The 72,089-nt window shown below is 44.2% G+C and overlaps 1 protein-coding gene across 2 annotated transcripts; it reads right to left on the reverse strand.

The window, feature by feature from the left end:
- Positions 1 to 20,125: 20,125 nt before the first annotated feature.
- LAMP2 (lysosomal associated membrane protein 2) lies at positions 20,126 to 53,859 on the reverse strand. 2 transcript variants are annotated; one of them, XM_026520510.4, is made up of 9 exons: positions 53,605 to 53,859; positions 43,364 to 43,482; positions 42,500 to 42,713; positions 38,610 to 38,768; positions 37,480 to 37,667; positions 36,412 to 36,534; positions 32,016 to 32,079; positions 31,335 to 31,499; positions 20,126 to 21,584 (listed from the first exon to the last, which is right to left on the reverse strand). In XM_026520510.4, the coding sequence occupies exons 1-9, from the start codon at positions 53,666 to 53,668 to the stop codon at positions 21,445 to 21,447; spliced, it is 1,236 nt and encodes a 411-aa protein (XP_026376295.1). In that variant the 5' UTR covers positions 53,669 to 53,859; the 3' UTR covers positions 20,126 to 21,444. The 2 variants fall into 2 exon arrangements, with proteins under 2 accessions (XP_026376295.1, XP_026376296.1); XM_026520511.4 differs by lacking the exon at positions 20,126 to 21,584 and adding an exon at positions 26,081 to 28,601.
- Between the last annotated feature and the right edge of the window lie 18,230 nt (positions 53,860 to 72,089).

Genomic DNA, 72,089 nt, shown 5'->3' on the forward strand with positions numbered 1-72,089 from the left:
AGCCCAACATCTTTTAGGCCTTTTGGGCTCTGTAGGCAACATAGTCCTCATTTACAAATTTTCCTTAAGCCCATTTCTGCAGTTATTTGTAAATCAGTCTACCTTGAATGGACCCCTTTCCAACAAGAGGCTCCAGATTCTGTCAAAATTGCATTACAACAGCCACTCTCACTAGTGCCCCTCCACCAGACTCCTTTCTCCTGCCTCCTGGAGTCTCTGCACCACCCATACCGGCCACAAGTTACCTATGGGCTTCTGGTGCAAAAGCCTGTCCTCTGCAGGGGCGCCTGGGTGGCTCAGTCGGTTAAGCGGTTGCCCTCGGCTCAGGTCATGATCCCAGGGTCCTGGGATCGAGTCCCACATCGGGCTCTCTGGTCAGCAGGGAGCCTGCTTCTCCTCTGCCTGCCGCTCCCTGTTCTTGTGTGCTCTCGCTCGCTTGCTCTCTCTCTGTGAAATAAATAAATAAAATCTTTAAAAAAAGCACACCTGTCCTCTGCAGCTCTGTGCTGTATGCTACAGGAGAGCCAATTGCTGGCCACAACGCTGGGCTTTCCTGGAAACCAAAGTCCCACAGGCCCTGAGCCCATGATCCTCCATACCCAGCTGCCCACTATGCATTGGGTCATGGGAGCAGCACCCGTCAGTTTGTCATGACCACAAAGTCCTCCTCTGCTACAGGACAGAATCAAATCTGGGGGCACCTGGGTGGCTCAGTCGGTTAAGTGTCTGCTTTTGGCTCAGATCATGATCTCAGGGTCCTGGGGTCGAGCTCTGCATCGGGCTCCCTGTTCAGCGGGGAGTCTTGCTTCTCTCTCTCACTCTCCCTCTGTATTCTCTCTCTCTCTCTCAAATAAATAAATAAAATCTTAAAAAAAAAAAAAGAACCAAACCTAGGTCCTCTGGCATATCCCATCTGCAGGAGGGGTGGCCTCCCCTGTCCTCAGTTCTTTGCCAGATGGCATGGTGCTGGCAGAAGCCACCCCTCTACCAGACTCCTTGGCTACCTGGGAGGCCCCTTGGGATCAACTGAGTGAACAGTAACAGGAGTTCGTACATTTTACGGATGGTAATGTCTGTCACATGCGACAGAAGTTCACTGGAGAGCTATTGTTTTCATCCCTTAACCAGGACATTCCTGATAAAGGATAAGACAGAAGAGTCAACACAATTGCCCAAATTTCAAGCCCGCATCTCAGAACTATTTTCCCTGGCCAAGAATCAGCCCCATCTGCACCATTTTAGACTCGTACACTGTTGCCAATGATCTGGCTCTCTGGTCCAGCCAATGGCAGCAACAATAATTCTTTGTTTGGGGTTTCCCCCTTTGGGGTGAAGAACTCTTGCTTCACAGATACCCCACATAAAATCAAGATCACATATGCCTGTACATATACTGAAACCACAATATAAGGCCTCCCCAAGACACTCTTTATCCCCTTTGGAGTTCCAAACATTACTGATAGTGACCAAGGCACTCATTTTGTTTCTCAGTATATAAAATACTAGGCTCTTGAACAAGATATTCAGTGAAACTTTCACTTTCCTTACAGGCTACAGACTTTAGGCCTCATAGAGTGCTATAATGGCTTATTTAAACAAGTTCCGATTCGATTAAATGAAGCATGGTACATTTTTGTCATCACTCAAACATCCGGGGTGAATTATAATGAAGAGCCTGACTCCATTTTTTGATGTTTGACTGCTGACAGCTTTTAAGCCTCAACCCTCACTCTCTCCCTGGGTCCCACATCTGGGCAAGTTAATAAGAAAGCCTAAGTCCTTCCTCCTTTGGTGCCGACAGGAGTTTCAAACCACACAGACCCCTGCCCCATCCACCATTAAAATCCCAAACCAGTCTCCTTTCCTTGCTATCTTAAGCCATTTGTGGAGGCCTGGCTGCTCTCTCCAGACAGTCCCATTAGGTAAGTTATAAACATGTTCATTCCCTCTTAGTGTGTATGTGTTACATCAGTCTTGACATCTGAACCAAGTTTTGGGTGGGGATTCACCCTGTTTCTGCATGATGGTCACAACATAGGTCTGCCATGTTTCTCCTCATGGTCTCAAGGTCTAACAACAACACATCCTCATACCAGCATCCCAAAGATGTGGGCTTGTGGTAAGGTTTTCACTTCATTGATCCTTTATCACAAAGGAGTATCCTTCACTCAAGCCACCAGCAAATTTTCCATGTCTCACTGACCAGCACAGGGTAACATACACACCCCTAAACCAATCGCTAATAAAGGGGAACAAGATGGCTGAGACCAATCATGAGACACTGCCCATATCTTAACACATCACTGCCCAAGTAATGGAGAGGTTCTGTTAGCAAGTAAGAGAGTACGGCTTGCTGTTGGTTATTAACCAGCAGTATCTGCCACAGGAATCTTGATACAGTCTTTTTTCAGATATTTCATGTAGAATATTTACAGATGGGCCAATATATTTTATACTATATTATTTTCTACACTATTTTTTTTCTGATCGGCTATTAAATTTTATTGGCTTCACAAAATGAACTGGGGAACTGTCTGTCTTTTTCTATGATGTGGAATATACATCTTTAGCTTACATTATACATCTTTAGCTTATCATAATATACCCTTAAGAGTTATCATACGTCTTCATATATAATACAAGAATCACAAAACAGGGAATTGCTCTTGGATATTAACCAAAAGTAACATAGAAATGTTGGTACAATCTCTTTGCAGCTATATTTATAAATGAGATGGGTCAGTGGCATTCTTTTTGAGGTAATATATTTTTCTCATTGGATATTATATTATAATGGCTATACGAAATGATCTAGGGAGCTTTTCCTATTTTTCTATGGCTGAAACGGCATACCTCATAATCATCTGCTCTTAAAGGCTAAATAGGAATTGGCATGGAATCATGTTATGTGCTTTTAATAACTGGCTACACTCAAACCATACTTCTATAGGGTGGAACACTCCAGGACTCGGTCCTCTGTTTTCTACTCATCTCTTTCCCTAGAGGATCTCATTCAAGTCCATGATTGTTAAATATCATCAACTCACTGTTTTTTCCCCAAAATGTATATATCCAATCCAATTTCTCCCCTCTGCCCCAGACCTCTATATCCCAGAAGGTCTACTTGATATCTCTACCTTGGTCACGAACAGACATCACAAACCACATCTCTGTAAAAAGTACTCTTGTTTTTTCCTTTCTTCCCCTGTTCTTTTCCGTCTTGGAAGTTGTACCATCATCCACGCACTTGCTCAAGCCTAAATACTAGGGGTCATCCATATCTCCTTTGTTTCTCTCAATCTTTACAACCTTCATACGATCTAAAAATACCTGTCAATTTTACTTTTAAAAAAAGATTTTATTTATTTATTTGACAGAGAGAAAGAGAACATAAGCAGGGGGAGTGGCAGAGGGAGAGGGAGAAGCAGGGTCCCCGCTGAGCAGGGAGCCGGATGCAGGGCTCAATCCCAGGACCTTGGGACCATGACCTGAGTTAAAGGCAGATGCCCAATCCAATGAGCCACCCAGGCACCCCTCAATTTTTTTACTTTCAAAATACATTCTCTCTCCCTGTGTCCATATCAACTAACACCACTTTAGACTAAGCCAAATCATGATCATTTCTTGCTTAATCCATTGCAATAGCTTTCAAACTGTTGTCCCTATTTATATAATTTCGTATAATATCTATTCTATAACATCCAGAGTAAAACTTTTTAGACCTGACGACACTACTACTACAGGAAATACTACAATGTTGCCCCTTCATACTTAGAATAAAAGTCAATCTTCTTAATATTGCTTCCTAGGCCACTGCAAGATGACCCTTTCGTTTATGTTTCTAACATCATCTTATTCTGCTCCCTCCCTAACTTATCAGGCTCTTGCCACACTTGGATCTTTTCTACTCCTTGAAGATTTGAAAATTTTCTGCACCAAGACTTCTGCCACTGGAATTCTGGGTCTCGGTTCAAATGTCCCCTTGTCATAGAGACCTTCCCTAAACTTATTATTCACAGGGGACAACCTCAAACCCCTATATAGTCTCTATTTCTCACATCGACTTATATATTAACTTGATAGCACATACCACAATTTACAATTACTTTGCTTTATTTATTTACTTTTTTCATTTATTATTCCACCAGTGGGACATAAATAGCAGGAGGGCTGGGAACTTTTCAATATTTTTCACTTTTTGTCCAATGAGCCTACTATATGTCTAATAATTATCTGTCAAAGGAAGAAAAATGTATGGATCTGATGATGATGAGAAAAGTCTAAGTTGAAACTTCAGAGCTGTGATTTGAAGCAGTGTTTAAAATTATGGGCGTGGATAAGCTCATCCAAAGACCAGGGTTCTGAAAACAAAACTGGGAAAACACCAACTTCGGGGCTGTGGGCTGAAGAACAGGCAGTTCAATGAAAGATAAGCCCGAGAGCTAAGAGGAACATCAATAGAATTTGATATCACAGAAACCAAGACAGTATGGTGTCAAGGAGGGAATGGTCAACAGAATTAAACACTGCTGAAAAATCACGTGAAAACTAATTTTGGGGGCATCTGGGTGACTCCGTAAGTTAAGGGTCTGCCTTCGGCTCAGGTCGTGATCCCAAAGTCCTGGGATGGAGCCCTGCCTCCCTGCTGAGCAAGGAGTCTGCTTCTCCCTCTCCCTCTACTCCTCCCCCTGCTCCTGCCCTTGCGCATGCGCGGGCCGTCTCTCTCCCAAATAAATAAAATCTTTTTTTTTTTAAACTAACTTTCAAAGTATCCACTTGCTTTTGTGCTGAAGTAGGGACTGCTGGTGACCTTAATAGAGAATTTTCACTGGGGTTTTGGGAAGTAAGAACCAATGTGCAGAAGGCTGAATGGTGAAAGGAACACGAAGACGTGGACAGAGCGTAGACTATTTTCTAACGGGAAGAGAGAAAGGGCAGGATATAGAGTCGAGGGAGGAAATTATTCTGAGCAGAGAAGGAACTTGAACAGGTTTACTGTATGGGAGAAAAAGATCGAGTAGCACAGGAGGTGCTGGGGAATACGGGGGGCAGGGTTAAGATGAAGATGTATTGAAGTGGCTGAGGAAATGGAACAGGAGGGACTAGGGTCTGGGGCAGGAAGATAGGGTTGAGCAAGGAAAGCTGAGGGACCTCACGGCTCAATCACTTGATTTTCTCGATGAGAGGAACTCCAAGGTCATCTGCTTAGGACGAGGAGGGAAGAGGGCGGACAGCTTGGGACTATGGTCAGTTCGATATAGCACCTGCGAGTTATGGGAGAGGGCGCTGAACCAAAAAGAGCCCCCCCCTTCACGCACTCACCCGACCCCCGGGTCAGAAATTCATCCCGCGCGCCTCTGGGTGCTGTCCTTCAGAAGCTCTCGGAACGAGCGGAGTCTCTGGGCTCACTGCAGTTTCTAGCACAGTCGCCCACCCGACCCGCCCTGTAGGTGGCGTTCGCCAAGGAAAGTGGGCAGAGCGCAGTGCAGCCGCCAACCTGCCAGCCAAGTAGGGGGCTCTCTCCCGAGTGAGGCGGGTCCCAGCAGGCCTTGCGGCCATGACTCAGAGTTCATTTCTCTGACGCGCTACTCCGTCGCCCCAAACCAGGTTGGTGTGGTGAGTCGGCTTCACGCTTTGTTAGGAGAACCAGTGGGTGAGAGAGGAAGCCGGCGGAAGGGGAGGCCAGGACTGGGCGAGGACTGAAGGCGGACTGGGTGGGCGTGGGGGGTGCGGGGCGGATCCGTAAGCCGGCGTTGTTTCTAGTGGCAGGGGCGGCCAGGTTGGCCGACTAGGCCGCAGCGGCCATGGCCGTAGATTTCGGGGACCCCAGGAGCGGTTTCCGCCACAACGAGGTGGTGGTGTTCATCAACGAAGAGGTGCTCAGTAACGGCGGCGGCCCCGACTTCTACCTGACCTTCTGCTCGAGGCCCTGGAACGAGATCGAGGACGAGCTGCTGTCCATCGTGGCCGACCCTCAGGTGCCGCGCGCCATCAAGAGGGCCTACTCCTGGAGCGCGCTGGCCTTGGGTGTGCGGGCGGCCGCCAGGCAGCAGGAGCAGCAGGCGCACTGCATCCGGCGGCTGCAGGAGCAGCTGGAGGAGCGTGAGATCACCACGTGGGCTCTGGCCTCCCAGCTGCAGCTGCTGCGCCAGGAGCGTGAGCAGGTGGTCTCGCAGTTGCGCAGCGCACAGCACGACCTGCAGTGGGTGCTGGACGAGCGCGAAGCGCTGCGTGGCCAGCTGCTCCAGGCCCAGAGGCAGCCCCAGCGGGTCGGGTCTCAGGCGCAGCAGCTGGCGACGGAGATGTGGCCCCTGAATGCAGAGGAGCGGAACGAGGTGCTGGCCGCCGCCCGGTCGCAGCGTGAGCGGGACGTGGAGACCCGGAGAGAGGAGGCCCAGATGGCCTCCACGACAACAGGTGTGCTTTACGTGCCAGGACCGCCGCCGCCGCCGCCGCTGCCGAGTCCCTGGGCCCAGGTTGTTCAACCCTCTCTGCCTATGCCGTTCCCCATGCCATTCCAGGTGGCGTTTCCCTACCCACCACCTCCCCAACCCAGAGTAGTCGGAGAAGCAGCAGCAGGAGCAGCATATCCACCCCAGATGCCTACCGGGGCGATCTACCTCCCCAGCACGTGGCCTCTGTTCGGGCCCCAGGAGGAGATAGTCGTGCCGTGGCACCAGAGGAGCCAAGGCCAAGAGGAAGGTCCTGCAAGGCCCCAACTTGGCGTAAACCCCTCAGGGCACAGCTGGAGCCAGGGAGACTCGATGAAGCAACAACTGCAGGGACAGATGCCAAGGCAACCAAATGGTAAGAAGGCCTTTGAATCCCAGCAAAAGGAGAAACCTGCCTCCGACCTGGGGAGGAGGGACTGGGACTGCCTGTGGTGTACAGCATGATTAATTTTTCTGGACACTTGGCTTGTGACAAATGCAAGAAAATCTAGATACTAACTTTGACCCCAAACAAGCTCCTCACTGAATTTAGACATGTAGAAAAGAATGGGGACATATTCCAAAGAGAAATCAATTTCTGGAGGTTTTGATCAGAAGGGGTTCTGATCAAAAACTCTTTTATTTACATCATAGAAAAGTCAAAAATGCCCCAAATTTTCAGTAGCCTACCATCAAGCAATAACCATTTTTAGCACAATACTATAGCCATTTCCGCAGGAGGATCTCTTTCCCCAGTTTCGTATTATACATGTGTGTGTGTGTCACGTGTATTGCTTTAAAGAAAGACGAGACTCTCGCGAATATGTTAATGAATCGTTTAAAGGAAAATTTTTCCAACTGCGTTTAAGTTCACAGGTGGTGGGCTCTGGATGGCTTCTACCAATTGGCTGACACCCTGGAGAGGCTGACAGGATGAAACATCCTTTTTCTCTTTTCTGTATTCTCATTAACCTCCTCTCTCCCACAGTAGCAGGTCTTTGGCTAAGAATAATCATGCTTTTAGAACATTGCTTTTAGAACATACGCACGTTACATTCTAGGAACACCGCTCTTCCTTGAGAATGCTATTGCTATGCTGTAAACTGAAGCAGTGTTCGTATTTGTTTCTTGATTTGTTTTTGCGAAATTCATAGCCGAGGGCCTGTTCTTTGTGTCTCTAAGCTCCAGAAACTTTGTATGAAGCCGAAGAAACTCCAGCTCCCAGTGTGTGAATGAATCCTCACAAAATACCCTCTGGCTCCCAGCAGGCTTCGCCTCAGTGAGACCTCAACTAGCTGGAGCTAGTAGAAGTGTGAAGAAATCAGGGAAAAGGAGACATTCTGGCACACATCTTGAAACAGGAGAAAGCAGACAGATTTTGGTAGAATTTGATCCTTCTGTTATGGAAAAGGGATTGACAGTAGATTTCAAAGGGTGGTTGGGAGGGTAGTATTAAATGTTAGAGGTTATAGCAAGTTTGTTGAATTTTGTTCATTGATTCATTGAATAGTTATTGATTGCCCAGTATGTGTTAGGAACAATTACATGTTATTCTCTGGTGCACACATTATAACTCAATTGGATGAGTTTGGTCAGATGACAGAAGAGCCTCATTTGGGATACCATGTACACCGGGGCTGTCTCCTTGGCCTAGCACGTAGTATGGCTCTTGGGTGAACCCAACTGAAGTAACACCAAGATCCATTTCTGTGATGCTGGAGGCAACGTCAAAGGCACTTTCATGGAAGGACTTGAATGACGGAACCGCTCAGCACATCAGTCCCCACGGAGACAAACAGGCAGTGACAAAGATCGGGGAAAGTAGCCTCACAAAAGTATAGGCAGGACCCTTCCGAGACTCCTGCTGGTTTCCTCCCTTGAAAAGGACTATTTTCCTGGTTGTCTGAAAGGCCATTGGGTTGTCTCGAAGGAGGAGAATGTTGGCTACACACTCGACCCCTCAGCTTTGGGCCACCACCGTCCCAAGCTCCTTTCCAGTCAAGATGGATGAAGAGCAGAATGATTCCAAGGGCCGACATCGTGCTGTGGATAGTGCTTCTCTAATAAGATCAAAAAAGAACTGGACTGGGACAAGCACTTTTGGGAATGCCCCGGGCCCGTTCTCTTCCATTTGGTGTGTTCTCCGCAGGCTCTCTGCTCCCCCGAGGCAGGTGGAGCCCAGGGGTGGGAAGTTAGATGGTCTCCAGCCTGAACCGAAGTGTTCTCGAGTTCCCCCGTGAAATCCCAGCTCACCCAGCTCAGCCTGTCAGAGGTGTCCTGAGGCTAATAATAAAGAGTGTGCACTGGCCCGCTGTGTCTTCTGTGTGGTTTGTGTCTCGGGGAAGGTGTGCTCTGAGGCGGCAGTGTAAACTCACCCCTTCCCACCATCCCACCGAAGTGAAGGAAAGTTCGATCGCATTTGCTATTTGAGGGCCTCTCCTCTTCCAGCGAGTTACCCAAGAATGGGAGGGGGATCAGCGTCTATGGGGCCTTCGATCCATTGTGAACGTCCCTGCTCCCCCTCACTGTCCGAATCCACATGGTCCCTTGAAGGTGGGCATCTCCGCTGCTCTTGGGCCCGTGAGGCCTGACAGATGAGGTGGGGAGGGGGCTTCTGTCTAGGCTGGGAGCCCGAATGCCTGGTGTCCAGCCTCCCTATGTGCACCAAGAAGCCACTTCCCTGAGGCCCTGTCTCCCAGACACCCCAGCAGAAATTTCCCTCCTGCATTTCTGCCCTGCAATGCATGGTCCCCTCCCTCCTATGCATAATCCCATGAAGGTGCTCAGGATTCTGGAAAACAGCCAGGTTTAGATGGCCCGTTAATAAGACAAATGTTCCCTGAGGCCAAGGGTGGGGGAACCTGGCTGTCTGCTTGGTATAGGGACAGGCATGGGGCAGAGAACTGACCCTGCCCCACCAGCTTTCTCTCTCTCCTCAGTCCTGGTAACCAGGAGGCCTTGCTTACTGGAGGGGAGCACTGGGGACGAAGAAGACCATCAGGGACATCAACCTCAAGCTAGGTTTTCTGGGTTAGGGGCTGGTTTTGTGATAATCCTGTGTGTGCCGATAGCTCCCTGGAATTCTGGGAGGATGGGGCACAGACGGGACTCAGGAATGTTATAGGACATTTTTATCTGATGGTTCTCAGTGCAGTTTCTGGACCAGCAGCATCAGGATCACCTGGCAACTTGTTACAAATGCAAATTCTCGAGCACCTCCTCAGACGTGACTCCAGAAGTCCAGGCAGTGGAGCCTAATAGGTGTTTCTGATGCCCGCTGAAGGAACCTGTTTGTAATCCATAGTGTAATGTGAACAAGTCACCCAGGATTTCATTGTGGCCGGTTCATTTAGGGCTTCACAACTCACTCCGATGTCCACTGGAGTGTCTTCAGGTCTGTCTGAGAGCAGACTCATCCCCGAACATAGCTCTTCCATAGCCCAGTGTGATTACCCAATATTTCAAGGCTGACTTTTTTCATAAAAAACTTCATAAATCTTTGGCTAGAATTACTGAGGCTGGCTCTCAATTATCCCTTCATTCTGGGCTGGGCACATGCATGTAAAACCAGGAAGTTTAGTTTACGGGAAGAGCCTGGGCTTTGGAGCCAGAGAGACCTCGGTTCATACACCTGTTCTGCCATTCACTAGCTGTGTAACCTTGAACAAACTACTGAATTTCTCAGATCCCCAAAAAGTGTTGGCTTCCTTCTCCTACCCTTGTTGCTCTGCTCTGTGATGATGGGGTAATGGGTATAAAGGATATCCACCGGATGCCTACTCATACCCCTGAGTGCCTACCAGGTGACACTTTATGGCCATTATTCCTCTGGTGACTGTCACAGGTCTGTGAAGTGTAATAGATTCCTCTGTTAATAGTTCTTCAAGGAGGATATCGTACTCCCATTTTACAGTTATGGCAACTCAATAACTTACCCCAAATCATTCAGCTGGGCGTTGGTGAAGTGTCGGTTCTCACCCCAATCTGCCCAGCACCAAATTCCATGCTCTTTCTACTATAATACCACAATACCTCAAACTTCTACCCTTCCCAGTTAATAGCAGTTAACAGGGGGGCGCCCAGGTGACTCAGTTAAGCGTCTGCCTTCAGCTCATGGGTCCTGGGATCGAATCCAACGTCAGTCTCCTTGCTCAGTGGGGAGTCTGCTTCTCTCTCTCCCCCCTGCTCGTGCTCTCTCAAATAAATAAAATCTTTTAAAAAATAGCAGTTAACAGGGTCTGTCAATGCCTCGGCCGATAGAATTGACTATAATGAAAGGACTTGAAGTCACAGAGGCAGTCCGGTGGGGAGGGAAATGGGTGGGAGATGGCAAGAGTCAGGCTTTGGTGGCCGGGGAGTGTTGGTGATAGAAAAGAAGGTACTAGAAGAAGAGGATTGTGGACATACCTCCTAGAGGCGTCAGCCTGATGAAACCCGCAGAGACAGATATGGAAGACGGAGCAGCATGCAGTGGGCGGCTTGTTCCCAGCCCCACCGGCACAGAGCCCCTGGCCAGCCACACTTCTACTCCCGATCACCTCTGCTGCAGAAGGAATGGCTCCAATCCAACACTTTCCTGTGGGACTTCTGCAGGCAGCACGTGGAAAAGCGTAGAGATGGGGAGAGGCAGCTCTAAGATGTCCCAGGAGATGACGACAGGCCGATGGGAAACGTGCCTCTGCATCGCTCTGGGGCTGGCAGAGCTGTGCACAGAGCATGGTAAAGGCCGGGTGCCTGGACTAAGGAACAGCGTAAAACAAATGCATTTGTCTTTGAATTCAAACATGCTTCAAATGAGGGGGAAGTCCTGGTAGGAGTGGAGGCTTTGTCCTCTCGCAGAGCTGGCGCTCATCTCGGAACAGAATGCCAGAGAGCACCACGGAGACTCCAGACCCACTCTCTTGGGGAATTATCTTCCTGAGGCCCTTTCTGGTTACCAAAGCGAACTGGACTGACCCAAACAGAAATATCAAAAGCAGTTAAAACTGCCCACAATCCCAAAACCTGGAGGTGACTGCTGGTTAGACTTTAGCGTATTCGTTTTATACCCAGACAGGCATCAGATCTACCAAACAACATAGGGTACATGCTTTTTTTTTTTTGTAGCCTCCTTGACTGCAGAAGTAGTGGTTCCAATCCGGAGCCCTCCCGCGGGGGGCTCTGCACCCAGCATTGGGGGAAGGTGGAAGAAAAGGGAGAAGCACGTCTTGCGTGGCAGACGAGCAGTGAGAGATACAGATTTATTTACCGAAACAGAATCGTGGTACACCTTTCTTGCCAGCACTTGCTTCTGACTTAACAACAGTAAGACATGAGCTGTCTCATAGTCATATCGAGAATGTGATTTTAAATGGCCGTGTAACATTCTGTCACGTCAACATTTCAATTTGCTTAACTAGTTCTATCTTATTGGGCATTGGGATTCTTTTCAATTTTTTAAATTTTCACATTCAACATTGTATCAGTATGCACCATTTTCTGTACCGTGGCCAAGAGTGAATGTCATCATGAAAAACATCCTAACCGGTTTGAAAGATCTCTTGCTTTAATATCTATTTTTTTGCCTGCCTGGATGATGGAACATTTTCTTCAAGTTACTTATTCAGTTTGTATTTCTTCTATCATGATTTAACTATTCACATCCTTATTCAAGTTCACTCGTGGAACATTCATCTTATCTTGTATTTGATAGTAAGGATATTAACCCAACCCTTTGTCATACTTAAGATTGCGAGCATTTTCCCTTGTCTGTAGTTTGTCTTTAAATTTGTGCCTGGTGGCATTTCGATGATCAGAAATACTACATTTTTATATACTGAGATCTTTTCCATTGGCTTTTCTTCTTTTTCCTTTATTCTTAAGAAAGTATTCTTTATTTTGAGGTAAGATGTACAGCCATCTATATTTGATTCTGTTATCTTTTTTAGTTTTCAAAAATTTAAGTAATCAATCTTGAATTTATTTTGGTACCTATTGTGAGGCAGGTGTCTAAATGTAATTAATCTTGCGTCTCGGCTTCAGTGTTTACTCTTTCCCCACTCATCTGAAAAGAACATCTTTCACACACACACACACACGCGCGCGCGCGCGCGCGCGCACACTCTGATGTTTGTGTGTATGTTACCTGTTAAAACTGCTAGTCTCTTCTTATTCCCATCTAACATTTGATTCCGGCTTTATAACACATTTTAATAAATGCAGTGCAAGTTATCACTCATCTTTTTCTAAACTTTCAAGGGAGTCATCACCTGTGTATTCTCTCAGTTGAAGCTTCATAATTTAACCCTCTGTTCCTTTGAGTCCTGGATGTACTGCCTTCTTTTGGATTCTGTGAGACTTACCCTATAACTTCGTAATTCACTCCTCTTTTTTTAAACCTAGTTTGAGTAAATTTCCATTCCTAAGGTTTTATCTCAGCCCTAATCTATTTCCTGTGTCTGTGATCTTGTCGAAACATTTGACATCTATCATCTTTAGAAACAAGATCTTGCTCTGTATCATTAAAAAAGCCCACATCTATTGCCTTACTATGTATTTGGTGGCATCATGTTATTTAGTTCTCTTTAAAACCCTACAAGATGGGGGGCGCCTGGGTGGCTCAGTCGTTAAGCGACCCCAGGGTCCTGGGATTGAGCCCCACGTCCAGCTCTTTGCTCAGCAGGAGCCTGCTTCTCCCTCTCCTTCTGCCTGCTGCTTCCCCTGCTTGTGCTCTTTCCCTGTCAAATAAATAAATAAAATCTTTAGGAAAAAAACCCCTACAAGATGGGTAACAGTATCATCTCCATTTTACAGATGGAGAAACCTTGGCTTAGAGGTTAAGAAGTCCAAGGTCATATCGCCACTGTGTGTAAGAGACAGGATTTAAATTCTGTTCTCACACACCTGCCATGCTCTACCATATAGCATTTAAAAGAAAGGAAAATGAAAGCTAAATATGGTTTGCTTTAAAAGCGAAAATTATAGCAACCAGAGAGACAGACTTCTGTTTTTGGAACTGAAAATGACACAAGAACCAGTAGGTCACACCAAAGGGAGGCCGTCATGGCAGAGCGCTGAGAGGCTCTGGCTCCGACTGCCTGGGTCTGAATCCCAGATGCGTTCCATGGATGAAAGGTAGATGGTATAACCCACGTCCAGCACTCTCTCTAGGGCCTGGCATGTATCAATTCTCAGATGCACATTTGTTCATTTGTATACCTTTGAAACCAATGGGGTTCTCACATCCAGTTTACTTTCTTATTTTTTAAAGATATCTATTTATTTATTTATTTGAGAGAGCGAGCATGAGAGAGAATGAGAGAGAGCACAAGCAGGGGGAGGGGCAGAGGGAGAAGACAACCCCCCCCCCCGCCCGCTGAGCTGGGAGCCTGATGTGGGATTCAACCCCAGGACCCTGAGATCGTGACCTGAGCTGAAGGCAGATGCCTAACCGACTGAGCCACCCAGGTGCCCCTCACAACCAGTATAATTGGCATACTTATCTTAATGGATGGCATCTTAGAACTGATGAAATAAAGTATTAAGCACTTAACGTTTAACTGTGACACAAGATGACCACTCGTACACTCAGGAACTATTTATTCCATGTGAACTCTGTGCCAGGTACCATTCTCGGGACTGCGACAGAGTAGTAAACACAGTAAAAACTCCTGCTCTCAGGAAGTTTCCCTTCTAGGGGGAGCCACACATGCAACACAGATTCACAAGTAAAATGTGTGCTTTGTCAGATGGTGCTAGGAGATGAGCGGTGAGTGAACAGAGGAAGGGGCGCAAAAAGCTGGGGCGGGAGTGGGGGTGCTCTTTTAAATACAGTGGTCAGGGAAAGCTGCACGGACTGGGAGACGCGTGAAAAGACAACTGAGTGGGCTGACAGGGTGAGCCCTGAGGAGAGCTAGAGGAAGATCCTTCCAGGTGAAGGCAGAGCAGGTGCGCGGGCCTCGGGCACCCTCAGGGGCTTTGAGGACCAGCAGGAGGGCGAGTCTGGCTGGAGCGGCGTGAGTACAGAAGAGGAGTGGATGTGGCAAGAAGGGGGAGTCCCAACTTTAAGTATGTGGGTACAGATTTCCTGAAATCTTCTCAAAAGGGCTCTAAATCTGAGAGTAGGAACCACGTACCGGAGCTCAGAGCCACCTAGCAAGGACTGCCGGCTGTCATGGCTACGCGGCACTTAAAGCTGGGGGATGGCTGCCGGGGGATGGCATTAATTTAGGCAAAGTGAAGAGAGAGACAGTTCCATTTAGTCTCTTAAACACACTAATGCACATTCAAAATGATTCACGGTGCAGAACAGTTTGAGGGCAGGATGATAATGATACGTGATCAGAATAACTAGATGAGGCTCCTCTGAAAAAAGTGACATTCAGGGCTTCCCATTACCGAGGAGACACAGCACAAACCGGCCTTGGCTTGATCTCGCAAAAGGCGTGTTGCCACAGCATCCGTCTGCCCCTCAAGTGGGCTGGACAAAACTCAAGTTATTTTAAGAATATTGAGGAACATTTATAGGGTGACCACACACAGGATAGAAGAGTACAGAAACCAGATTTCGCTGACCATTTTATATAAGGCATGTGTTTGTTTTTTTAATCTACTGTTCCTTAGAAACCACAATGCATAGTGGTTAAGAGCATGGTCTTTGAAGGCAGACAGAGCTGAGCTCAAATGTCAGTTTCGTCACTGACTTCCTGTGCGACTTTGGTTAAGTAGCCAACCTAGTGACGTCACCTGTGAACTGGGGACCATACCGCACCACCTCCGAGAGCAGCTGCGAGAACTCAGCGAAACAACGTGGGTCAGGTGCACAGCTCTGGAACTGCTCACAGCAAATACAGCCGCTTTTTCCTGCTAAAAATGCATCGTATTCCAAGAGGTCTCCTGTTTCCTACGCAGATCTCTCGAAACAAAGGGACTCAAATTTACACTGCCATCAAAATACACGGAGAGTAAGAGCAGAGAGAAGAACATTTCCTCAGAGTTCTAAAGGCAGTTCTAGCATCCAGACTAGACACACTGAGCTTAAAAAGATGAACCTCTGCGCTGACTTTTTTCCCAAGTGGACTTTTCAGATATACCGTAACCCTCCCTGCCACATACAGAGAACCACTCTTCTCGCTGTCAGTCATGCTGAAGGGCTTCTTTTCCAGGCCCCGTGAGGTGCAGAATTGTGAAGTAGAGTCAGCGAAGGAGCTGAGACAAGAATGACGGCTTCTACCGAGAACCCCCTTGCCAGTCCCTCAAATGCAAGTAAGGCCTTCTTTTTTTTTATTCTTTTTTTTACTTAACAGCCATCAAACGTCTAACAATCAGAAAGTGAAGCCCTATTACTCAGGAGCCGTAGAGCGCGGCAGGGTTCAATTCCATCTGCCACCCACAATGCACCCTACGTAAAAAGGAGTGTGTTGGCACTTAATCCAATGATAGAACATTTGAGCAACAGACTGGGTTATAAGGAATTTAAAGGAATCTGCAGAAAATGGGTGTCCCGTCCTCCGCCCTTGCCACATCCCCGAGGTGTATCTCACTCGGAATGGAATGAACTTCACCGATGAGCGCAGTTCATCAAGGAGAAACAGACACATGCTGAAAGTCCATTTATTCAGAAGCTCTGACATCTGTTAAGATTTCCACATTTTCTTTTCAGTGTTTTCTTGGCATTTTCACAACCACATAGGCCCCCGTGTTTGAAGTGTCTGTGCTAAAGGTTCCTAACGCCTCCTTCCCAGTGGCACTTGGTCATTTGCAGACCGATGCAATCATATGATTCTGACTGCCAATTCAAGAGACTAGAATTTGAGGAGCTTAGACTATACAAACAATCCAAGCTCTTAAGGCTGAGCACATGGAATAAAAATGAAGTTATCCATAGTGATATGGATTGCATAATCTTTATTATCTTTGAATCCACCGGTCTAAAAATCACACAGACCAGATTAAACAGGAATACCACAGTATGCTTTATTTTGCAGGTATCGATTAGTTCACTAGATTAATGTATCCAAAACTTTAGGTCGCGGCAAGCATCAGTTCTTCCAAAGCAGCTTAGGTGAAAAACAATCCTTTCTATCCATGAGTTCAAAGTCCTAATGTCTGATCCACTGTTGTACTGACAGAAAAATGAACTCAGTGAGCAAAGCTAATTGAATCCTCAGTTCATGGATTTGGGGCTTCCCATATTTTACTGGAATTAAAGCAGTTTTTGTTTTAACTCTCCATGAATATTTTGTCTTTTAATCTTCATTCTCAAACAAGAATTAAACATGTCTGCTAATGATCTAAGATAAAGCCATGATACCTAATGAAGAATTAGCACTATTAGTCTCCTACCCAGAAGGTAGAAAACTTTTAAGTGAAGCCTTAATTTTGAAAGTACCTGAATTTCCAGTTCATATACTTAGCAAGATCACAAGCTGATTTACATAATCTGGCTTTCCGGACAATCATCTCAAAAATATTTATTGAAATGAAGCCACTGTTTTTTATGGTGCCATCATTTTGACCAAATAACAAATAAGCAATTGTTTTCACAGGAGAACGTTTTAAAAGAAAACTTTCTTTCCATACTTAGCAAACAGAGGAGAGCTTGAATCTGCAAGTCAGAGCTAGAGAGTTCTCAAGAGAGATGTAATTGAGCAATCTGACTCTATGCCACGTTGGAATAGATGCTTTTGAGATGAACATATAGATAAGACAGTAAAGAAAGATCTTGATGAAGTTTCTTCCTTTTTAACAAAATGTTCTAATTCCAGTTACTGGCAAAGAGTTCTGGCATCAGCTAGCGGCAACAACACAGTGGCGAGCATCTGCATTGTGCGGAGAGGTAGATTGGGACTTAATCCTTGGATTTAATAGCAAACTAACTTTATTTAAGGTTTAGGCTTCATTTTTTAATCCGTGGAACATTTCTGAAGAGAAGGCAGATCTTTGGAGACTTTTGTTTTTAGTTCGAGAGAAAACGCCTTGGTAAAATAAACATCTGCCTTATGCTAATAACAGGTATGCAAAGTAGCCACTTGGGCCCTAGAGAAATACAACACTGTGCTTCCAAATCGAAGGGCAAGGCAACAGCCTAGCCAACCAAGCAGGCCCTGGGATGAATGGCCTCTAGGACCTTACTCCAGAAGCCAGAGCCATTAGAGGTCCCTACAGGGATATAAGCCTCTATCAAGCTAACACATTTACAGTATAATCCCAGTGCAGCTTTGGCTAGGCAGCCATCTGACTGATGACACTTCAGGGCCCACTAGCCTCTAGGGTTAGCTTTGCTGCTGCAAGAAAAAAGAAATCAATACATTAAAAAATGTCAATTAGAACTTATTCATATAGGGAATGGGAGAGTGCAGGAGGCCCACGATGTATATTAGTTGTTTTTTGTTTTTGTTTTTGTTTTTGGTGGAGGATGAATTCACTCTCTGGACAAATTAAGCCTCTGAGGAAAAAAAAATTCTACATTGTAACCCTAAAAAACCATAACCCATCCTATATCAACGCTTAAAAAAAAAAAAAAAAAGCTGAAGATCTTAATTCATCCTTCAGCATAAATATCAAGTATGAGATAATCAATATATTCCAAACTCCAGAAGGCAAAAAAAAAAAAAAAAAAAAAGACATCCTGATGAAAATATAGTCATCACTAACGGTAATGAAGAAAACAGGCAGACTTTTGCTATTAAGCACATATTGTAAAGCCATTTCTTTCTTTCTTTTTTTTAACAGAAAAATACTAAACAGATTTAAATAATCCTGATCAGGAGGTGAGGAAAGGAAGTCTTATTAACGAACCAAGTTTTATGCTTGCACCAATGAAAAGAAATTATGTTCTTGAATTTATTTCCCCAAGCAAGTTAAATTCTCTAACAGCTTTGATTTTGTAAATACCGTCAACCAAAGTAGCAAAATACAAGTAGCTGCAACACATAAAATTATTCTTCAGTAGAAATGCTTTCATAATTGAATCCAGAGGCTTAAAGTCATTATTTACTAAAAAAAACATACTCTAAGCCACAATTTTTCTTCCAATTACACTTTAACAAAGGAAGAAAAGTAGAAAAAAAAAGAAATTGGTCCTAATACATTTTTTTTTAAAATAAGTGCTACTCATGCCCAAGTTAGTTAGCAATTCACTGAGGTTAGTCTGCATACTTAAACAATCGATTGCACAGCATTTCCTGGCATCTAACCAATGGAAACGTAACTTCTGATGGCAAAAAAAAAAAAGCACTAGGTTTAATTGATTACACAGACTGATAACCAGTACGACTTTTCCTTCTTCCAATCATATAGGAGATAAAGACAACAATTATAAGGAAGCCCAAGGCCACACCCACTGCAACGGGAATAAGAAAGTTGAGGTCAGAGTCAGCAGAACATTCTTCAGCTGTTAGAAAAGAACAGACAGAGAGCAAGGAAATTAGTAAGGAAGGCAATTAGGCAGAAACGACCCAACAAGAAACAAGCATTTTGAAAGCGACATAGATTAGTCTTTAATAGCATTACCTGTATGTCCCTATTTTCTGGGTATCCACCCAAATATTTCTAAGGAAACGATCCTACGATATCTCCCATTATTACTTCATCTCAAATCACACCTAATTTCCTCAGTACAAAAGCATAAGGTAAGGGACGAACAAGAAAAGATTTGTGCTCGCCTAATATGGGAAGATTTTATGTTTAATTGTCTAACGGCACCGAGGAAAAGAGCAATCGTCTACACTTAACACCCCGCCCGCATGTTTCCCACTCCCTTTCTCCCTTGTCACAACTATCATCAACATAGAAATAATTCTGTATCAGTAATAAAATTTAAGTTAAAAAGGACTTAAGATCAAGAAAATGCAGTATAATCCCTCCCCCCCCAGGCATTAGGTAGTTGTCAGGTTACACGGGATTATTTGTAGCTAAGTAGTGGCCGAGGACAACAGAATCCAATGCATCGTAGTCCATTCCGGGACTACCAGGAAGGCAGTCTGTACGTAGACTTTGAGCTTCGGACTCAGAACCCACTTTGAATCTTGACTACTTCTGTAACTAGCTGAAGGACCTGGGTCAAGTTATTTACACCGGGCCTCATGTTCCTCATCTGTAAAAGGGGGATACTCATGCCTGTACTTCAGGTATTTGAGGATTAAACACAATTCTACTTCTAAAGCATCTGATACACATCGGGTGGTCAACATGTGTTCATTCCCTTCTCCTTTCCTGCCATGTCTGTGATCCCATCCAAAGGTTAGGTTTTGAAGTAGCCAATAGAGATCAAAAGCCAATATTCAGTACTTTCAAAAAACACCTAAAGCTGACATCACGTGTTATTGAAAGTAGTTAGTACAGAATCTCAAGGTGCCCCCTTCTGAGCTCATCATTTCATGTTTAAACTAATTATACTAGTTAGGGATTAGATTTCCTTGGGACAACTGTTACCGAAATGCTAATAATGGTGTTGCTGCCTACTGGATATGTAACCTCAGTGAAGTCACTCCCCTTTCTGTGAAATTATAGGGTTAGAGTCAATAATCTTTAATGTCCTTTCCCATATAAGCCTAACGCGATTAACAAGATGTGATATTTGGTGTGATTTATGATTGGGTGATAACTTGCACTTTTTCCTCTCATTTTATCTTTTTTTTCCCCTTGCATTTTTGTCATTCATTAAAAACACAACATAAAACAAAACAAAATCAATTGCTAAGGTTCCGAGTACATGAATTTCAGTAATGACCGTAGCCTTTATTGGAAGGATTCAGCATATTTCACTGAAAGCCTTCAGAGACAGACAGATAGCTGGGAACCAAGATACTGTCATCAGTGAGTTACAAAAATTCTGAACAAGCCAATATATACACAGAATGAATTAATAAAATAATCACTTCAATATGAACATCTCCTCCAGTCCATTGATTAAGCTTCCTTCTTATTTGTCTATACATTCCGTACCTGAGCTGCACTTAGGACAAGAAGTATGCTTCAACAGGGGCTGATTATCTAGCTCATTTTCATGCCAACAGCTTCTCTCTACCCCCATCCATGCTCTGCCCCACGGGGGCCTTCTTGAAGAAGCAAGAGCCTAGCTGCTACGCTTCACTGCCTCCCTTCTGAGATTGCTGGTAGCTTACACTTCATAAGCACCAGTCTGATGACAACACTAAATAGATTTTAATGCTCTAGAGACCAACGAGATGAGGTAGAGAAACACAACACAATCTGTCCTAATTAGTTCATAGAATATTTCTATCTTTCAATGCTAATCAGGCATCCAAAGAAGAGAAAAACACAAGAAAAAAAAGGCAAGTGGTTAAATGTGCTTGAATCTTCGCAGTCTCTATCGCTGAAAAAGAAACAATTTTTCGAAAACTCTAATTCTGAAGCCAGTTTAAGTTCTGTTGGGGCCTCTTGGGGCTGTTTTTTACCTAGGGAAAAAGCACAAGCCTGACATACTGACTTCATCCTTAAATCAAACTCAAAGAAAACAGCAAAAGTCACATAACCTAAAAAATGTTGACGGTCCTGAGGACATTTCAACTGAAAACCAAGTTTGAGTGTATCTGATGGGCGTTTATGTCACATCGATATTTATTTAATGAACTATATGCAAAAGTACTGTGATGAGCTTAAACCCGGATAGTTCTTATACATTAAAACAGAACACTGGTAGTGAAACAATATTTATTAATTCCATTAAGAGATAACTACATATTTTATTTTTATAATGGCCATGTTATAAGTTTAAGGGATCTTAGGTTAGGATCAAAATTTGGCCGAGGCCTCTTAGGATAGACCTTAACGCACTGCACACCGATGTGTTTTTAACCAGTTTGTCTTCAGGACCAGTGAATACAGTATTTAATTTTCAGCTGAGAAAAGGGAACAGTTTTTATTCATAGAGACTTATCTCAAAGTGCTGGGACTGATTTAAGAATTAAAGTTTCAACATATCAATCTTAAAGAGCAACGTGTTTCAAAATGGAGAGGCAAGAAAATCTCATGTGCGTGTATTTTTATATCATCAATGAGACTGCAGGTTCTAAAATTGCTCATATCCAGCATGATGGCGCTTGAGACCAATAAAGTAAGCCAGCAACACTAGAATAAGTACTCCTGCCAAGGCTGCTCCCACCGCAATGGGCACAAGGAAGTTGTCGTCATCTGCACTGCAGTCTTGAGCTAGACGTGGAGAAAGGACAATTGAGAACAGAAACAATGACACAATTTCAAAGCCGCAAATGTTAACACACATCCTTGCCTCTGACACCAGGTCACCAGGCATTGGCATTCCTTACCAGCGAATGAGACATTCCACAGAAGTGATCCTCCAAGGAACCAAATCATACCGTTTTAGGTACCCTCACCCCCCACCCCTGCAAAATACAGTCATTTTGGATGAAAGACAGATTATCAACCGATCACCTACTTCCCAGATTTCTTAAACAGAAGATAAGGGATAAATATAATCAATCTTTCCTTGATCAGACTGTGGGCTTTCAGGGGCAAACTGTTCGCGGCACAGTGCCCCGGAACACCGCCGCTTGTGAAATATTAGTGAAATGTACCGAACGAACGACGACACAAAGCAGACATACGAACCCCACGCAAGGCACTCTGGGGTCCTTCAGTGGAAAAGAGAGAGAAGCTGGCCCTGATGGCATGACTGCGCGTGTCTAATGTGAGTCAGACAAGAAAACCAGTGGTTATAATTTTGAAAGGTGCTGTCATGGGGCAGGCAACGCGCCAAGTGTCACGGAAGTGTTTCAGAGACACACTCAACTCAGCCTTGTTACACAAGACATACTTGGAAAGAGGTGACACTGGAGCTGAGTCGTTAAGGATGAGCAGGAATTAACCATGCAGGCCATGGGGGAAGGGCATTCCAGGTACAGGAAACAGCACAGACAAAACTACCCGGAGGGCCACGGAACCCGGCACTTCAGGGGAAATGCGGGCCGGCTGGCAGAGCTGGGGGGGATCGAGAGGTACTCGGGGCTGGGAGAGGCAGGACAAGGGTACCAGGACCAGCTCACAGAGGCACTGTAGGCTCTAGGCACTTCCGCCTTACACTGATGGAAGGACGAAGAGCATGGTGGGATTTCAGGCAGAATATTTGTAGAAGTCACGCCAACCGGAGGAGACCGGAAGTAAGGAGGTACCTCTACTGCTAGAGGCCAGAGGACCAGTAATATGGTCCTGACCTGGGTGAATGAAGCGCAGATGCAGAAAGGGACAGACTAGAGAGCCAACTAGAAGGCAGAACTGGCCGGGTGGATACTGGGGGCGTGATAGGAGGTAATAAAATGGCTTCCAATTCCCCACTTGAGTGATTATGTAGATACTGGTGCCATTCACCCTGATAGGGAATACAGGAGGGAGAATGTATGCATTCCGTTTTGTTTGTAGTTGTGGGGGAGGGAGGGGTGGGGAGGGATATGCAGAAGAGGGAGACGTTCAGTTTTGGATCTTCTGGGTTTCAGATGCCTGTGTCCCTCCTAACCAAGTGGCTGATGAACCTAAGTGGTCATAAAAACCAGGGACACGTTTGTTTCTCAACAAGGGCAAACAGAATCTGAAAAGGATCAGAGACACAACCCTTGGGAACACTCATATCTGAGGAACAAAGGAGCAAGACAAAGAAAAGGCAAGTAGACAATGGTGCCACAGAAGCCACGGAAGGAAACGGTTTCGATTAGCATGGGAGAGGGGTGAGAACTATTAGAGAAGCCTGTTGGCTGCGAGGCAATTCGCTGCAGGTTTAGGAGCAAATGGAAAGTGATCGGTTAGGAGATCAAGAACTTGGGGTGGGGAACATCCGGGGGTCATCCCGAGAAGTTCAGAAGACAGGGCATGAGGGAGGGAGTCAGAAGGCGAATAGCGGCAAGGAAGGGTATCTTCGGGTGGAAGAGACTTAAATGTGTTTGTAGAATGAGGGCCAGAGCCACGAACAATGGACTGAAGCCAACGGTACGAGGTCTCCCAGGAGGTAGGCGAAATGGGATTCCAGAAGCCCGGACCAGGAGAAGCAAAGCCAGGGAGAACGGAGCAGAGGAAGGGATGGTGCCTGCAGACGGAGGTCCATCTGCAGAAGGCAGGCAGCTGGGATGGCAGCTGGGATGTTGAACGACCATTTCTGTGCCCCATGTCCTTGCCTCTTACTGCCCTAGTTCTCCTCCTAGCTCGCAATCTACCAGGGATGGATAAATCAGATAATTACGCTTATTAGAATTGTGTTGAAGTAAGAATGAACAGGCCACCAGGCAATTCTGACTGTGCCCGCATTTAAGAAATGTGCTAGGCTTTTGCTAGCCTCTGGGGCAGTAACTGGGAACAAGATGCAATCCTGGGGTTTATGGACTTTATGGTATCGGCTTTGACTGCCAGCTCAATGAGCTTTTTTACTTGCTTCTTGGTTCCGTTAGAAATCCAGATAGCTGAGATTGCCACATGTGACTTGGGAATACTTGGTGTAGAGAGTACCCAGTTAGCTGACTCCTCCCCTTCAATTTCCCAAATTACCACCCGGCATATAAACTATCAGGTGACACGAACCATAAAGTATTATGCCTTGGATTTAATATAACTTGGTTTTTAAAAAATTCATTAGTAGATTAATTTCTTATTCTGGCAACGGATTCACAGTCCTCTCTCTCCCAAATTGGGTATTTGACCTAGTACTGAAACGACTTTCATAAATACTGCCAATAAGGCTTTCATGTAAGACAAATATTCCCAGAGTAGATCAAAAAGGCAATTCCACTAATACAAAGATCTTTCTAGATGCTGTCACTTACTTAAAATGCTCTCAATTAGTATGAAGTATTAATTTATAATAACTATTGATTTTATGAATTCAACCTTTAAAAATTCTTTAGGTAACGGAAAGACATTTTGGAAAACAGTAATTTTAATAGGATTACATCCTGAAGAAAAGAAAATCTCATTTTGTAAATCATTTCCACCTGATTTATTTGCATAATGTACACTGGAAACCATACTGAAAATATCTGGGGGGGGAAGGAACAGTGTGTATGTGGAAGAACTTAATGATTAATTACAGAAGCAGTGAAGATTTTTAAAGATAAAAAGTTGCGTGGCCACTGAAATGTCAATGTAAAGTTTCATGTGGATCAAAAATACCGTTAACCCTCATGGTTCTGTTAGCTCAGAAATTCTTCAGATACAAGTTTTAGTGTGAGTTGGAAAGTTGAAATATACATTTGTAATAAAATATAAAACTCATCTTAAATACCAATTGTGTCAAAATCCCTTTGGAAGAATCAGCATTAAGAATCATATTCTTGGGGCGCCTGGGTGGCACAGCGGTTGAGCGTCTGCCTTCGGCTCAGGGCGTGATCCTGGCGTTATGAGATCGAGCCCCACGTCAGGCTCCTCAGCTATGAGCCTGCTTCTTCCTCTCCCACTCCCCCTGCTTGTGTTCCCTCTCTCGCTGGCTGTCTCTATCTCTGTCAAATAAATAAATAAAATCTTTAAAAAAAAAATCATATTCTTATGTGACACCCTATTATATACCTTTTAGATCTACAAACTGTTTGAAGTCTATCACATGAACCTGAAGATACTTGAAGCTACTCAATATTACCCAAACATTGTCTCTACTAGTTTCAAAAACAAGATATGGTAATTACTGATGCAGAAAGTTACCAGAGTAAAAGAGATGGGTGCGAGAGAGACAGATGAGCCCAAGACAATGTAATCTTATCTACTTAAAGAAATAAGGATGAAATGCTATAATCTTAAAAATATCTGAGTCTTACAAGAATTCCTCCTGAAACGTGCAAGAAACTTCAAACGGTGTATTTTACACTGTGTATAAAGTATGTTCTTGATTATAACTAGTAGCTTCTTACCAGATTCCTTCTAAAAATACTCACATTTTCATTGAAATGGAAACTATCACTCACAGAAATTAAGAGGAACAGGATTTTAAAGCCCTCGGCCCTCAGATAGAGAAACTGAGACCCCAGAAGTTAAGTGGCTTGGCCAAAGTCACATGGCAGCTAGTCTCAAGAGTTGGGAGTTGTGATGATTAACTGGCAGTCACTAGCTTAACGTGGGGTAATCCAGATGAAAGTTACTAGCAAGGTTGCCAAGTTTTTGTGTGTGCGAAGCTATGGGAAAATTGGAAGGTTCGAGTATTTTAGGATGATCTGAGAGACTGACTGCACACAATAGCTATGTATACACACATACGTACCAGCCTCAATTCAGAGGGGTCGCCAAAAGTGAACGAAGAGATACTCTCAAGCTTTTCCTATGAAATGCATATTCCAGATCACTGGTTCCCTGACTGGCTCCATACCAGATCCCACTGGGGAGCTTTTACACCCACACACGCACACGTGCACACACACGCAGGCACATGCGTGCACGCACACACAGGCCCAGACCTGCTAAGTGAAATCCTCCAGGATGGAGCCTGGCATGTGAATTTTTCTAACAAGCTTCCCAGGTGATTATTCTGTCGCCAGCCCAGCAGCAGTACAGACCTATCTATGTATGGGACCACTCTTCCAGATGGTAATACACAGAATATTCTAGAAATAATTTAGTTCCACTTCTAAGCTTTTCGAAAGTTCTCCCTTTGGGAAGAAATTGTCATTATGTAGCATACAGAATTTTTACTTTAACCAACAGGAAAAAATGTGAGCAAATTTCCTTAAGAAATAAAAGAATCTTTATTGTTTGTTTTAGAAGCAGTATGTTGAGCAAATGGACAGGCAAATATCTAAAGAGCAACACCATACATCGACTAGTGGTTTAAACATTTGAGGGAAAAAAAACATGAGAAGTATTTACATGGACCAGTTTCTTTATACAAATACTAAAACATGAAAAACACCCAGAACCAAATAGCAATGTTAGACCATCAAGGTGTAAACCCAGTAAAACGAACAAAACTATAAACGGTACAAAGAACATGTGGCTATAGGAAATAATAGTGTAAATAGAGAATATAAACTGGCCCATGTAAAATACAAAAATATTCAATGGAGTCAGATTTTTCTATAAAACAGTGCTGATTAGAGGTATTTTAATATGAATCCGGTATATAATCTAAGTGTAAAAACTTTTAGAAACGTTAACAGCATTAAGCTAGTGCCGCCCACTTGCGCTTCCAATTTTTATTTTCAAAAAAAAAAAAAAAAGCTGCTTTGTTTCGACTCATGAGAACTAACGTCCATTTTCTTATAAGCATTATCCATTCATCAATCCTACACTAGAACATTATTTAAGTAAAAAATAAGTTTTAAAAATCAGATTTATATTTAGTCCTCAAAAAGTGCCTTAAGCTGGCAATGCAGCTCAATGTAGCTCTAAGGGAAGGGCGGGTGAGGAATCGGATTTTGAGCCAGTAAGAATTTCAGGCTACTCTAAGCAGAGAGCAAATTTCAGTGGGAGGAAATATTTACCACTCCAATAGAACTCGAAAGATACTTAGAGACACACACATGCTAACATGCGACTGCCTGTGTGTGTGAGGTGTGTAGAGATAGACTACCCAATTAATTCAACATCAGTAATGTCTGGAACCCAGATGTCCCATTCTCTAGTGACGATGGGGGCACATCATCTCCCATCCCCAAAACACAAGAATCTTCCATATGCAGCTGCATATTACAACTCTTTAATATTTACTCAGCCATTCCAATACCAAAAAAAAAAAAGAGAGAGAGAGAGAGAGCGACCTCCTGGAAGCAGCAAGAAATACTTGATGTGTTAACTATCAAGCTGAAATGTTTTGCTTTCTCCTATAAACATTAGGTGCTGCACGGTAAATGGACAATTGGTGCATTTCCCCAGAGCACAAAACCGAACACGAAGCACATGAATTAATAATGATTCTACCATAATGAACAATAATAACGTTAAGTTTTGATTAGCACAGAACCATTTGAATGTGAAAGCCAAATTAGTAAGTGTTGTAAATACCAATGCAAGCTGGAAACAAAGAACAACCTTTTAATGGACTAAGAGAAGACCAAGACTTTTGGGTTAGGTGCAAGTTACTTGCTAAGCGTAAGTGCGCTTCTTTATCTGGGTTTAGGACATTCTGGCATTTCTTCTTTAAGAAAGAGAAAAGGAAAGGAGAGAAAAGTAAGAGAAAGGAAAGGAAAGAAAAAGAAAAAAAACACAAGAAAAGAACATAACACACTACCGCCAACAAGGATACTGCAAAGCTAAAGAGAAAGAAACTACATTCATTCTAGCAGTGTATGTGGAGGCCAATTTATAGGTACAAACGACTAATGCCTCAAATTGGCACGGCCTAGCAATGATCTCTAAAGCGCCTAGAAAATGGACTGAAATGCCCAGTTGGAATAGTCTTGTGTCTTGCCATTTTAAAGACTGAAAAATCCAGTTGTTGTTTTTTTTTAAAAAGGATTAAACAAGATTAACACCTATTCCAAAATGTATACAGCTTTTATACCTTTTGTCATTACAGCCAAGTTAAATACAAGTATATTCAAAAGGCATTAGAAAAGCATTCATTGCTACGAACATAATACTAGACTCTGTTCAAATCTACCGGCATCTCTCTCATAGGTCAAATATGCAGCAGTGCCAAAGTAGCTAAGTTAACCTGCAAACAAAATCACAAAAAAATACCAAAGGAGCAAGTACAAATCCACTGTAGGGTGCAGTCTCAATTTGACTACATGCAGGAAAAAAAACTCTTTTTGAAAACTGTTTTTCCTAAACTGTGTATTTCTAGTCAGAATACATAAAGCGAAAACACTGAAATACTAATTCAAGATAACAGAAATAGAACCAATGATCCAGGTGATTTTACACATGCTTTTTGCCGTAGAAATAACAGTTTTAAATTCCATGGTTGGGGAAACCAAAATCATGTGACTAATTTGTAGTTTATAGTTTTTAGGGTGTTTTTATTTATTAAGTTTGAAAGCCCCCACACCATCCATTCTAAAATCAGAACTGCAACTAGATATACCTGAAATTGAACAGTATTGCATGTTGGGACTTGTACTTGCTTTATTATTTTGTAACAGAGATCACATATCGATTAGTATTACAGAGTCTGATATCCGGCATAGCTTTTTCTTCTGCCAATTAGGTAAGCAATCACTATAACGATAATCAAGCCTGAAAGACCAGCACCAACTATAATTGGTATTAGAATGGTGTCATCATCCAGCGAACACTCCTGGGCTGTAGGTGAGAAAAAGTGTGTGACAAATAATGAGTATAATCAAAAATGAATGTCCAAAAGTAAAAGATGTTGATTCAAAAGTCAGAAATGCTCTTACAAGATCAACTTTAAGTAATTAAGGCAGGTATATTTTAATGATAAAACTACAGAAAATTATGGATTGTTCTAGAATTAAAATCCTAAAACTTTTCTTTTGTGTATGTATATTCGTATGTATGAATACATACATACTCATTTGTATCTATGAGTAAACACACACATATGTGTATGTGTTTCATATTCCAAGTCCTTTCCAAAATAGAGGAGTGAAGAGGGGCACCTGGGTGGGGCTCAGTTGGTTAAGCATCTAACTCCTGGTTTTGGCTCGGGTTATGATCTCAGGGTCCTGAGATCGAGCCCTGCATCAGGCTCCATGCTCAGCAGAGTCTGCTTGAGATTCTCTCCCTCTCCCTCCACTCCACCCCCAGCTTATGTGCAAGCACTCGTAAATAAATAAATAAACAGAAAGATAGATAGATAGATAAATAAAATCTTTTTTAAAAAAAAAAAGACCGAGACCGAGATAGCAACAGAGAGCACGAGCTGAGGAGGAGAGGGAGAAGCAGGCTCCCGGCTGCACAGGGAGCCCAATCTGGGACTCAATCCCAGGATCATGACCTGAGCTGAAGGCAGATACTTAACCAACTGAGCTACCTAGGTGCCCCAATAAATAAATAAATAAAATATTAAAAAAAAAAAAAAAAAGAAAAGAAATGAAGAGAGCTAATTCTAACCCATCTCTACATAGCCGGATCAGCCTCTTAGTGCTAAAGTGATATCTTTTGGGAAACTGAGAACAGATCAGAAAGGTTTAATCATGGGTTTAGAACCATGCTGGCTCTGGAATCTTTCAGAGCTGAGAGCAAACTATAGCCTGGAGGCCAAACCTGGCCCAAGAGCTAAAAATGGCTTTTCCACATTTTTAAATGGCCAAAAAAACCCCAAAAAACAAAAGAAGAAATTTTGTGACACATGAGCGTTATATGAAATTCAAACCTCCGTATCCATAAATAAAGTTCTATTGGAACCCAGCCACACTCATTTATTGATTGCCTATGGCTGTTTTCGTGCTACGACAGGAGAGCTAATAGTGGTGACAGAGCCCATGTGGTCTCCAAACCCAAAACACTGTCCGTGCCTGACAAACAAACTGCACAGCCCCCGACCTAGAGCATATGATCTTCGTGGCTACAGAAGTCAAGAAACTGGGACCTCTTACTGATTTGCGTGTGTTTACTACACGAATTAATCTGGCCAGGGCTGGCAGCCCACAGGGGGCTAGCTTTTCTATTTCCAGACAGTGGTCTGATCCAGTAAAATCCACTCAACATCTTTGACCTGACTGCAAGTCTACTTCCTCCTCCCGCATAGTCAAGTCTTATCAGTGCGTTGTATCTACAGGTACCCAAGGTCATGGACAGATTACATGCTCATTACCAGTATTAAATATTACGTATTCCTTTGGGCACCATTTTTAATTCGACATATATAAAAACTGAAGTTTCAAATTCGAGATAAAGAATGCAGCTCATCGCGATTACAGCTGACTAGATAAACAGACTCAAGCTGGTATCACGCTGCAAAGGATTTTCAATTCTAATTACAAATCTGGACCTAAAACTCGGGTAATGGAGGGGAGCTAGATAAAGACTCAAAAATAAAACTATGAAAGGATCAGACTAATTGTACATAAGCAAAACTGACGAAGGGAAAAAAGAATTCTTGAGAAAAATTTCTAAGTGTAATTAACCTCTCTAGTCACGAGAATGGTAGGGGGAAGGTCCCAACTTATTCTGGCCTAACCAAGTCAGGCTGGCGATCCAGTGCCACTGTGAAGATCCTGGCGGCTCACGGCGTGCTCGCTTTTAAATGCAGCTGCCACATTTCCTTCTAAACCCCAGAATTAATCATTAAAAAGGATGTGCATGGTTTGAATAGCTCTGCTCGGCAGAGCTGTGATCCACAAACCCCCAATTTTAAGTAATCAGTTTAAAAGGACAAGTCAATTAAGGAATTTTATGGACTTTTTTGGGCCTACGTGCATATTTTAATCTTGTAATGCCAAATGCACCTTTCAGATTTGTAGAAACACACTGCCATGAGCCCTCCACAAAAGGTTTCCTTAAAAATCTGATAAATACCATCACGAGCCCTCAGCGGATCCTCCAAAAAGCCTCGTGCACACTAGCATATGCTTTTAAAACACTCCAGATCACTTCGGCTGGCCAAAACACTGTCCCTGCTATTTGAAGCTTGGCCTAACCGTACTCCTCTGTCTTAATAAAATAAGACCAAACTGCTTTTATCTGTGTATGAAAATATTTCCAACGAGAAGATGGCCCCAAGAGAAACAGATCCCAGATGCTCAAACCTGCCATCCTTCCCACAAACTAAAACCTAGCGGGGAGTGTCTATGCCTTAAGTAAAGCTCACTGAAAGCTTCCAACGGTTTTAAGAACGTGGTTGCAAAGGGTTTCAGATCCACACACACAAAAATCTACTTTGAGCAAAATGATGGGCCAAATAACGGAGTTCGCAGAACTTGCTCAAGGCTATGCGGACTCTCCAACAGTCACAAGAGGTGAATTCGTATCTCTCTATTTCAGTGCTTAAATTTCCATGAGCCAAAGGAAAAGCCAACTATTAGTCAACGTAAGAACATAAATTATTGATAAAACTTGCTCGGTTCTTACCTGTAGAATATTTTCCTTCCATCACATTGAAAGGCTGAACCCTTAGCTCAAAGGTATTTATCTGAAATGCTCCAGACACGGAAACAGTCTGCTCTTTGTTGCACATATAAGAACTTCCCAGGGGGGCATCCCAGTAGCTCAGATTGTTATTTGCAATGCTGAAAGCTTTAAAGAAAACAAACATGTTAAGAACTTTTTTTGTTTTTAAGTAGGCTCTACAACCAACGTGGGGCTCGAACTCTCAACCTGGAGATCAAGAGTCGCAAGTTCTACCGACTGAGCCAGCCAGGCGCCCCTGTTAGTAACTTCTTATTCTATCAATGTAAGAAATGGGACAGTCCTCAGAACTTTTCAGTGAAGTATAGGAGCCTGGGGTACAGGGTCTACCAAAAAAAGCAATTCTTAAGACCACTAGGTTTCCTATCTTTCTATAGATGTTTCTGTGGTCTAAAAATCAGTCACATCCTTAACTATTATCCACCCTATTCGAAAACGAGGGAGACTGAAAAGATAAAACACTATGGTTCTCAATGACTGATGTTTGGTTGTGGTCAAGGTACAATTTTCACATAGATTCTTCTGTTCCATTAAACAGAAGGCACTATTTGGTAACAAAACAACTATGGTTTCTATTCCGTCAGAGTAACCCACTCTCTTCCCCAAGGCCAATGCTTTGCTTACCAGAGCCATTAACCAAGTACATGCTGACATTCACTTCCTTCAGATAGAATCGGTTTTCATTTTTCTGTTAGAAAAAGAGCTTCCAGTTAATCAACACATCACAACTGTCCACAGGTACAGTTAATATCTACAGATGAAAAGCAATCTAATACTGTTATCCAGAAGATAAAACCATTGATTAGACCCGGACCAACAGAATAAACTGCAGCTAAGTAAGATGTGACAGAATCCTTTTTTCTTCTGCATTTTGTTTCCAATTTTTGGACCAAGGGCATAGTCACGTGGTTGCTTGACACTCAACCATTCATCCCTCATTTTACTCCTCCCGTCACTTGCTGAGCCCACGCCTTCTCTAGCCTGGATCATGACAGTCTCTCTCTCTCTCTCTCTCTCTCTTTTTTTAAAGATTTTATTTATTTGTTTGACAGAGAGACAGACAGCCAGCGAGAGACGAACACAAGCAGGGGGAGTGGGAGAGGAAGAAGCAGGCTCCCAGCGGAGCAGGAGCCCTATGCAGGGTTCGATCCCAGAACCCTGGGGCCATGCCCTGAGCCGAAGGCGGAGGCTTAACGACTGAGCCACCCAGGTGCCCCTGGATCATGACAGTCTCTTAGCTGGGCTCCCTCCCTGCCTGGCAGCCTCTCCAGCTGGGAGCTTTCCTTCACCACTATTATCTCTGTGAAGCACGCATCTGATGAGCCAGTCATTCTAATTATGTTAGTGCTTAGCATGTACAAGGCAACATATCTCAGTGCTCCAGGGAGCCAGCCAAATGAACCGGGCTTGGATCCTGCCCCCACCGTGTTTGCAATCTGCCAGCAAAGATAAGATAAATACATAAAGAAATAACCATATTGCAAAAAAGACAGAGATAAATTATAAAAATTAAAAGAAGATAGATGACTTCCAAGTAGGGGAGAAGCAAATCGATACAAGCTTAGGGATGCTCCATTTGAACTGGGCCGAATTCAATTAGGAAATAAGTAGGAAAGGGTATCCGGGAAGGCAAGTACATGAGTAAAGGTAGCCAGAAAATAAGCACCATCACAAGTACTTAGTACCAAGCGATGTTCTTAAAACTTCACATGTGAGGGCGCCTGGGTGGCTCAGTCGGCTAAGCGTCTCCCTTCGGCTCAGGTCACGATCCCAGGACCCTGGGATCGAGCCCTGCGTCAGGCTTTCTGCTCAGTGGGTAGTCTGCTTCTCCCTCTCCTTCTGCCTACTTCTCTCTCTCTGTCAAATAACTAAATAAAATCTTTAAAAAATTTTACATGTGAGGTGTCACCGAATAATTCTAACACCCCATTCTGGGATGGGGTGCTCAAAGTATGGCGATGTTAAGTGATTCTCCCCAAGGCTGTAGGGTTAGTGGTCAGTGAGGTGGGATCTGAACCCCGGAAGTCTGGCTGCAGAGCGACGCGCTGATAGCTACTGTGCTCTCCTACCTCACGGACCGCACCCTGCACAGGGCGACCTGAGAAGGGAAAGGAGGAGACATAAAGCCGGATATGCAGGTTCCTCTGCATGGCGGGGGGGGGGGGGGGGGGGGGGGGGGGGAAGAAGCAGAGGGGGAGAGACTTGAAATAACCTGCCGTGGAACTGAGAGGTTATCTTGTTGGCAAAACAGAACCGCTGAAGCTTTCTGAGGAGGAGCTGTGCTTCGGGAAGATTAAACCAATGCAGAAGAACACCGAGGGAGGAGAGGAAGAGGAAGGACTAGCTGGGAGGTAAGACATCATGCAGGCTGGACTCAGGGCAGAGGCAGAGAGGACAGATGCAGAGAAACGTCAGGAGGAAGCACAAAGAAGGACTTGACCACCTCATTACACCTCTCCTCGCCTGGCATTCAAGGCTCCCCTCAATTTGTCCCAACTACTTTCCCTGAACATGCCACGTGCCCCATTCTCCCAGCTGGTCTTGACTGTGTTCCTTTTTCCAGAAATAACCTGTACTTTTCTGCTTACTCCCCTTATCTCCATGTGTACAAACCTGACCCATCCTTGAAGGCCCAGCTCAACTGTCATCTCTTCCATTAAACCTTCCTGACTCTCCTCCGCCCAGAATTAACCACTGCCTCTTCTTTGCATTTTCTTCTGGTCGCTCACTCATCCCACCTGGAATGCACCTTCCACGGAGCTCTAACTGCCCACAGAATCTGGTTCAAAAGCCTTAGCACAGCATTCAAGGCCTTCCACAAAAATGGTCATTACTTGTGTATTTCTATCTTTACCACTAAACTGTGGGCTCTTTATTTTTTTTTAATTTTTATTTATTTATTTGACAGAGAGCATAAGCAGGGGGAGAAGGAGGCAGAAGGAGAAGGCAGCTCCCTGCTGAGCAAGGAACCAGACCTGGGGCTTGATCCCAGGACCCTGGGATTGTGACCTGAGCCGAAGGCAGACGCCCAACTGACTGAGCCACCCAGGTGCCCCTGGGCTCTTTATTAATACACGCCTTCTTCTTTGAATCCCACCATGGCATCCTGCACTCGACACACTCGAATTTAATAAATTCTTCTTAGAAGTGACAGGGTTGAAGATGGGCCCCAGTGAAGTCTGGTGATGTTACAGGTGTTTCCTAATTTTTTGAAGTGCCTAGAGCATGGTTAAAATGTCACTATTTAGGTTTTTTTATTTTATTTTTTAAAAGATTTTATGTATTTATTTGAGAGAGAGACAAAGATAGCAAGAGACAGCACTAGTGGGGAGGAGAGGGAGAAACAGACTCCCCACCGAGCAGGGAGCCAGATGTGGGGCTCGATCCCAGGATCCTGGGATCATAACCTGACCCGAAGACAGATGTTTAACCGACTGAGCTACCCAGGTGCCCCAAGATGTCACTGTTTTGAACTGCATTTAAAATAATCTGTTGGGGGCACCTGGGTGGCTCAGTCGGTTAAGCAGCTGCCTTCAGCTCAGGTCATGATCCCAGGGTCCTGGGATCGAGCCCCACATCGCATTGGGCTCCCTGCTCAGCGGGGAACTTGCTTCTCCCTCTCCCTCTGCCTGCCGCTCCCCCTGCTTGTGCTGTCAAATAAATTTTAAAAATCTTTAAAAAAATGGTCTATTGGGCAAATTAAATATTGTAATTATTAAATATTTCCCCAGAAAGGTCAGAAGAAACCATGTTTCTTTTAGGACCCGACCACAGCTAGAAAGACCAAACTCAATCACTCCAAAAGGAAGGAACCTAAAATATTACTTTCTTCATTCTTACTTATAGTATAATCCCTATGAGATAACTTTAAAAGAGAATATGTCCGGGGAGGCCTGCTCTTACCACACCGAAGAGGATGAGCCTGACCAGATGTTTTTAATACTAATCCTCTGGTCATATGTGTACTGTAACAGAGGAATGATTTCAGTGCTGGTAAAGGGAAGATTTTTATAAACCTTTCTCAAATGTAATTGCCTGATATAATCCTCAATTACTCTGCATATATTCCATAGAGAAAAAAGGCTTTAGACTAAAGATACCAAGTTCGGACTTGAAACAAACAGCACATACCTAATTTTTTAATATATCAGATGTTGAGACTGTTTCCCCATCCCATATATAATAATTTGATTTTAAAGCAGAACTGTTTTTTAATCTACCTATACAATAACTCTTAGCTTCAGAACTGCTGGCAGCTTAACATTTTCCCTCATTGATGGCTGTCCCCTTTCCCATTCCCATTTGCTAGAACACGTGTACACACACACCCTCAAAAATTATGGGGGTAATAACTGCTTCTGAGAAGGTAGAAATAAAAGTTCTCAATGATGAATTTACGCTAGCAAGAAGCAGAGCTTATATGCTTAACCTGGAACATTCTCTTTAGGGTTCAGCCCTTCATGCAAGCATGAACAACAAAAACCCAAATGCTACCATTATAAACTATCCTGATTTCATGAATTTATGCATGTTAAGTACTTACACAGAGTCCTGTAGTACTCAATAAATGTTAACTATTATTACAGTATAGCCTCCAAAAACCCTAAAATATTAGAGTAAACAAACACGAGTTTTCTAACCAGTAATAGAAAAACATATTATGGAAATTACTTTTTATCTTTTGTAATACATAATATGTAAAAATATAGGCTTTATTATTAAATATTTCCATATCGGACAGATTAGAGAGGGTTTTTTTGATGTGGGTTAATTCTTGCTCCTACCCTGAAGTCTATATAATGGCAGAACAGTCGCCTTTGGTGAACATGAATCTAAGACAACGCAAGACCACTGAGGTGACTCTGAAGGATTAAGAGGGATCAATGGACTCCGCGTTATAATTAAGTAGTGCCGAAATGGAAAACAGAGCTAAATCCCTCCCTACGCACACACAGCTACGTAGACTTTCAGATGTGTGTCTAAGAAAACGAACCTCATCTTAGAGAAAGCTGTTACTCACCACAGCGAAGACGAAGTCAAGATACTTGATGTTGCTGCCGTTCAGCCGAAGCAGGGCAGTCTGAGGCTGACAGCTGCCGGTGAAGTCAGTCGTATTGGGGTTGATGTTAATAACCGAGACAACCTGTAGGGGAAGAAGAGGGACAAAGGTACAGCTTAACCGTACGAGTCCACCGCAAAACCTTATACTCTTAGTAAGCAACTTCAGGGGAGAACAAAAAATCCTTTTGTCTGGATACTTAAGTTTATGGTGTCTTACTTTCAAACAAAGTTGGCCCAGGCCCTCAAGCTATGACTCAGACAACTTAAAAAAAAAAAGAAACGAAAAACAAGAGGGAAGCTTCCTCAGTAATGAGGCAAATGAAAAGACACATTTTTATGGAGCATAAGGGCCATCTGTCTCGCTTATTGAAGTCCAAGACTCTGGAAACGGGATCTGCCCGTCGGCACGCCCTCTGGAGGCTCCGTGGAACACTGCAACCAGAGGGGCCGCCGCGGACTCGAGCGCACCGCTCCCGTCTGAGTCAGCGAGGAGAAACAGCTGCACTTGCCCGTACATCAACCTACACTGCGTTGCAGATACAAGTGTGAAGGAGTTCTATTTTAAACTGAGATAAAAACCAACTGTCTGTACTCTGAGCTACTGATGGTAAACAGAATCTAAACCCCGAAGAGTCCCTGAAATGGCTAGGTTACCGGCTGGCCAAGACAACCCCTTGACAGGGACATTAACTCTTCGTGGTTACAGTAACTCCAAATTTACCAGACCTCAACAAGTCCGCATCAAATCTTAAAACAGAATCAGTCTAGGGGTGCCCGGGTGGCGGCTCAGGTCATGATGGGGGGGGGCAGGATGGAGCTCCACTTCAGCTCCCTGCTCAGTGGGGAGTCTGCTTCTCCCTCTGCCCCTCCCCCTGCTCGCGCTCTCTCTTTCTCTCAAACAAATAAATTTTTAAAAATCTTTAACACAGAACCAGTCTAGTAACACTACTCTTGGGCCAGAGGTAGGATATACCATATTGGAAAGGCCATACGAGAAGAACGCGTCAATAGAAACAGAGAACAATACCTTATCGTGCGTGAAGTTCAGCTGCAGCCCCATGGTAGCCAGAAGGCAAGTACCATTGCTGTTATTAACCGAGTAGGATCCCACCTCCGGCTTTTCCCTTGGAGCGGGTGTCACAGTAGGGGACGGTGCAGTGGTGGGGACGAAGGGCACCACAGTGGTAACAGTTTTATCCTTTTCACACAGAAACTCTAAAGAAACCACCAAAAGACAAAATAAACCAAAGTGGCCCTTTTCTTATTTCATAAAGCGAGGAAAGAGCAAACTATTTCTCACAATAGAAGTCCAAAGGGTTATATTAGGGGAATCAGGCAGAGGTTCCCGAACCGCTGCTTCAGATGCCGACAATCTCTAAGCGTTACGACACACCAGACACAAACAAACGCTTTACCGACTTTCCACTTTACCTACCATACACTCATCTCTTTAGACCCTGAAGTCCCTTTATTCCCAAAGAATGTCACCTGCCCCTGATATGAAAATGAGCGATTTAAGTTTGAAAACATTTCACTCCTGTCCTCTTCTTTCCCACACACACACCATTAGAAGGAAGGAGAGTGTTTACCAGAAAACTGTTTAGAAATCATTAAAGGGTTTCAATACAAATGAACCTTTTATTTGTATCACCCCTTCAGCAAATTAGAGGCATGACAACCTCTTCCTAGGAAGTGCTGGTAGGTTCTCAGAGCTGGTGAAGGAGAAATTATGACGTTTCCTTAAAGTCATATATAAGTTACAAAAGCAGTTTATAAAATTCAAGACTCAAACACAAAAATCTCATTCCTAAGCTGCGGTCTTGGATCATCAAATGCTAAAGAGCTGACGATCAAGCTATTTGAGGATTTGCTCAAACAAAGATTAGGTTTGATCAGCTGAAAACACTATAGGCCGAGCATTTGTTAAAACAAACAAACAAACAAACAAACACCACCACCCACAACGTGTACATCATCAACTTGAAACTACAAGTTCCACAAGAACAAGAATTGTGGTTATTTACAAAAACTTACAGTCCAGTGTAAGCTACGAACGTCTTAGTACAGAAATGCTTCCAGACAACAACTTCAATGAGAGCCAGCTGGTACACTCGAATCTGAAATTGGGGTCCAAGTATATATACTTGAAGAGCTCACCTTTTGTGCTCACTGTGCCATTCTGGACAAAAGCCTGTACGTGAACATCCCAATAGTACTGGACGACACCATTCTTCTCTAAAGTTGATAAACTATTGCACCTGAAGATGTTGTTCAAAGGAATTCTGAATCCCACAGCATCACGGACGGTCAAAATTCCTATAAAACAAGATGAACACGAGCTGTTTCCAAGAAGGTAGGAGAAGAGCGATCGCGTAAATTTACCTGTAGACTTTCTTCTCCTTCTGTCTGCCTGCCTCCCCCCATCCGCAGGTGACACAGGGCATGGCATGTTCAGGCAATGACAAATTCACTGGTGCTGAACACAGGGAGTAAGAAGAAAGACGTGATGGGGGTGAGGAAGGAAAGCGGAGCTGCAGCTGGCCACGCGATGAAGGAAACTGGAGTTGAGGACAGGTGAGGCTTTATTCTGTTAGCAGTGGGAGGTCAGCTTCCGTTTTTAAAGCTGGAAATAAATCACACACATACAGTTTATTCTAAGGGAGATGGCAAAATTGTAGGAGCTAGGCAGGGGAAAAAACTCTTTAAGGAAGTCATTTAAGAGGGAAAGTAGTTAGGAGGCCGCTGCTCTGGTTGCGGCAAAAGGTGAGGGGGCTGCCTAACTAAATTAAGATGATGAGAAGCAGTAGAAAGACAGCAAAGAGGCCAAACTGAAAACACAGCTAAGGTACGGTCAACAGGGCTTCATGACCAAAGAAGGAAGACAGACAGATTCATCAAGGACTTTAGAGTAAATCCTTCTCTTTGTGCTACTACCCCAAAGTAAGTTACAGTTACTAAAATGAGCTTCTGGAACCTGTTCCTGGATAGCATTTCAAGACTATTTCGTTTTAGGAAATCTTCAGAATGTGAAAGGAGTAAGTTACAGTCAGTCTGTACGGAGCTTTTATTATCATGCTTATGGTGAGACCTCAAAAGACTGTGATCACAATTATCCACCCGGACGGCTTGTTTCTTTCGGAGAAGCAGCAAGGAAGGAAGGGATACAAGGTCCTTAATTTAACGGGCCTCGCCATCATGTCGCAAGGCAGCCCATTAATGGTGTCTTGGCACCCCCTAATGGCCAAAGGGAAAAAAATGTAAACCAAAGAACTAGAACATTTTTTCCCCAAAACGGTTCCTCACCGTTAACAGAAGTGAAAAGGTATCTGAACTGTCTTATACAGACAGACCTCAAAAACAATCTACAGACATGCTGGAGTTCTAGGAAACGATAATTTTTTAAACTATGTATTATTAATGAACATGTACAGATTAGTCAAATATAATAAACACACTGATAGGAAGGCTCCACCCCAAATTCCTGAGAGTGGCTGCCTCTTGGGAGGCAGAGAGGGAAACAGCTCTGGGAGTGAGTACAAAGGAATCCTCAAATGTATCCGTAAGGTTTTATTTCTTTAAATAAATAAAAAGATGAGGCAAATATGAAAAAATGGCATTTATAAATTCTGGGTAACGGATACATGTAGGTCTATTATGTTATTCTCTGGACTTTTCTGTATTTTAATCATGAAAATTTTTTTAAAAGAAAACAGCAGCTTTCAAAGTTGCTTCAGTTATCAGATGCCTAAAAATAAAACACTAAATTATTTCAAAAACAACAGTCTGTTTAAGAAAACCATTTTAAATTCCAAACAGTTTCAAATATCTTATTATGTAGATGCTAGTAATAAAAAAAACTGCATCCGCTCCTCGTTTAAAATAAAGAGGAGGAGAGTGAGATGTTAATTTTAGAGTCTAGAGTTTTTCCATTCCAATCTGTCAGATCTGTCCTTTCACCGCCACCCCCTTGGTCTAGGCCCTCGCTGCACCATCCCTTGGTTACTCTAACAGCCTTCACTTAAGCTGGCATCTCGGCCTGCAGTCGCCTCATTTCCAAATTAATCCTGCAGAACATTCTTTATAAACTACTGTCTCTGCTTTTGTTATGTCATTCCCCTGCTTAAAAACCTAAAATGGTTCCCCAGTTGCCTACCGCATCAAGCTAAATGCCTTTCCTTGGCTTCCAGGGCCCCCTATAATTTAGACCCCTTGCACCCAGCCAACTTGATGTTCCTTCTGCTACACCGGCGGCCTCTATTTTCATCAGGCAGCTCTCCAGCTACCGCTGCACATGCTAAGCTTCCCCCTGCTGGAAATCCTCTGCTCATATTCTCCGCCTGACTCAAACTCCCCCATTAGCCTACTTTCAGCTCAGGTCTTTCTCTACACCAAGATTTCTCACTCTTCCAGCACCCGCCGACCTCTCCTTTCTCTCCGCTCCCAAGCAGACCACTGGTGAGGACACATTCACATCAGGCACTCTTTAACCACAGGCACTCACAGACGGGCTCTGGAAGTATACGCCATCTGCAAAGTTTGCTCTGTACCCTGAGAGAGACGGTGGACAGGCTTCCCTCGTGTCGCCCCCCCAAACAAAACCCCACGACAACAACAAATCACACTGATTTCAGTGCTTTCCACCTTTGCCATCCAACTTGGAAAAACAATTTTGCTCTGACTCCCCAACTTGTTTTCAAACTCCTTGAATGCGAGGGGCAAATCGCAGACTAGTTCCAAAGGACAAGGTAGGGCACAAAGCTAAATGTATCAAGTAAACCAATAAGAGACTTGCTTTAGGGTATCCTCTCAAACGAAGAGATTAGGAAAGAGAAAACTAGGATTGATTTCCACGTCTCCGTCCGTGTTACCTCCCAAGTTTTGCATGCACTCATTCACTTCTGGGTCCTGAAAATAGGATCTTTTGCTATCCATACCTCCAAATGAGCCTTTCATCCCCAGGGCTGGCAAGTGAAGCCCATGTGCCTGTGTTTCTGGGGTCCGAATGAAATGCTATCTGTGAAAAATGCGAAGCTACTACGGACACCATGTTAACCCAAACCTCAACAGAAGGGAGAGAAAGGAGAATGGTAGCTCTGACAAAATTAAAATCTCCACTACCCATGCCTTCAAAACATTTAGTACAAAAAAATAAATCTAGTACACATTTCAGTTCTAAGAGCGACAAGAACGCCTTACTGCCAATGCTTTTCTAAGTTTGTTTTGACCTGAGATTGTCTCAAAACAGCAACGAATGTTGACTTCATTCTGCCTTTAATTAATCGTTTACTTTTCAGTCCAAATCCTATCTAAATGGTAAAAAGATCTGAAGATGGAGCATTTCTGCTGATCTCAGGTTACTGAACTCGTACACATCTAAATACCCATTGGGAAAGGATTTTCTCATTCAACATTTGTCGACTACCCACTGTTGAATGAAATAAATAATAATAGTGAAGTGCACGAACCCTGTAACTTAACAGACTTTATTTCAAACACCAGCTCACCCACTGACAAGCTGTGTGATCTCCAGGAAAATCATTTAATCTCATCAAGCCTCATTCCCCTTTACCTATGAAGCTGAGATAACATCTACTTCCCGGGCTGAGACGCAGCGAGTCACACACTTAGGGCACCCCGTGGTACAAAGTAAAGCACTCAAACAATGATAGCAAATATCACCGTATCCAACACTGCTGTCCATGGGGTGACGAGGATACAAAGACATGAACTCTCCATTCTAGTTAGGAGGACAAACACGCATGTAGATGTTTTTTTTTAATTATTTACATCTGCATTATGAATATAAAGCAAGAGAGGGGTGCCTGGGGGGTGCAGTCGGTTAACCGTCCAGCTCTTGGTTTCAGTTCACATAGTGATCTCAGGGTCATGAGATCGAGCCCCATGTCGGAGCAGGGAGTGTGCCTGGGTTTTTCCTCTCTCTCCCTCTGCCCCTTCCCCCTGTGCTCTTTCTCTCTCAAATAAATGAATAAAAATCTTAAAAAAAAAAGAGCAAGAGAACATAACACAAATCTAATTGGTAAGCTTACCTTTATCTTTAGCATCAGGAAATGTGGTGTTATCACTAATGTTGTAGGAAAACGAGATGCCATCAATTGAGTAAGTAGACTCCTCCTTCGTAAAATTCACAGTCCAGGAAAAGCCAGATCCAAACTGCACCACTATTTTGGGATTGTTCTGTTCATCCCCACAGATGCTTCCATTGTATGTTGCAGTGCTGAAGTCTGAAATGGTTACAGTTTTCTAAAAGAAAAAGAAGTTCGGGGGTAAGGAGCCAACTGGCAGTGATGGGCACCAAGCATGTGCAGAGGACGCCCCAATTCAGTCTCCGTCACCCCCCCCCCATGGCCAGGCTGCCCTTTGCCTGGCCCATTGTGTAAACCAGTCTCAGATTCTTCACCTCCATACCAGGCCTCCGGACAAACTCATATATGTCGGAAAGGAAAAGGAAAACTGGCCTGAACTTCTGTTCTTGATTTAAAAAAAAAAAAAATCAGGTTATAAGCAGGCAAGACCTTAACTAAAAAAAAATAAGAAGGCAAAAGGATTGAGAGGATACCCCCCCAAAAGAGATTTTAACAGCAAACTATAAAAAACGGGAACGCTTTGATGTGTACAAGTTAAAGCATCACAGATGCAGTCAGACCTGAATGCCACAGTCTTCGGATCATGTGCCCTTCATCAACTCAAGAACAACTCCAAAGAACCCAAGAAATAAAATACTCCTTCCCACACTGAGCAGAATACCTTCAGGTATGTATGTGTTTTAGAAACCCGCAGAATTTAGGTGTTAAGTCAGTTAACATTATGAAATCTTATTTATATAAATGTATACAAAGGATAAAGGGTAGAATGGAGTTCCTACTGGAAAACTCAAAAAGAAAAGCACTTACGTAAGTTTTGCTTGTAGTCTCATAGTGTATTGTGAAATTCATCTGCCATTTTGCATAAAGGCAAGTGGCTTTTTCTGAGTCTGTCACATTAAGTTCCAATGCATAAGACGAGACCGCTCCTACATTAGAAAGAATAAGATTGTAAAATTGTACCACGAAAACATACCTAAAATAAAAAGCTCTTATGCACCACTGAAGTGCCACCAGCTCTAAAATGAAACGACTTTGAATATATATGGTATCTTGGTGATGGTTTTTCTTTGTATTTTTAGCGGAATCCTATTGATAAAGTTAGCATCACCCCTTCCAGAAGGAATGGTTACTTGACCTAGGATGCTTAGGTAATGGCACAGACTGGTGACATTTGCCTTTTGCCACCTAATAGTCATACCCACATTCATCTGTGCCTTGCTAGTTTTGCCTGTCAGGACTTCTGTTTTTAAGGTAAATGAGCTTAAGGGGAAGCCTGGGAGGGGTGTTAAACTGTGTCTCTCATTTGCAACAAGGATGAAACTAGAAGGTATTATGCTAAGTGAAATTAAGTCAGAGAAAGACAAATACCATATGATCTCACTCATATGTGGAATTTAAGAAACAAAACAGATGAACACTGGAGAAGGGAGGAAAAAATAAGATGAAATCAGAGAGGGAGACAAACCATTAGACTCTTAACTGCAGGAAACAAACTGAGGGTTGCTGGAGGGGAAGGGGCTGGAGGGATGGGGTCACTGGGCAATGGGCACGAAGGAGGGCACTTGATAGAATGAGCACTGGGTGTTATATGCAACTGACGAACCACTAAATTCTACCCCTGAAACTAATAATACACTATATGTTAACTGATTTTAAATAAAACAAAACAAAAACACAAAACCCTGTCTCCCTCAAACCAGCCAGTGGAACTTTGTCAAAATAATGACAGACTGGATGTTCTAAGGTCTTGCTGCTTTCAATTCTGTCACAAGCTATGTGACCTAGGACACACGGATGTCCGGGCAAACTACTTTATTCCGATATGAAGACGTGGGATAGCTCTTAGTAAGCATGTGCACCATGTGACCAAAAGAACAGAGTTTCAAAGGTTGTTAGGTCTAAAAACGAAAGGTTAATTTTTTATAAATGTAACATTCATCACTTTATTTTAAAATCCAATCGATTAGGAAAGCTGATGAGTGTTTTGACACGGACTCAAAGTCACTTCCTATGTTCTCAACCTCCTACCTCTTTAGGCAGAGAAACCTTACAGGGACAGAAAAGCCTTGGTGGGGACTCTGGAGCTAACCTCGCTCTGATCTACACCAGGCTAAACACAGAACATTACCCATTAAACTGAAGAGCCCAGGGACTCAAAATACTATGTGCCAGCAAACACGCCAGCAGCATAAACGTCGGACAACCCTTTAAGGATTTTCTTCACTGTCTCACACATTACTCAAGGGGTGAGCCTGTTTCCTGTTAAGACAGATGCGTATCCTTTAATGATACCTGAGCAGTCCAGCGTCATCTGCAAGTCGGGACACGCCACGGACTACAGAGCGTGAAGTCCGGAGAGGAATCCCAAGAAGGCATGCCTCGGCAACAGCTTTCCAGTCGTGCACAAAAGCCGATGGACGTTATGCTCCACAGCCTGGGCTGCCTTGCAAGGCTGAGGATTACGCTAAAGCTTGTGGTCACTAAGTACCTAAATGGACTGGCCAAGGCTTGAAATGACCTCGTGTGGCCTAAGTAGGTTTCGTAGCCATTCTAAGTACGATATGGAATGGAGGAGCTGTCGTGCTTGACCCAAGGCTATCCTGCAGCGGTGCTGAGAACTCTGGCTTCTAATGTTTCCTACCGCCTGGAGGCCTGTTTTTCATATGCTGTCTCTCTCGGTCTCATTCCAAGTCCCTAGCTTTAACATAACCTCCTTGCATGCAAAGGATTCAAAACGGCTGGAAATAACCAAGAAAAGCCTCACACCGGTTCATCGCTTACTTTCCAGAGATATTAAAGTCGCAGAAAGAAAATGGCAGAAAATGGTGACAGCACCGACCTGCCCCCGTGGGAGACCTCACACTTCATGAAGCAGAAGGCACAAGGTGTGGTTCAAATTTACCACTACACTAATTCAAGAGAGTCTAGCTGCAGACCTGAAAATGAGAACTGAGAAATGCCCTGAGGGCTCCAGCACTTTCTGTTCTGGTGCCTTCCCCGCCTTTCTCCCAGTGGGAGCCACCCCTTCCCCTCTATCTCTCCCAACTGCGCCGGAAACCACTTTCGCTCAGTTATCTATCACCGTACCCTCAAAAATTCCCGAACTAAAATTCACTCTTCTGCTTCCTCTAAATGGTCCCCTTCTCAACCTCTCTAGCTCTCAAGGGGAGGCAGGACCAAGTACAGTCACTCGGGCTCGCAAGTTTGGGAACGAGCTTCTACTTCATTCCCTTGCTGAGGTCCTATTGATTTTTTCCCCCTTCAAATCCTCTCTTAAACCCAACCTTGGCCTTTTATTTCTATTCCCGACCCACCATCCCACCCCTAAATTACTACAGACGCCTCCTAGCTGTCCCTAGAAACGCTCCCTGATTAATGGTCCTTAAATACGTCTTCCTCGCTGGGCACTTGCTTAGCTGCTTTTACGAGCTCCAAAACTCCCATATTAAATTTAAATTCCTCCACCTGACCTTCAAAGTAATCCTTAATCTCATCCCACCCTATTCCTTCAACTTCTCTCAAACCATTTTCCCAGAACACACCCTTTAATCCGGTTGAACTTGTTCCACCGGACCCAAACGCCAGGCTCTAGTTAATTTCTACCCCTAGGCTTCGACGGTCCCTAACCTTCAAAATTGATGGTTTTTCTACTGACCTCAATGTTCACTTCAGGAAGGACTGCCCCCTGTTTGGCTGCCCCCAAACCTGAAACACCCCCTGATCCTGCCTCTTCCTAATAATTTCTGGCAGCTATCACCACTCACTGTAAAAGCGGAAAAGGTCAGGTACTTGCTATCCTGGCCTCCCTTGCAGCAAGGATGGGCACTCGTGCTGGGCTCCGCCTGACAGAGGCATCCACCCCAGATTTTAGATAGGAGGGCGGCAGAACGGAGCCCAGAATGGAGGAACTGCCTCCCTGGGGGGGGGGGGTTGCTACACCAGGATCAAGGTCCCAGACAGGGAGGCCAGCAGCGCGCATGACCTGCAGTTTCACGCTCCGCGCTGTTAGTGCGGCTCACTGGCGTGATTTGGGAAACTCAACCAGGCTTCGAGATACACAGCCAGGAGCTCTCGAAATTTAGTTACCTGACACACAGTTTTTCATGAAGTAAAACTGTACTGATGCGCGCCATACATACAGAAGAGTGCACACTATGACCCACGGAAAGGGAAAAGCACCCGTGACATGAAGCGGCCAGCTCAAATAATTTTCACAAGCTGAATCCGCTTGTGTCAAGAAACAGAACATTCCAAGTGCCCCTGAAGCCCCTGCTGTTCCCCGTTCCAGGTACCTTTTTCCCTCCCAAGGGCAACCACTATCCTGACTTCGAACTACATCGATTAATTTCGCCTGTTTTTCAACCTGGTATCAATGGAACCATTCACTAGCTGGCTTCTTCCAGCCCATACTTTGCGTGTGAGGTTGACCCCGGATGGTGCAGCTGCTGTTTGTCCCTTCTCACTCTGTATGTGTAGCTTTCTGTTATTGGGTAAATACTCCACTACTGATCTATGGCAGATCACAGACGGCTTATGGGTAGTTTCCACTTTGGTCCTACTACACATGGACACGTTGGTGAACACACGTGGATGTGTACCTGCTGGGTATGCATCTAGCAATGAAATGATGGGATCCCAAGCCTATGCATATACCCTGGTATCTTTTCAATAAATTCCTTTTCCGCTTAAGATCGATCAGATTTCATTTCTGGTGCTTACAAATAAGAACCTGGACTGGGGGACACCTGGGTGGCTCAGTTGGTTAAGCATCTGCCTTCGGCTCAGGTCATGATCCCCGGGTCCTGGGATCGAGCCTGCTACTCCCTCTGCCTCTGCCTGCCGCTCTGCCTCCTTATGCTATCTCTCTATTCATTAATTAATTAAAATCTTAAAAAAAGAAAAGAACCTGGACTGATAAGCTACCCATTTTTCAGCAGCTGTTTTCTCCACCAAGATCTCCTTAACTGTAAAAGCCTCGAAGAGCAGTCATACATGGTGCATACCCCCACCTTTCTGTTAATTTTATACTATCCTGAATTATTCAGTTATTTTATGCCTGTAAATCCTGACTCCTATATTGTCACAAGCTCTAAAACAGCAGTTTTCAACTGTAACTTCACAACAAACTGACGTGTCATGGTAAATTATAGTACACAGCAGGTTATTTGTTAACTAATAAAAAAAGGACCCGAGTCTGTGATTGAATGATATATATGGATTCGAGATTCCCCCTTTTGGTACTATCTCTGCCACTCATTTGAATTCCAATCCTCCCATACCAACACATGATCTAATCTATGCGGCAGCCCCTAGGAGTGCGCTTCTTACATGAGTATCACCCATTACGGGGGCCATGGTTGGGAAGACCATGTCTATTACTCTCCCCCCATCTCCTATCATTCCTAATAGTGTGGAATACATATTAGTTTCTCAATAAGTTCTGGTTGATCGTCTCAAGGTAAAGATACCCTGCAATAAGGAGCTGAAATATAGTTTAATCTAATTACAAAAAGGCCAGAGTTTCAGCTCTTCCAAATCATGAACCTAGCCTATCTGGCTTCTGGATACGCCCTCAACCCCCAAGTCAGTTTTCGCCTAATAAATTTTGACATGAATTTCAAGCTAGGAATAATGTATTTCCCATAAGGCAAGTTGATAGTTGAAACATTTACACTTTGCTAAAAAGTATCAGGCAAACCATTTCCATCCTTAGTGCTGTATTTGATTTTAGCATAGCTAAACCATTCTTGTTTGAAAGTCCTCATGACATTAAAAAAAAAAACCCACAGCTGTGCCAACTATACTCAAATTAAAAAAATAATTAAATTTAGTTAAATGATGTTTTTTAAAAGAAACCCCACATAGCTGAATATATACTAGAGTGTGTAATTATAGAGCTGAGAGTTTATTCTCCAAAGAAAAAGGCATGCCTCAAAATGAACTTTCTCAAATTTAAATATCCTCTCAATTTTATTTCCAAAAAGTTCATTTAGAGGTTCTTTCAGAACTCACAACTTATTTCGCCAAGCATGAGATGCTGCAAAAAGTGGCCAGGTTTTTACAAGTCTATCTGATCCGAAGTGTAGTTGAAAAATATGCATTTGCAAACAAAAGGGGGGTGGGGTGGGAACATAATAGTAGTGGTAAAACAAAACCAATAAAAAACAATGATCTAAGAGGCAATATAATGAAGCGATTAAGAGCCCCATCCCTGGCACTGAAAAGCTGGAATTCAAACCAAGTCAGTCCAATTTACTAGCTGTGAGACTCTAGGCAAGTTATCCTTGCTAAGAATTGGAGTATTTCTTGAACAGTTTCTTCGAAAGTATGCAAGCCCTTCAGAGCTAAGAGAACTTTGCCAAGCAAGTTGGATACTCCAGCTTACAAGCTTCCCTTCTAGTAAATAAAGCACCTAAAGGGATCCTTCCCAAATTTTAGTTCTAGGTTTACTCTCATCATATTAAGTTATGAACTCCTGAACTCAAACTCGTCGGTTCAGAATGATGTTGGGCAAAGGGTCTTCCAAAAACAAAAACAAAAACAAAAAAAAAAACAAGCACAACATAGGCATACAGTACCTATTTATTCTTTCTTTGCGGTTATTAGGTTTAATAAATCAGATTAACTGTTCCTCGTTTACAAGTCCTCATTTATGCTTCCTCATATAGGCACAACCCATTCAGTTGCCGATAGTCTCGATTTCTGGTAAATCGCTTTTAAAAAGAAAAGTAATGAAATGATTTTAAGCTACAAAATAATTTACTTTTAAGATCAGACAGTGGGTAAGGAAGTAAGATTCAACACCATTCAACTAATGGAAAATGCTTATTGCTGAGTGAGTGGCGTTTGGCAGACCTCCAGAATTCTTTTGCAATGCACAGCAAGATACCAACAAGTACTTATAAAGTACACTTTTGGATCTGAGGCGATCTCTGATCACTTTAATATGAAATTATGATCAGAATGCTTTTGTCACTACAGGAGGAAGAGCAGGCTTCCTGCACCAAGGGTCACTTAAGTCAGCTACGGTGCTATGAAATAATCGTCGAAGGCAAATTTCACTCAAGGATATAGAAGCAAGCTGCACTCCTGGGAAATAATTTGAGTATCTATAATCCTATCAATGTGATAACCAGTGACTAATGGACAAATAATAAGCCTGTCCTTTCAAGTATCTGTATTATAGCTAAAAATAATTTTAGCAGAACCTTGAAAGCAAAGTTATCAGTTTAAGGAAATGTGGTTAAGGTTACAGAGAGATCTCCTGCTTGCTTCCTTTCAGATCACCTCCAAAAGGAGAGACTGGTTCTTTGTGAAAACACTTCCTGCAAAACGTAATTTAAGGTTTACAGAAGAAAAAGGAGACCAAGTTGGCCTAATTTACAGTCATATCCCCAGTGCCCACCAATGAATACCCTCCACAAAAATCTACTGAGGGTTAACCACGTACCAGGTGCTAAGTAAGCAATGGGAACAGCGGTGCGTCAGGCAGTCTTCGCTCTCAGAGACTAATGCCATAGGGGAGACTTGACTGGCAATGGGATTTTTAAAAAGAGTGGAAAATAGGCTAGCCTAATAACCTAAGGGTTCGGGAACAACAAGATTTACTCCTATTCCTCCAGATGGTCATCTGGCTGGCCTCCCTGCCAACACTCAGGTCTCTGCTCACCGGGCAATGGATAGATAACCATTTGTGGGAGGGAGGGCCTCCTACCAGTGAAGTACATACTCAGGCTATTTATAGAAGGTTTTTCCCACCCAGAAAAGCACCAACCCTATAAAAACCAGAAGTCAAACTAGTTGTAAAAATCAATAACCACAGAAAAATTCTGAAATCTATGATGTCGCGAAGAAAAAACACTTAAGACAATGATGCTAGGAAGTGATTTTTAGCCACTACTCTCTTTATAATGCAAAAGAAAAGCATAATAGCTTTTCTTCAGAAAGTCCTCTAGTCAGTTGTAATTCATTCAAATAAAGAGCATAACTTCATCTCCGTGAAAAGGCCCAATACATAACCGCTAAGAACTCTTCTCTATACTTGCTCTAAAGCAGCTATTTTTAAAAAGTTTCCGTGGAGCTGGGATAAAGTTACAAAGTGAAACTGGCACAGCTTAAACACTCAAGCTAATGAGACTATAAATTCAGGACAGATCCCCCTTCCAACAGTACCCAAGAAGAGCACAAGATCCGCAACAGGTACTCTACAAATATTTACTGAGTTCTTAAAAACCTATTCTTGGTATCCATTGTGATGTATGCAAAACCCACCAAGCAACACAAGACTGTGCTCCAGGTTTGAGAGAGAAAGCCCCAGGGAAGGAGTCCGAGCCCCACACTGAACCAGCAGCTGCCAGCGAAAGCAGCTGTATCGAAGAGATGATTTCTAGTTCATCCTGGTATCTTCTGAAAAATCTACTCTAGGTACATTGTGAACTTTTACTCCTCCAAATCCCGTTCTAAACCTGGAAGTGGAGGAAATCGATCTTGGAAAGCTTCCAAGAAGATGACTCTAGTTAGTCCTGTTCAATACATGGCAAACTAGCAGATGAGCTGACGGGTTCTTTTATGTGCTTCTTTTTGCCTGTTTATTTTCTGCAATGAGCAAGCACTGCTTTTGTAAAAACAAAACAAAAAAGCTTTCATTAAAAAAAAAAAAAGAAACCAAAAAAATCTAATGACACAAAAGCCAACAAGTAGGACAACTATTATTTTTTTTCACTTCCTCTAAACAATAACCATGTTGTGTTTGCGCCGATTCAATTGGCAGTGAACTACTGATTAACAGATGCCTCGGTCAGATGTGTTCTAGTCACTGATAAGGTGCTTTTCGTTGTAAACAATCCTCTCTTAGGGTCACTGGCCCCTCAGTAAGTGCTTCACAGCAGTGTGACTTCGAATTGTGTTTGAGCAAAGTCTCCATGGCCCCCTTTCAGAAGGGCTATGGAGGCGTCTCCTGCCCTATGTGGACAGCTGCACTGGATCGGGGAGTCTGAAACGTTTGGTCTCAGGACCTCTTAACTCTCCTATCCACTGGGGACTTCAAAGAGCTTTGGTTTACGTGCGTTCTATCTCCTGGCATTTGCCATGTTTGAAATGAAAAATGAGAAGTGAATGGAAGAAAACATCAGAGCCATCAGAGTGGTGATGTCACCACACATTATGAAGCCTCTGGAAAACTCCACTGTAAACTGGTGAGAGTGTGAGTGAAAAAGACAACTTCTTAGTATTATTTTAGAAATGAGTTTTTAATCTGACAGGCACCCCCTCAAAAAGATCCTTGATTCAGAATCACCAGATGAGATCATCAAGAACCCTTCCAACGGGGGCGCCTGGGTGGCACAGCGGTTAAGCGTCTGCCTTCGGCTCAGGGCGTGATCCTGGCGTTATGGGATCGAGCCCCACATCAGGCTCCTCTGCTATGAGCCTGCTTCTTCCTCTCCCACTCCCCCTGCTTGTGTTCCCTCTCTCGCTGGCTGTCTCTATCTCTGTCAAATAAATAAATAAAATCTTTAAAAAAAAAAAAAAAGAACCCTTCCAACGCTATCACTCTGGAGCAAGCCTGCTCAACTTTGGCACCACTGACTTTCTGGGGTGGCTAGGCCTTTGTGGGGGGCACTATATTGTGCACGGCAGGACATTTAGCAGCATCCCTGGCCTCTCCGCACTAGATGCCAAACGCAATCCCCTGTTGCGACAACCAAAAATGTCTCCAGACATTGCCAAATGTCCCCTGTTTGAGAATCCAGTATTTTAGGATGCTGATTTTACTCTACTGAAATGTGAACGAGGGAATGTGCAGCTCCCACTGCCTTCTTGGACCCCTAATATATCTCCTCTCCACTCCCATCTGGGTCTGTTCCTTCTGTTTATTTGGTCACAAACAGCAAGTCGGTGGAGAGCAGCAAGTACAGGCTCAATCAGGTCAGGAAGAGACATTCTGGTCAAAGGTCACCTTTCAGGCATTACAGCCCTCGGGGCACCAGTGATCTTTGGGGGAGGGGATATAATACAATCAGCCAACATTCATCCAGCCATTCTTATGACTTGCTAACAGCCCAGTCTTTGGCAATTACCTATCTTTTTCCTCCAAAAATGAAGTAAAAGGCCAGTTGTGCCACCGAGAAGAAAACGAGCTTCTGAAGGCAGAGAGGCAGTATACGCGACTCAGATACACCACCCCCAAAACCTCACATCTGGGAGGCCCTCCCAACCGAAATACCTGGAGACTTTTTTTTTTAAAGGCTTTTTTAAGTTGTTGTTTTAATCAGGATCTGGCTGGAAATAGCAAAACTGATAGGAAACCGACATCCCCAACGCCTCCAAGTCAGATCTTCACTCCCCACTAAAGTTCCCCTCATCCCTTTAGTCTCCAGAGGTTAGTCCGAGTTTTCTCGCTTGGAAATTGCCCCGGGCCACCTTAGGTCCCTACCCCTCGAAACTCCAACTACCAAACTCAAATCCAGCATCATTCCTCATCTCTTTACTTACCCTTCCTCCATGGCATCGAACTCCCACCCACAAACCGCCCCCAGCCCTCTCGCTGTCCCCCAGACTCTACTCGTACCCCCCACCCCTCCCCCAAGCTTCTTCACGCAGGCCAGTCTCCCCCCCCCCAATTTTCGCTCTCATCCCACAGTTTTCCACCATCTTCAAAACTCTTCCCTGATCCTAAAAAACCAGGACTCTCCGAATTGTCTCTGCCACCCCAGAATCGCACGTACGTCCCTCCTACACTCACTCCTCAGTATCTTCCCCAAGTTACTCTTCCTACCCAGATCGGCTCCACTCCTCACTCTCCCCCACCTACCCCCCCCCTTCCTTGCCCCTTCTCACTCTCACGGGCCCTTCCTCCCCGCCATCCCTCGGTCAGGCCTTCTCTAGGTCACGGCTCGCCTCCCCGGGCCAAGCGCCGCCGCCCAGTGTCAGCCGCTCAGCCTCTCACCCCGCCCCCCGCTTCTCCCGGACCAGTCTTTCAGGTTGTGGCCTTTGAACTGGGCTCCCCGGGCCCAGGCTGAGGGACAGAGCAGGAGGGCCCGACAACTCACCCAGGACAAGGCAGAGCAGAACGAGCCCGGAGCCTGGAACCGGGGAGAGGCGGAAGCACACCATGATTCCGCAAAGCAGGAGGCGGCGCCGGCTGGTGGGGGTGGAGGTGGCGGCGGCAACAACAGCAGCAACAGCAGGGAAAAGACTTGCTGGAATCCGGGCAAGAGCACCGCCGACCACCGACCACAGCACTGCAAACGCCAGGACTCGGCGCTTCAGCGCGGGTCATAAGACTAGGGGCGGGGCTCTTTCTTGCTTTTAGCCAATCTCCGCGCTTGAAAGCAGCGAGAGGGGTGGTGATGTAGGAGCCGGTGGGCGGGGCGACCACGCCCTGGCTTTTTGGTTCACAATCGTTCTTATGTGCCCAAGAGGTATGTGCGGACGGCTTTTTCTAAGGCTTAAGAGAGAGGATTAACTTTTTGGGGTGTAGGTAGTAGAGTTCATTTCAGTTCCAACTCCTTGAGGAGGAAGAGAGTAATTTTGTTGAATTAAAAAGGTTGCTAACGGACGCCTGGGTGGCTCAGGCGGTTAAGCGACTGCCTTCGGTTCCATCCTGATCCCAGAGTCCTGGGATCAAGCCCCACATCCGGCTCCCTGCTCAGCGGGGGGCCTGCTTCTCCCTCTCCCTTTCCCTCTGCCGCACCCCCTGCCTGTGCTCTCCTGCTCTCTCTCTCTCAAATAAATAAACAAATAAAATCTTGGGAAAAAACGAATTGTATACAAAAATAAAAATGAAAAGCTTGCTAAGCATCACAACGTAATATGTATAAAAATAATATGTAATTATTCTATGAACACTGTTGTTACCCCTGCAGTTCATGTGATTAAATGGATAAGGGAGCTACCCGGTAATGTGGTGTCGCGGACCACCAGAGCGAGACATGGCCTTGAAGTTCGCCTAGTTACAATACCCTGTTTTTCAGATGGAGGAATTGAACTCAGAAAGAGGAAGAATCTTCTTTAAATACAGAAAGAAAGAAAATAGGAAAGAGAGAAATAGAATAGAAGGATAAGGGGAAAAAATAAAGATAATCCATCTTCCCATTACCCAGAGAGAGAGACGGTTATCTACCTATCCTTCCAGTTGTTTTTCCTATGCATATCCACATGTGAATATTCTTTAATGAATTCATCCTAAACATACTATTTGGTATACTTGACAATTGAACAGATGAAACCTTAAATTGTCAGCAAATGAAAATATTCAAAAACTATAAAAAATCTCAAGTTGGGATAAAGCACTCATTCTCAAATGTTAGCGTCCAAAAGAATCATCTAGAACGTTTTAATATCATACAGGCTCCTATGCCTCACTTGCAGAGATTCTGAAACAGTAGGTCTATGGCTGCCCTTGGAATCTGCTTTTTGAACAAACACCCCAGGCGATTCTGTGATTTCTGTGGTTCTTGGACCACACTTTGAGAAACACTAAAAAATAGAGCTTCAAAAGCATTTAGTCCAGGAGATCTTAATCTGGTGTCAATGGCTGAACTTGCCCGGGGTGGGGGAGGATGGAGGGGATGGTCTGTGAAGCTCCAGAAATTACTTGCCACATTTATGTGTGTGTATTTTTCAGGGGGAGGGGGTTATAGCGTTTACCAGTTCTCAGATGGGACCTGCGAGTCCTCACCCTAACACCCACCCCTGCTCAAATATTAAGAGTCTTTGATGTATCCTGTCATTTGCTTTAATATGATTAATTCCTGAAAGTGAGAACATTTACTCATGACTGTCTTCTTCATGGGTGCAACTGAGTCATGAGCAGCTGACTTGCTCAACGAGGAACTAATGGACACTACAGTATTAGGCAATGCTTTTAGCAAAAGAAGTTCATTTGACTGTCCTCCCACCAATACGACTTGAAAGGAGCCATGTCCTGGAGAATCGTTGATTGAGCCCTTACAAGTTTCCCCACCCAGCCTCACTGATGGACTCTGTCCCTTCTCCCTGAACTGTAAATCACCTAACTATAATGTTCAGTGAAACCCTAAGTTCTAGAAGAAGACACGAAAGGGCATAGTGGAAAGAACATTGGATGGGCCATCAGAAAAGTTAGGGGTGAGATACCATTTACTGGCAGTGTGACCTTGGGCAAATCACTTCATCTCTTTTGTGCTGCCAAAGTGAGCGCAAGTCCCTTCATCTCTTAAACTTCTGTATTTTTATCCATAAAATAAAAGTGAGACAAGAGCAGTTTCTCAATCCTGGCTGCATTGGAATAACTTGTGGGACCTTAAACCTAACGTTGCCCCCAGCCCTTGAGATCCTGATTCAGTTGGTATTGAGTGGGGCCCGGGCATTGTATTTTTCTCAGAACTCCCCAAGGCGATGTTAATGGGCCAGAGATGACCTCTAAGGTGGTCCCAGCTAAGATTCGATAAGAATAAATGTTCATTTATTGAAAACATTAGGAAACAGTGTCACAATCAGTCAAATGTCCAGTTTAATAAATGGTTGCCCTTAACTTTCCGCAGCTATCATCAAATAAAAAAATGGAAGACAGTGAGATACAAACAGCCTTATAAGCTAAATCTCTCCCTCACAACCTTTTCCCCTGACCAAAAACAAACACTAGTTCCTTGACTGGGACAGGAACTTCAAGAGACCGAACAATGATTTTGAAGCGGTAAGTAAATGGTGGGTGTGTTGTTAGAATGAATAGATTCAACATTCTCAAATCTTCGTTTGGTCTGAGCTTCCATACTCACCACCGTTTCCTGTGAAACACTGAGAACCACTCCCTTTTGTAAGCTGTGTCCCATGACCCCAGCCCAGTTGAAGGAGCTTAGCCCGAGCTCTTCTGTCTTGGAGGCAGAGCTGTATGTGGGACCAGCATCCATGTTTGAGAAACTCTGTGAGATCCCCTCCCCTCTGAGCTTCACATCCGGTGTCTCGATTGTTGCTACTGCTGCAACCAGAGTGGTTTTATGTGCACTTCCTCTCCGACCACACCGCCTGCCTCCCCAGTGTGCAGAAATCCTCAGCACACCCCTTCCCCACCGTCTACCCCCATAGGTAGTGTATGACTCTTTTTTTTTTAAGTTTTTATTTATGTATTCATTTAAGCAATCTTTACATCCAATGTGGGGCTCAAACTCACGACCCTGAAATCAAGAGCCGCAAGCTCGACTGAGCCAGCTAGGTGCCCCTGTTTTTATGACTCTTCAAAAAAAAATAAAAGATTTTATTTTTAAGTAATCTTTACATCCGACGTGGGGCTCGAACCCACAACTCGGAGATCAAGAGTCGCACGCTCCACTGACTGAGGCAGCCAGGCGCCCCATGACTGACTCTTTTGAGCAGCTTTGAGAGCTCAGGACTTTTTGGCCAGGGAGCAGGAAATTGCTGGCAATCACATCCCGAAATGTGAACACTCTGAATAGCGTGAGAAATAATGGTCCTTCTAGATTTGGTAAATGATAGACAATGAAATGTGTGGGTCAGAGGGAGGATATGGACATAAAGATACAGAGATTTAGAGTGGGAAAGTGATAAATGTTTATGAAACATAGGGGGTACAGCCGATGGTATTGTAATCATGTTGTACAGTGACAGACGGTAGCTACGCTCATGGTGAGTGTAGCATAACATACAGATTTGTCCAATCGCTGTGTTGTACACTGGAAACCAATGTAAATTGCATGTCAACTATACTTCAATTAAAAAAAAAGTTTTGGGGCACCTGGGTGGCTCGGTTGGTTGAGCGTCTGCCTTCGGCTCAGGTCATGATCCTAGGGTCCTGGGATCGAGTCCCACGGCTGGGCTCCCTGCTGAGCAGGGAGTCTGCTGCTCCCTCTCTCCCCGCTCGCGCTCTCTCTCTCGCTATCTCTGTCTCTCTCAAATAAATACAATCTTTAAAAACATTCTTTTAAATAAAAAGAAACATTTTTCTGGAAAAATGTTTATGAGATACATGAACGAGCCGTCCTGAGGCGTCAGTGTCATCTAACTGCGGTCCTCTGGTTGGGGTATTTGCACTCCCGCTCGGCGGTCTTTCCTTTCCCGACTCCTCCTGTAAGGGTCTCCTCCACTTTCTTTTCTGTTTCCACTCCAGCATGTCTGCTTCTCTGGATCATGCCTCCAAACTCTGACAATACGGCCCTCACTCAACCCCAACAGAGAGGTCACAGCGGACTGAAGGGGCTGCCAACCTTTGAGCTTGAGTTCTCTGGGTGAATGCAGACCTGCTGTTTTGAGTTCTCAGTTTTCTCTAGCGGGGTTCTTCTCGACCACCCCCCAAAAGATATGGTTTCACCTGCTAAAACGAAATGGTTGGAGCACACCTCAAAATAACCAAAGAACTTTTTTTTTTTTAAGATTTTATTTATTTATTTGACAGAGATAGAGACAGCCAGCGAGAGAGGGAACACAAGCAGGGGGAGTGGGAGAGGAAGAAGCAGGCTCATAGTGGAGGAGCCTGATGTGGGGCTCGATCCCATAACGCTGGGATCACGCCCTGAGCCGAAGGCAGACGCTTAACCACTGTGCCACCCAGGCGCCCCAACCAAAGAACTTTTTAAAACACAGGTTACTGGGTTTGAGTGGGTCTGGGGTGAGGCACAAGAAGCCGCTTTTCTAGCAGCTTCCCAGATGATCCTGATGCTGCTGTTCTAGAATCCATACTCTGAATAGTGAGGTCCCAAACTCACATCCGCGGCTACCTGTCCTCGGGGGAGTGGAATTAAGAGGTTGGGGGGGGGCAGAAGGGACTTTGATTGACTTTTGAAGTATTTAAATTTTTACAGCAATTGGATTGTTTTTGCAATAATGATTTTAAATTAACGAATGCCAATCATTTAAAACGTCAAATAATTTAAAAAGGGATAAAATCAAAAGGAAACTTTCCCCTCCCTTAAACCCCAGTTGCACTCCTCAGAGTAATAACTGTTAGCACTATTTTTGTATACTCTCAGGAAAAAATGCAGGCACCTGCATATGTATTTATATTCTTTTTTAATTAGACAAATATGAGCATGCTGTACACATTGCTTACTGCTTGCTTTTCTCAGTGGCATATCTTGAAGATATTTCTTAAAAGCCATATAGCTTTACCTCATCCTTTCAAATGGCTGCTTAATATTTAATTGTGTAGCTGTATCATAATTCGTAAAAATACAAATATGCTTGAAACAGCTTCTTTCCAACAGATCCCTAGATCTGTCTGCAGCATCACCTTGTGGTTCACTTGGGAATTGCATCACAGAACAACATCACTCTAAGAGAGTTTTAATAAACCGTTTAGACTGAAGGCGCTCGTTTGAAACTTGGAAACTTAGCACAAGATAAACACTGCTAGCGTGGCCAGAGCAAAGTGGGGTCCAGCAGTTGTGATGCTGAAATGGGTTTTTGGAACCCATTCAGCTATCAGATTCTCATGCGACCTTCAGAAAATCACCATGGTTTGTGTATCTGATAGCCCTCCCCAAGCCCAAAGGAAGACTCTGGGCTGTCTCCCCCCCGCAGGGGGGAGCCTGGCAGGGAAGAGCCAGACCTCTGGCCTGGGACTGCCTCTGTTTGATTCCCACGTCTTCCACTTCCTGTGTGACATCTGGGCCTCAGTTTCCTCCTCCGTAAAATGGAAGTGATAACTGTAGTATCTATCACGTAGGATTATTGCAAGGATTAAGTGAGGTATGTGGAAAACGCTCACATATAGAAAGGAATTAACAAATATTTCCAATACTGCGATCAGTAGTGGTCATTATAGGGTTCCCTTCCCTGCATGTCAGCGTGTCACAGACCTAAGGAAGTTCTCATTGGTGTTCACTGATTAAGGGAGGGCCATTGCTATCCTTCAAATTCTAAAATTCCTTTTATCTAAATGTAATATATTTCCAGTAAAACACTACTAAGCACAAAGAAACAAAATTTAAAAGCCCGTAGTCCTCCTTCTGCCTAGAACGTTCCTTCTCTTCCCACCTCCTCCAACAGCAGGCTGGCTTCTGCTTCTCCAGGTGACATGACTTTCTCCAAAGAAACCTTCTTTAACCAGCCAAGGCTGAATTAGGGGGGTTTCACCAACGTGCTCCCCCCAATATCCTGGACTTCCCTCATCATGGCATTCACCACACAGTAATTGTCTGTTCACTGGCCCAGACCCCAGAGTTGCCTGTAAGCTTCCTTAGGGCAAAGGACGTGACCATTTTTTTCACTGATCTCTTCTCATAGTAAGTGCTCAGTGAATGCATATTGCATTAATGAATGAATGACAGATCTAAGAATAGGTTCCGGCTTTGGGAGACTATATGACCTGAGTGCTGAGCTGGAGGAATGGTCTCCCCAGCAGAATATTTTCCCAGTTTTTTCCATCTGAGTCACATAGGGAAAGTGGCTATATGCCTTCTTTCCACTAGACCAACCAGCTGACCGTTGACAAATGTCTGCCTTCCACCTCTACCACTTTCTCCTCGTCTCTTGGTCTCTTTCTCTTTCTGAGTGTCTTTCCGTGTGTCTCTCTCTCTCTCTCTCTCTCACACACACACACACACACACACACATGCCGGCCTTACTTACACCTCCCCTTTGATCCTCACATTCTCTTTCAACACAACAGATTATGCGGGAGAGTGACCCCAGGACAGTACTACCCACAGATTTAAATGATGTATTGCTTAGGAAATAATGTCGCATTTCCCTTCCTTTGCAGTAGGGGTTTGGAGGAGAGGGTTCACATTCAGAAATCCTTAACCCCACCTGGTGACAGTATTCATGATGACGATAAACTGACTCTGCAGGTATAACTGAGAAGGCGGCAGCCAGCTCTTTGGCACAAGATGGCGGCCCTTTGTTGCAGGCCCTTGATTTGAAATGATGGACATGTTCAAATCAGAAGAGCCCTCGTCCGCTTCAACCTCTTCATTTTGCTCAGGGAGCTCAACTTACTTGCCCAAGTGGGCAGCCAAAAAGGGATTAGAACTCTCACCTCTGTACTTCTTGTCTAGTGCTCTATTCTTGGTTAGCTCAAACCCTGGGCTCGAAAAAGCCCCACTCATCAAGCTTCCCGTCAGTGGGAGAGGCCGGGAAAACACCGCGGGCACTGTTCAGAGCTGGTACAGAATTGATCAGGTGGAGACCTTAGCACTCTCAGGAACTGAACTGTGGGAGTTTCCTAGCAACTTCCCTCTTCCAGATGTTCTTTATTCCCTTTCCCAGCTGACTGTTCACCTAAGCACTTGCTGGCTTTACAATGGGCTTTAAGGAAGGACAGCCCATGGGCCAACCACTTCATTAGGGATTTAACAGAAGTCGAGAAAAACAAGTACACATCACTTCGATTCCATGCTTTTCTTTCTGCGTCTCTCCATCCTTTCTCCCCAGACACGGTGGTTTCTTCAAGCCAGGGTGGCTCCCGGGGGTAGACACGTCTACCTGAAGACCTGTAAAGCAGGGTGAAGACACCAACCCTTCAGATAAAACCTCAATGACAGGCTTCGCAGGGCCTCGCAGAGGTTTGACTGTAATGCCCCATCTAGCCCCCTGCTCCCACCACACATTCGCTCACTCTCCTCAGCATACAAAACAGGAAAGCTGCTTTCTGATCCCAGTTTGGCCACTACTCGCTCTGTGGCCTCTTTAGGTCACACCGTCTCTTTGGCCACTTAATCACACTTTACCGTCTAAGTGTTTGAACCCCCGTCAGTGTTTCTCAAAGTGTGTTCCATGGCATCCTGGGGTTCAGGGGAGGTATCTCAGAGCAAGTAAGGAAGACAATGGCTCCAGTTTTCTTTGTTTTGGAGCATAAGTTTTCGTGGCTCTGTGGCTAAAAAATTATAAGAAACACTGGATGAGAAAATTGCCATGTTCCCTTTCAGCTGTACTAGTCTAAAATCCTAGGTTCTTTCTCAGTGTCCAAGATAGGCCTGCCTTATGAGGAAAGACTCTGGTGGATTTTGTTCTAAAAATAGAAGCTCAAATGAGAACACTCAAAAAACATATCTATGGCTGTCCTCTAGAATCATCTCTAAGCTGGAGACACCCAAAAAGGAATAATAGCTAGCACGGCCTATATGCCAGAGACCGGTGGAAGCCTTTTCCATGTACTATCTCGAGGTTCTTGTGACAACTCTACACAGCAGGCACTGTTATCTCTGTTTTACAGATGAGGAAACCGAAGAGCAGAAAGTTTAAATAACGTGAATGTCTTTGTCAGTTTGAATCGCTGTAATGACTTATTATAAGTTTTCAGTCATTTAGTACAAATGCTCATTAGGTCTGTGGCAGGCATGGCTTGTTTCCTACCGAAGAGTCATTCCCCCTACTTCCTTAGTGACACAACCTTGATTATGTTACAGGTGACAATGTGTTCAGCTCCAAGAGATGAATCGCAACTGCTTTAAGCCAGCCATGCAAGCCTTTGCTAGTGATGGATATAAAGGTGACTAATGAGACAGGAGGAAGACCCCAAGGGAACTCTGAAAGAGATTTTTCCTCTCTGAAAAAGAGACGAATGTGAGAAAGGCCTACATCCACCTATGGCTTGGTATACTAGAGTCAGGATGCAATGTTTGGTGCTGTGGCAGCCATCTTGGAACCACTAGGGTAAACATCATCATTGTACTGAGAATGTCAGAGCAAAAAAGACAAAAATATTTTTAATATAGCTGAGTTGCTACACAATCCCCTCCAGGACTGCCCACCCCCCAACTTCTTGTTGAGTGGGATAATACATGTTCATTTAAACTTAAGTCACTCTTAGTTGGGGAACTTTATTGCCTGACTTGAAGTCATCTGAACTAGTATCCTTCATCCAGGAAGCTGTTTCACCATCAGTTCAACTCTTCTTTTTTTTTTTTTTAAGATTTTATTTATTTATTTGACAGAGAGAGAGAGACAGCCAGCGAGAGAGGGAACACAAGCGGGGGAGTGGGAGAGGAAGAAGCAGGCTCCTAGCGGAGAAGCCTGATGTGGGGCTCGATCTCAGAATACTGGGATCATGCCCTGAGCCGAAGGCAGACGCTTAATGACTGTGCCACCCAGGCGCCCCCCCATCAGTTCAACTCTTGAAATGTTTCTAAGATGCACCTCAAACCCTACCTGCAGACCTCACCAACCTCTTTCTCTGTTGGGACTCTGAACTAGTGTTCACCATGTGTCCTTATAGTTCAATATTTCATTATAATGGGGTTTTGTATGACTTTTCACTCTAGGTTCTCCCGGGTTCATTTGGACTCTCCAACTAGACTAAGTTCCTCGAGGAACGTGCCTTGTAGTGGCAGATTTACCCCCAGCACTGCCGGCAGTACGTAACGCTGTGCTGCATATACGGTAGTCATCAACCTTCCTCGTTGGAATAAAAATGATGGCAATTACGATTGACGCTTTTAGTGCCAAATAAGAAGCATCTCGTTTCTTTCCTCACAATAAGTTCATTTTTACTCTCAGACAAATAACTCAAGGTCTAAGGTAAACAGGCGCCATTTTATGAGCTCAAAGGGATTTCTTGAGATTTGACAAGTTGTTAAAGATTATTTGACCATCAAATCTATACTGGAGAACACAGAAATCAGTGTTTCTCAGTAATGGCTGCACATTAGAATCACCTGGGGAACTTTTTTTAAACCTACAGTTACCAGGGTCCCACCGCCAGAGAGTCTGACTTAATAGGAGGTGTGGTCTGGTCATGAGAGGTGTTAAGAGTTGAAACCCACCGCTGTGGAAGTCCTAAAGTAGGGTGCTGAAACTCTAGCGTCCATAAGACTGACCTGTGGTTTAATGTCAGATGATGATTCCTGAGCCTCACTACTGGGAATCTGAGTTGGGCCCAAGGGCCTGCATTTTTAGAAAATAGCCAGGTGAGTCATTTGTATGTGGTCTGTGGGCTACATTTTATAACCAGAAAGTTCTGTGGGGCATTTTTTATTTGCTTAAAAATACACTTTGGGGGCGCCTGGGTGGCTCAGTCGGTGAAGCGTCTGCCTTCAGCTCAGGTCATGATTCCAGGGTCCTGGGATCGAGTCCCACGTCCGGCTCCCTGCTCAGCAGGGGAGTCTGTTTCTCCCTCATCCTCTGCCCCTCTGCCTGCTTGTGTGCTCTCGTTCTCTCTCAAACAAATAAAAATCTTTAAAAAAATGAAAATACACTTTTAACAGAGAATTAACAGAAAAAACTAGCTGTTATAAATCAGATGGGGGAAGGAGCTCCTGGGTGGTTGAGCATCCAACCGTTGATTCCGGCTCAGGTCGTGATCTCAGGGTCCTGGGATCAAGCAAAGAGCCGGACTCCGTGCTCAGCTCGTGCTCTCTCGCTCTCCCTCTCAGATAAATAATCTTTAAAAGAAAGAAAGCTCAAGTCAAAGAAGGTGTTATCCCGGTGGAGTCTGCCCCAGGGTCATATATTCAGTTCTGGGTACCACAGTTTCAGGGCACTGAACTAGAGAGCCTCCAGAAGAGAGAGACCAGAGTGGAGAGCAACCAGAAAATCTCCCCATGGGCACATGCTCAGGCTGGACAACAGAAATCTTAGCCGGGGAAGCGGTCTTCAAATACCTACAGGGCAAACACGGGCAAAAGAAAGACTGTTCTTTGGAGCTCTGAAGAGAAAAATGGAAGGTTCGTTTGGTGTTAGAAGGAGCCAGGATTCAGGTCAGTAGGAAGACTTTCAAAGAGTAAGACCTTAACAAGTACTAACTCCTAGTGACTTGTTTTGAGTTGCCCCAAGTGTTTAAAAGAGAAGCCGAATGAGCATTTGTTCAGAAACATGTAGAATGAGTTTCAGCACCGGCAGAAAAGTTAGATCAGATGACCTCTAAGCGCTCTATCAACTTGCATCCTGCAGCTGTCTGAAATTCCTCGTGCCTCAGAAGTTGTTAGAGGAGGGAATTTACAATAAATGAAAATACAAAGGACTCTGATACCATGAAAGGAATGGGGCCCCAAGATAAGGAAGGCGGGAAGCCTGTATAATGTAGAACAGGCAGGGGAAGAGATTCTCCCCAGAGCCTCCTGGGGGAACGCGTTTCCTGCTGACACTTTGATTTGAGGACTTCTGGCCTCTACAACCGTAAGATCATAATATGTGTGGTTTGAAGCCGCCAAGGTTTGTGGTGAACTGTCAAAGCAGCCAATGGAAAACGACTAAAACAACTTCTGTAGGAAAGACTCGCAGGTTTTAGGGAAGGAGACGTGGGTCCCTGAGTATTCTGCCCCTGAAGTTGGCATTCATAAGATTTTGGTGGAAAATGTACTTTGTTTGGGGCTTAGGTCAGTTTAGTTGCTTCCCTTGCCACTTAAAAAGTCCCAGAAGCAGGGGCGCCTGGGTGGTTCAGTCGTTAAGCGTCTGCCTTCGGCTCAGGGCGTGATCCCGGCGTTATGGGATCGAGCCCCACATCAGGCTCCTCCGCTATGAGCCTGCTTCTTCCTCTCCCACTCCCCCTGCTTGTGTTCCCTCTCTCGCTGGCTGTCTCTATCTCTGTCAAATAAATAAAGAAAATCTTAAAAAAAAAAAGTCCCAGAAGCAGAACAAATGCTGGTTTTCGATGGTCTCCAGACAGGTTTCTCATCTAGCCTTCTAGAAACCTGCAGGTCTTGGCAGCGATTGTGGGGGCAGTTTGAGGCCATGGCTCCATTTCATGTGCCCTGTCCGCCCTCCCCACACCTTCCACCACTCAATCCCAGGAAGCCTACCCAGAACCTCCGTCTGGTAACTTCTTTCCAACTCAGCAGCTGCTCAAGGCCTCAGACCTTCAATCCACCGTGTGGTTGGGGTTGTTTTCCTCTTTGCCGACACCTTGCCCTGTAATCGGGTATCTAGCCATTTACTCATGTAAGCAATAAACTTTGCCCCTCTCCCTGTGTGTTAGCTGTTTTGCTGTTCGGGTACAATCAATCCCACTCCAGGGCTTTACCCTGGCTGTTTTCTCCAGAACATTCTTTCCTCAGATATCCGGATGATGAACTCTCTCGTTTCCTCCAAGTCTTTGCTTACCCGCCACTTTCTTAATGAAGCCTACCCTGACGACCCTAGTTAACACTCTCTCTCACACACACACACACACACACACACACACACGCACACACACTTTCAAACTCCCTTTTCTTGCCCATTTTTTCTCAGCACTTGTCTCCTCCTAACATAAAATGTAATGTCTTTATTATTATGCTTATTGTTTAGGGTCTGTCTTCCCCCACTAAAACGCCAAGGACACCAAGCGCAGGAATCCGAGTCTTCTATCTTCCCCGAGATAGCCTAAGTGCCAAGAACAATTCCTGGAACACATAGATACTCAGTAAGTATTGTTGAATGCATGAATTTACACTCTTCTCTCTGCTCAAGCTGGGCCAGATCCTGGGGTAGAGCTGTAAAAGAGTAACACATTGTGTGGCTCACAGTTGGCCTGCCCAGTACGGCACACAGGTTGGACCTCACTCTGACCGGCTGGGCTGTTAACACTTGGGGGTGCACGTCCGCCCGTGCTCCACCCGGTCTCCCCTCCGCAGCACTGACTGCTGTTCTAGTGGTTGCCCATTCTCCCCACATCTCTCTCCTCTACTCAGTGGACAGGAATTGCGGAGTTAAACCACTTCTTCCATTGATCTAGCTGCTTACGGATATACCGAAGCGCTTTGGGAACAACACCGAAGTTGGCTAGAACAGTAGTTCTGGGGGTTGTCCAACACACATTGGTAGGAAAACCTCAAACAACTGCCAAACTTAAGCAAAAGTTCAGGCGTGTTTCACCTTACATAAACCCAATGAATGAGACCTCAAAAACTTAGGAAGGGGAGCAGGATACAGTACCCCAAAGTGTGTCACGTGGGCGTGTGGAATGGCATGAGCTGAAGGTAATTAAAACCCAGCAAACCCAGGAAAAGCTTTTTACCTCCCCCTTCACCACTTAAATGAATTGAGATAAGATGCCTGTACCTGGAAGAGAGCTATTACCAGAGAGAACTTTTTTTTTTTTGAGAGGGAGAAAGAGGTGGGGAGGGGCTGCGGGAGGGGGAGAGGGAGAATCTTAAGCAGTCTCCACACTCAGCGTGGAGCCCGATGTGGGGCGTGATCTCACAGCCCTGAGACCATGACCTGAGCTGAAATTGAGAGTCGGATGCTTAACTCACTGAGCCACCCAGGCGCCCCCACAGATAACTTTTTATATCGGAAAGATGTACCTGGTGGCAAATATTTGTTTACCCAACGTTTGCTCTTCTCCTCTTCCTGTGAATGTCCTCCTTCCCTTTGAAGCCCCAGGCCGCTACCCCCTTCTCCTCAGCCAAGGTGACTCGAAGCCTCTACTACGACCTGACTGCCTGGGCGGCGGGGGGGGGGGGGGGGGGGGGGGAAGCGTGTCTCATATTTTTATTTGTTCGTTTTTCTCTGTCTGTCTTATGTCAATTTGATTCTTAGGCCAGGCAAAAAAATCACAGAAGGGAGAGAAGGAAGTTTTTCACCCCATGCTTGTGAAGACAGATTAGGTCCGAGAGTGGTTATTTGCATTTCAAAAGATGATGCTTCACTTCACAAAGAATTTACCGCTGGGTTGTTTTAAAGAGTTGGCTCAATTGAAAATTTTGAACCGGAATGTCATAAAATGGAAGATTAAATGATGCACATTACATTAATACGGTGGACTAGTAAATGGTTATTAAAAGTTGTGTTCTTAATATAATGGGAAGATGCTAACGTGGTAATGAGGGGGGGAAGTTGGAAAGGAAATTGTATAATTATGTAGGGGAGGAATATTTGCCACCCCAGAACGTGTCTCTTCGGTGTGTGGATTATTTTAAGCTGATTATATTTAAGAAATGGAAGACTCAAGTTTTTCTTTTCTACCTCCCCTCTAACTGCCTGAAAGAATTTAGGTAGAGGAAGGGAACAGTCCCCTTCGATACCTACATTATACCCCGCCTGGGGGTGTTGGACACGAGGAAGTTAGCAAAATCTGTTAAAATTCCTGTCTTTGTCCCATTGCTTCTGTATGACCCAGCAAACATTTGGTCACCAAACATTTACTCTTTTTCATCTTCCTAGGAATTGTCTTCTTCCCTTTGAAGTTCCAGAAGCCTAATCCCTTCTCCTTAATACTAGATGGCATATAAACCGCAATTGCCGAACTGCCTGGGGTCTCATATTCTTGGGGAGCCTCCTCCCCTTAACCTGTCTCCTGTTCATCTGACGTCTCACTTTTCCCTGTTCAATCTGTCAACTTAATTCTCAGACCAGCCAAAAGATCCTTGAATGGTAGAGAAAAAATTTTCTTTCTAACAATTAAAATGTTTTTTTTTAATTCCATAATAGACTGGAAAGACAACAAATTATTCACAGGAATTGTTCCTGAGCGTTGAGATTGTAAATAATAGCCTTTTTGTTTTTTGAATTGTCTGATTATCCACATTTTCTATAATGAGTGTAATTTTCATTATAAAGATTAAAAAAAGGGGCGCCTAGCTGGCTCAGTTCGAGAAGCATGCAACTCTTGATCTCCAGGTTGCGAGTTCCAGTGGAGACCCACACTGGGTGTAGAGGTGACTAAAATAAATAAATAAACTTAAAACAAAATAAAACAATAAAAAATATTAAAATAAACGTTTAAAAACAAAAACCAAGCTCTGTATTCTAAAATTTTAATTTGCCCAAAACTTATCTGAATTGTCATTTTGAGGGTCTATCTCTGGGGGAGGGAGAAAAAGTTCCGGGACAACTGTTTATTAAGTCTTTATCTAATTCTCTCGTTTACTTAAGAATGGATCTATAATAATCCAGAACGAAGGTAAAATAGTGAGGAGAAAAAAAAACACAAAAAAGCTGGTGATCCTTTTAAGAAAACGCGTGGCAGTTGCTTCCGTGGGGAATGAGGGAATCACTTAGGCGATTATTTAAAACCCCTATCTTCTCATTTTGCGAGCTTGAAATGAATTGGCTAAATGAATCAAACAGCTAATTTATTTGTTTGTTGTATCCAATGGGCGAATTCCGCTTCAATGTTCGAAATCGGTGGGTAGGACTGTACAAGAAAAGGTGAAGGCGGTGATGACAAACCAATAAATTAAAGGAGGCTGTTTGGAGAAATCGCTGAGTCAAGAGTCGGGCAATCACGTGAAGTTTTTAATAAAACGAAACTAAACCAGAAGTGGTGAGCTTTGCCTCCCCTCCCCAGCCCTCCTTGGTATTGTTACGGGCGCGGGGAGCGTCGGTTTCACCTCTCCTTCGGCTCCTCCACCGGGCAGACCGGGCAGGCCGGAGCGACAGTGGGAGGGAAGGAGGGGGATGTGGGCCGGCCGGCGCGCCTTTGCACGTGTGGGTCAGCGTTTCGGGAACAGCCGCGCATCGATCCGGACGAGACATTGGCCTTTTGTGTCTCCTGCTTTGGGTACCTTTGGAGGGCCGGCTGCAGCCGTGGGAGGCTGTGCTCGCTGCCAGCGGTCAAGGAGACCTTGCTCGGCGAAGCGACTGTTGTACTTTGAGCCAGTGACTCCGGAGGCTTTGCCTCTTTCTAGGCATTTCTCCAGGAGCTTTCTCCCCCTGGAGGCCTAGCTTCTAAACGCAGTTTGTTTTTGCCGCGTGATGCTGTTTTATTCTTGGCTTTGGCGCCAAGAGTGAAATGCAATCCTTACCGGTTAATTATGGCCTCTTGGAGGAAAGAACAATAAAGTGCTGTCCTTTATGTCTCAAGTTGGTGCTTCTGAGTTCAATGGCGGTAGTTGCTTTGAAGTCTTTACCCGGCGTACTTACTCACCTGGTATTCTTTACAAGCGCTAGAACCAGCGCCAAAGCCTAGCGCTCTCTTGGGTCGGCTCTGGCCAACTTCGACATAGACACCCCAAGTGTGTGGCGCATATACATATGTCAAAACTCATCAAACCGTACGCTTTAAATATGTGCAGTGTATTGAATGTCAATAATACCTCAACAGGGCTTTTAAAAAGGAACACTTTCAGAGAAGTAATAAATGGTAATCAAAATTAAGGAACTGATAAAATACAAAAATATATTTTATCTATGTCACTGAGCAGTGAGAAAAATCATTATCTACTGCCTTTTCTTGGGGAGTTAACTTATTTTAAAGCCTTAAATTTCTGTAAATATAGACGCGTGGTTTTATCTGCAAAGTTTTTCCTAAATGAGGACATTTCGTTAGGACTTTATTTACTATGGTTGTGACACCTAAGAAAACACAATGCCATCGGGCCTCAAGAACAGAAAAGAGGGGCGCCTGGGTGGCTCAGCTAAGCGTGGGCCTTCAGCTCAGGTGCTGATCCTAGGATCTTGCTCAGCGGGGAGTCTGCTTCGCCTTCTCCCTCTGCCCCTCCCACCCCACCGCCCGCGCTCTTTCTCTCTCTCTCAAACAAATAAATAAAATCTTAAAAAGAAAAACAGAAAAGAAACATCACTGCCCAAGGGCACCTGGGTGGCTCAGTCGGTTAAACGTCTGCCTTCGGCTCAGGTCTTAATGGGGTTGAACCTCGCATCAGGCTCCCTGCTCAGCAGGGAGGCTGCGCAGGGAGCTTGCTTCTGGCTCCCCCCCTCCCCCTGCTGGTGCACTCCCTCTCTCTCTCAAATGAATAAATAAAATCTTAAAAAAGAAAAAGAAAGAAAAGAAAAGAAAAGAAAAGAAAAGAAAAGAAAAAAAGGAAAAGAAAAGAAAAAGAAAAGGAAGAAAGAAAAAGAAGAAAGAAAAAGAAAAGAAAGAAAGAAAAAGACATCACTGCCCAGTAAAGGTCACACATCACCAGCGTCAGGAAACAGGCTAAGGAGTCAGGCTGGCCTGGGCCTGAACTCAAACTCTTGCCCCTCAGCTGTGGGAGCAGAAGTAAGCCCCTTCTTTTCTCAGAGCCTCAGCTCCCACAGGGTCCTGAGTGAATCAGGGTCAGCAGAGGAGGAACAGAAAGAGGGATCATCTGGCCTCTATTCTGGGGGGTGGGGGGCTCAAATCTGGGCTGCTGCTTGATAGTAAACTCTTGCGGCATTGCTGGTAGAATGGTTATCACAAAAGTCAATCCCAAGTGAAGTTCCTGGAACCCTGGTACTGGAAGGTGGGACCTGGTGAATGTTTCCAAAATCTGAAAGCTTCCCAGGCCTTGAGGACCCGTAAGGAATAAATGAGATAATAATGAGTGTGAATTACTATAGATAGTAAGTACTGAATTCAATCAACGGACTTAATTTTGTTATTGTTGGTGACGGAGCCACCTACCCAGAGTGTCATTGTGAGCAGAGCACTGATGAACTAAGCACCTATTATGAGCCAGGCACTAACTATGGTGGGGACTGAGGACATGGCGATGAATAAGACAAATATTGTCTCTTTCCTCGAGTTTACATTCTAGTAGGGAGACTAGTGAGAATCAAGTAAACAGACAAAATAATTTCAAGTTTTATTGCTTTATGAAAAAGCAAACAGGGGATAGAGATAATAGCCAACATTTTACTGAGTGGAATGTTTAATACGTCCCAAATATTGTTCTAAGCTTTACATTGACTAACACAACTCTACAAGGTCCCCGGGGGGTTAATATTCCCATTTTAGAGATAAGGAAATTGAGTCACATCAAAGTAACCAATAATACATAGCTGGTAAATTTCAGAGCCGAGATTCAAATCCAGGCAACGGTTCCTTTTTAGACGTGTCAATTTTGAAATGACTCTAAAACAGCCAAGAGGATATGTTGAATAGGCGAGTGAGGCTATGAGTCTGGGTCTAAGGGGAAAGCCCAAGCTGCAGATAGAGACTCAGGAGCCATCAGCACAGAACTGGCTTTTAGAGCCATGGACCTAGATGAAGACCCCCTAGGGAGAGAGTGCAGCTAGAGAAGAGAGGCAGGCCCAGGTTTGAGCCCTGAAGCCCTCTAACATTTAGAGCGTGGGTAGACAAAGAGGAACCTCAGAATTCTGATGAAACTCTCCAGAAGCCATGAGAGAGAAAGACATTTTAAGGATAGTGTAATCAACTGAGTCAAAAGTTCATCATCATCATCATCATCATCATCATCATCATCATCATGTCATTACTCTGGGACATTGGTTAGGACCATGTGGAGTTACTAAAGAGGCCCCAATTTAAGAAATGATAATCTGGTGAGAAGAGGCGTAACCAGGATGACCATGCATTCTCGTTTTGTCTGGGACAGTCTTAGTTTACACCTGTTGTCCTGCATCTCATCCAATTTAGCAACTGTCTCATACTTTAAACAATTTCCAATTTTACATTGAAGTATAGCTGACATACAATATTGTATTAGTTTCAGGTGTACAGCATAGTGATTTGACAATTCTAGACATTACACAATGCTCCCCACGATAAGTGTAGTCACCATCTGGCACCATACAAAGTTATTACCATATTATTGACTATATCCCCTATGCTGTACTTTTCATCCCCGTGACTTATTTATTTTATAACTGGAAGTTTGTACCTCCTAATCCCCTTTATCTATTTGCCCATCCACCCCTAGCTCTCCTCCCCTCTGGCAACCACCAGTTTGTTCTCTGTATTTATATGTGCTTCTGGTTTTTTGTTTGTTCATTTGTTTTGTTTTCTGGTTTCCACATA

The sequence above is a fragment of the Ursus arctos genome, chromosome X (assembly GCF_023065955.2).
Source record: "Ursus arctos isolate Adak ecotype North America chromosome X, UrsArc2.0, whole genome shotgun sequence".
Taxonomy (NCBI): Eukaryota; Metazoa; Chordata; class Mammalia; order Carnivora; family Ursidae; genus Ursus; species Ursus arctos.

Bases quoted from the DNA above. Each gene is read 5' to 3' on its own strand.
- LAMP2 (XM_026520510.4), bottom strand. From the start codon at position 53,668: ATGGTGTGCTTCCGCCTCTCCCCGGTTCCAGGCTCCGGGCTCGTTCTG. The intron at 32,080-36,411 runs GTGAGTAACAGC...TTTTTCTAACAG, and splicing joins TTGACTTCGTCTTCGCTGTG to AAAAATGAAAACCGATTCTA. The intron at 21,585-31,334 runs GTAAGAACCGAG...CTCCACGTCTAG, and splicing joins GGAAGGAAAATATTCTACAG to CTCAAGACTGCAGTGCAGAT.